Raw genomic sequence first — 72,089 nt, 5'->3', positions numbered from 1 at the left:
ATATGTTGTAGAAGGGTCAAAAGACATGTGATTTTACATTTTGATAAATATTGCCAAATTCTCTTCTGAAGAAGTTGCACCAATTTATGACTCTCACTAGCAATGTATCGAAGTGTCTGTCTCCCATACTTCTCTTGTATTAGTGTCCTAGGGCTGGTGAAACAAAGTGCCACACAGTGGTGGTGTAAATAGTATAAATTTATTATCTCACAGTTCTGAAGGGTAGAAACCTGAGATTAGAGGCGGAGGCTCCACGGGATCCTGGAGCCCATGGCAGTGAACTCGGGTGAACTCGGAGGATCCCCTCGGGATCCCTGGAGCTCAAATTCTGAACCTGAAAAAGGCGCGGGAGCTCCTCAGGATACCAGAGCCCACAGTGGTGAGCACTGAGAGCGTGCTTAGGAGCGCCCAGACCCACACACAGCGCCCTGCAGAGAGGCACCAGACCAGCTCTGAGCAGAATTCCGGCTAGCCCTGGGGACAGCACTTGAGAGGCTGTGTTCTCACTGGGAAGGGATTCCAATCTCCCCTCAGCCTGCTGAAGCCAGCAAGACCAGAAAAACTGGTTTGGCCAGTTAGAAACCAACAAGAGGGTTTGTTTGTTTGTTTGTTTGTTTGATTGTTTGATTTTACCTTTTTAAAGTAACTTTTTATTTTTAATTCTTATTATTTTTTATATCTCTCAATTCCTTATGCTTCCCTTTCTTTCACTCTACTGTTATTCCTTCCTTTCCAAATTTATCTCTTCTTCATTCCATCTTCCGTTTTTCCTTTTTTGGAACATGTGAGTTATTGCATATTTGTATTATCTTTTTTTATTATTTTTACATTTTTTATTTTAATAATATTTTGGTATTCCTTTTATTTCTGTATAGTCTTCTATGCTTGGCTGGTTATACTGTATTGTTTGATAGGTTTCCCCTGTTATCACATTCATAGTGTATTGCTAATTTACTGTCTTTCATTTGTTGTGGGGGGGCTCCACCCACAGAGCTCCCCCTCCCCGCCCCGCCCCCCACCCACCCAGGTCGCCAAGGATGAGAATAAGTCAACCAAGACATGATCTGCGTGGGGAGGAAAGGTGGCCGATCTCTCAAAGGAGAAGGGCTAGGAGCCTGTTCCTCAATAAAAGCCCCTCAATGGGGCTTTTATTGGGTTTGTTTACACAAGAATTCAGGTAAAGCTCATTAATCATTGCCAGGAACTAAGGATCAAGCAATAGATAACAAAGAACTCTGAGGGCCTATTCTGAGTCAGGGTCAGATAACTAAAGAGCTGTAAAACTTTGAGGAACAAACTTACTTCTTGCTTAGACCCTTATCATTTAATTGAGAGCATTCTAAACAAAGCAGGTTTCACAGGATTTTACATATTCTTTCGGCCTGATTGCCCCAGGAACCCGCCCTTTCCAGCACAGGGCTGCACCACCCTCTGTCATTGTTTTAGGCTTAGGTGGAGCATGGGAAGTAAGGCAGCCAAGAGATTAGGAGACTTCTCGCAGACAATTAGGACTCAGGCTTTGTCAAAGCCAAGGGGCAAGGGTCCATCACCCCCTTTTGCTATAGCCTCCAAAGTCCTTCCTAGGGGGCCTCCTACATGAGCGTGCCTGTCTTAGGTCATTCCCCCCTTTGGGGAATCTTACCCATCATTGACTAACTGACCAGGCATTGGGGGCCAGTTCTGGATAAAGTAAAAAGAGCAGAAGTGCCACTCCTACCAGGGAGATAAGTTTGTCTCCTTGGTGGCTTACAGTCCAAGGTCACTCCCTCAGCCTTAGCCTTGGCTGGGGGTTACAGCTTCTGAAAACAGGCAGGGTGGTTCCCAGCAATTTGTGTTCCATTAGAACACTACCCGAGGTTCTATACTCCCCATTCTTGTTATCTAGATCTCATATATTCTGTCATATGATTGTTGATCTAATATTACTGTAAATAAGACCTATTCCATACAATTGTAAATACTACACAACACCCCTCCCAGAATTCAGCCCACATTGTGGTTTCCCCAAGTCTATTACTGTACTGGTTAACTCTTTTCTCTCACAAACTACACCTATCTACTATTATTTACTCTCACCCTACCTCTGAATCTGACCTCCCACAAGCTCACTGTTTTCTAGATCCAACTCACAATCCTTTCCTCCCCAACAAGAGCCTTATCTTCTTTACATCCTTTCTAAAAATTGGCTAGTGGGGTGGAAGATCACAGTTAACACAATACATAGCCAAAGGATCTCCTGTCTCTTCTCTACTGGCTGCTACTGTAAATATAATAGAATACTGTCTTGCTGTCTTAAACCCTTCTGCCTTACTCCTCCAACTGATCACAAAAAAGAGTAGGGGGAAGCTGTAAAAACCAGGATACCCGAAGGAGACTGCAACACTGAATCTCACAGGTGTTCTACCACATAAGGTTACTCCATAAACCCAGAGAGCCAGAACAGGTCAATTTAAGAAGCAGAGGCTAACAAGAAGAGTCACACAAACAATGGGAAGACAAAGAAACAATCCCCAAATGAAGGGAAAGGAGGAAGCCTCAGAAGAAACTCTAAATGAAATAGAGGCAACTCAACTATCAGATACTGAGTTCAGAACAATGATTGTCAGGAAGCTCAATGAGCTCACAATGAGCTACCAGGAACTACAGGGAAGCTATAATGAACTTACCGCAAACTATCTCAACATGAAAAAGGAAATAGAAACTATCAACAAAGGCCAAGAGAAAATGAAGAATACAATTTCTGAACTGAAGAACACAGTAGAAGGAATGAAAAGCAGGCTGAATAAAGCAGAAGATCAGATCAGCAAATTGGATAACAAAGTAGAAAAAAACACCCAGAAAGACCAAGAAAAGGAAAAAGAGACTCAGAAAGAATGAAAAGGGATTAAGAGAAATGCAAGATGATATGAAATGTAACAATATCCGTATAATAGGGATACCAGAAGGAGAGGAAGAAGAGCAAGGGATAGAAAACCTATTTGAAAAAGTAATGATGGAAAACTTCCCTAGTTTGATGAGAGAAAAAGTCACACAAATCCAGGAAACACAGAGTCCCAATCAAGAGAATCCCAAAGAGGCCCACCTCAAGACACATCATAATTAAAATGACAAAACTTTAAGACAAATGAGAATATTAAAGGCAGCAAGGGAGAAACAGGAAGTAACATACAAGGGATCCCCAATAAGGTTAGCAGATGAGTTCTGAATGGAAACACTCTAGGCCAGAACAGAATGGCAGAAATATTCCAAGTAACAAGAACCAGACATCTGCAGCCAAGGCTACTGTACCCAGGAAGGCTGTCAATCAAGATAGAAGGCCAAATAATAAACTTCCCAGACAAAAGAAGTCTAAAAGAACACACCTCCACCAAACCAGCTCTGAAAGAGACACTAAAAAGACTATTTTAAGGAAAGGAAGGAAAAGAGAGAGACAGAGAAGAACTCAGACATGTAAATGACAATGAATAAGCGCCTATTAATAATAGCCTTAAATGTAAATGGATTGAATGCTCCAAACAAAAGACACAGAATAGTTGAATGGATAACAAAGCATGACTGACACATATGCTACCTACAAGAGACCCACCTCAGGATAAAAGACCTACACAGGCTGAAAGTGAAGGGCTGGAAACAAATTTTCCAAGCAAAGGACAGGAAAAAGAAGCTGGGATAGCAATACTCATATCAAACAAAATATACTTAAAAAAAAGGGCCATAAAGAGAGACTCAGAAGGTCACTTCATAATACTCAAGTGAAGAATCCACCAAGAGGACATAAATATAATAAATATATATGCACCCAACATAGGAGCACCCAAATACATAAAGAAAATCTTGAAGACTTCAAGAAATATATTGACAGCAATACAGTTATAGTGGGGGATTTTAACACCCCACTGTCAAAAATGGACAGAAATTCCAAACAAAATATCAAGATATTGTGGCATTCAACACTGTCCTAGATCAAATGGACTTAACTGATATATATAGAGCCGTCCATCCCAAAGAAGCTAAATACACATTCTTTTCAAATGCACATGGAACATTTTCAAAGACAGCCCACATGATCGGACCTAAAACAAGCTTCAACAAATTCAAGAAAGTTGAAATCATACCAATCACTTCCTCTGATCACAAGGGACTGAAAGTAGAAACCAACCCTAAGGAAAAAAAACAAAAGCACTCAAAATCATGGAGATTAAATAGCATGCTATTATACAATGAGTGGGTCAAGAATGAAATTAGGGAAAAAATCAAAAGGCTTCTGGAAACAAACAAAAATGAACTCAAAACAACCCAAAACTTATGGAACACAGCAAAAGCAGTTCTGAGAGGAGAGTTCATCATGATACAGGCCTACCTAAAAAAGATAGAAACATTAAAAAAAAAATACCAACCTAACCCTAAGTCTACAAGAACTCTAGGAATGACAACAAAGACAGGCTAGAGCGAGCAGAAGGAAGGAAAAAACCAAGATCAGAGTGGAATTAAATAACATGGAGAATAAAAGCACAATTCTAAGGATCAATGAAACCAGGAGCTGGTTGTTTGGAAAGATAAACAAAATTGACAAGCCTTTAAGCAGACTCATCAAAAAGAGAGAGAGAAGGACAGAGAGAGAGAGAGAGAAGACCCAAATAAACACAATCAGAAATGAAAGAGGAGGAATTACAACTGATACCACAGAAACACAAAGTATTGTAAGAAATTACTACAAAGAGCTGTATGCCAAGAAATTAGAAAACATAGGTAAAATGGACAAATTTCTAGAAAAATATGATCTTCCAAAACTCAATAAAGAAGCAGAAAGCGTGAACATACCAATAACACCTGATGAAATTGAAACAGTAATCAAAATGTTTCTGTCACACAAAAGCCCTGGACCAAATGGTTTCAGAGGAGAATTCTACAAAGCATTGAAGGAAGAGCTAACCCCATATCCTTCACAGACTATTCCAAAAAATCCAAAAGATGGAAGACTCCCAAACTCTTTTTATGAGGCCAACATCATCCTCATCCCAAAACCAGACAAAGACACAACAAAGAATGAAAACTTCAGGCCAATATTGCTGATGAACACAGATGCTAAAATCCTCAACAAAATATTGGCAAATCGCAACCAACAATACATTAAAAAGATCATACACCATGACCAACTGAGATGCATCCCAGGGATGCAAGGATGGTACAATATTCACAAATCAGTAAATGTAATACGTCACATAAACAAAAGCAAGGACAAAATCACATGATCATATCAATAGATGCAGAAAAAGCATTTGATAAGAAACAGCACCCATTTATGATAAAAACACTCAGCAAAGTGGGAATAGAGGAAGCATTCCTCAACACATTAAAGGCCATATATGAGAGACCTACAGCCAACATCATAATCAATGGGCAACAACTAAAATCTTTTCCACTAAGATCAGTAACAAGACAAGGCTATCCACTTTCACAATTTCTATTCACCATAGTACTGGAAGTTTTAGCCACAGTGATCAGACAAGAAAAAGAAATAAAAGGCATCCAAATTGGAAAGGAGGAAACAAAACTGTCACTGTTTGCAAAAGACATGATAGTGTACATAGAAAATCCTATAGACTCGGCGAAAACATGCTTGACTTAATAAATGAATTTGGCAAAACAGCAGAACATAAAGTCAATATCCAGATATCAAAAGCATTTCTGTGCAACCATCAATGAAACAGCAGGAACAGAAATCAGGAAAAAAATCCTATTTGATATATCAAAAAGAAAAAGAAAATACCTGGGAATAAACCTAACCAAGGAGGTAAGATACCTGTATGCAGAAAACTACATAACACTGAAGAAAGAAATCAAGGAAGACACAAACAAATGGAAACGTATACCATGTTCATGGATTATAAGAATCAACATCATCAAAATGTCCATACTACCCAAAGCAATTTAGACATTCAATGCAATACCTATTAAAGTACCAATGGCATATTTCACAGACATAGAACAAACACTTCAAAAAATTTATATAGAACCATAAATGACACTGAATAGGTGCTACAATTTGAGAAAGATGAATAAAGTAGGAGGAATCACAATACCTGATACTAAACTATATTACAAGGCCACTGTAATCAAGAAATCCTGGTACTGGCATAAAAACAGGCACATGGACCAATGGAACAGAACACAGAGCCCAGAAATAAACCCAAGTCTCTATGGTCAATTAATATTTGACAAAGGGGGCAGCAACATAAAATGGAGTAAAAATAGCCTCTTCAACAAATGATGTTGGGAGAACTGGACAGCTACCTGCAAAACAATGAGACTTGAGCACCAACTTACACCTTACACAAAAATAAATTCAAGGTGGATAAAATACTTAAATATAAACTGTGACACCATTAAAATCCTAAAGGAGAACATAGGCAGGAAAATCTCAGATTTTTCAGGCAGAAACATTTTTACTGACATGTTCCCTAGAGCAAGGGATAAAAAGGAAAGAATAAACAAATTAGACCTCATCAAAATAAAAAGCTTCTGCACAGCAAAAGAAAACAGTATTAAAATAAAAAGAGAACACACTGTATGGGAAAACATATTTGCCAATGACACCTCAGACAACGGTTTAATCTCCAAAATATATAAAGAACTGACACATCTCCACTCAGAAGATAAGCAACCCAATAAAATATGGGCAAAGGACTTGAACAGACACTTCTCCAAGGAGGACATACAGAGGATCCAGATACATATGAAAAGATGTTCAATATTGATAGACATCAGAGAGATGCAAATTAAAAGCACAATGAGATACCACTTCACACCAGTCAGAATGGCCATTATAAACAAAGCAACAAACAACAAGTGTTGGAGAGGTTGTGGAGAAAAGGGGACCCTAGTGCACTGCTGATAGGACTGCAGACTGGTGCAACCACTATGCAAAACAGTATGGAATTTTTTCAGAAAACTAAAAATGGATCTGCCTTTTGACCCAGCAATTCCATTGCTAATTATATTCTAAGAACTCTGAAACACCAATCCAAAAAACCCTATGCACCCCAATGTTCATAGCAGCACAATTTACAATAGCTAAGTGCTGGAAGCAACCTAGGTATCCATCAGTAAATGAATGGATCAAAAAACTATAGTATATTTACACAATGGAATTCTATGCAGCAGAAAGAAAGGAGCTCTTACCCTTTGCAACAGCATGGATGGAGCTGGAAAGCATTATGCTAAGTGAAATAAGCCAGGCAGTGAAAGACAAATACCATATAATCTCACCTTTAACAGTAACGTAAACAACAAAACAAACAAACAAGCAAAATATAGTCAGAGACACTGAAATAGAGGACAGGCTGACAGTGTTCAGAGGGGAGAGGGGAGGGAATTTCAGGGGAGAATGGGAAGGGTTTACAGGAACAAATATAAAGGACACATAGATGAAAACTAGGGTGGGTGGTGGAAATGGAAGGGAGGTGAGGAGGGATGAGTGGGTGGGCTGGAATGGGAATAAAGGACAGAAACCTGTACTTGAACAGATTAAAATTAGATTTTTTTAAAAAAGAAAAGGTAACCTGAGATCAAAATTTTGGCAATGTTCATTTTTTCTCAGGGCTGGGAGAGATAATTTGCCTCGGGCTTCTCTTCCAGCCTTTGGCAACTTCTGACATTCCTTAACTTGTAAAAGGCTGTCTTCTTCCTGGGCCTTCACATACTTTATACAAGGATGCCAATCATGTTTGATTAGGACCACCTTTAAGACATTATATTGCATCACTCATCTGCAGGGACCCTATATATACATGAAGTTACATTCACAAGCACTTTCACTTTAGGACTTCAGCTTGTTTTCAGCAAACTCTATTTAACCCATAAAATAACATTGACTATTATTAAACTTTTTAAATATGATAACTAAAACATAGCATCTCACAATTTCAAATTGCATTTCTTTAATTAGGGTGGGTTTAAGGATTTTTTTCCTTTTTATTTTGAAATTCATATAGACTCACAAGAAATTGCAAAAATAGTTCAGAGTCCCATAAGCCCTTCACCTAAGTTCTTCCACAAATGCAGTACACTATCAAAACCAGAAAATTGACATTAATGTAATGCTGTTAACTAAACTTCAGACCCTAATTAGTTTTCTCTGGTTTTTACATGCTGTGTGTGTGTGTGTGTGTGTGTGTGTGTGTGTGTGTGTGTTTTGAGGGTGGCTAATTGCTCTCTGCAATTTCATTCTATGTACAAATCCTATGTATAGACTTGTATAACTACCACTACAATCAAGGTGGAGAAACACAGAAAAACTCCCTCATACTACCTTTAGTCACATCCAACAACCCACAACTATACCTCTACCCCAGAATCAATAATCTACCTTCCATCTCTCTAGATTTTTCATTTCAAGGATGTTATATAATGATAGCATACAGCACCTAACCTTTAGAGACTGCCTTTTTGTTTTACTCAGCATAATGAATGGCCTTATGTTGTATGATACGGTTGTACATAATACATGCATGGCACTTGCCCCTTTTATTACTGAATAATATTACATTTTATTATTTTTTATTTTCTTAGGCATTTATATTTGTTTGTGTGCAAATTGCTTTTCCATACTTATGCCTGTTTAAAAAGAGGTGTTGTCATTCTTTTTGATAGTGTCATTTTTTTTTTATTTAGAATGTTTGGGTCTTACAGAAAGGACTGATCACTTATTTTATGGGTCCTTCATTTCTGTCCTTCTGTCTTGCTCACAGAAAAGACTCCTACTCAAAATTTGAAATGTTAAAATTTTTCCTAAAATTATTCCATGTGTGTTTTAGGAGTGAGGTAGGAATTCAGATTCTTTGTGGGTCCTCCAAATCTAGGTGAAAAATGGGGGGTTTGGTCAAGTGTAGCCAGACTTTAGGAATATATAGAAAATGTTAACATGGAAGTACAGGGTGTAGGTTTTCCAAATGATGGAAATATATGGGCTTCTTGCTGGGTTTCCAATGTCAACATAGTTAAATCTATCATATGATTTTTTTAAACAAAAAGTTCTGCCTAAGCTGAAGACCAGTAATGTGGACATCTAGGGTATAAGGTGCAGTCTAAATAGTGCTTTCCCATTGACTGGAGGGAAGGATTCCCATGGTCAGGGTTGTACTTTCACCAGCAGACATAGTGGCTTGCTCTGTCATAGTCTTTATGCAGGGGCCTGGCTCTAGTATTGGGACAACCATGAGTGCCCCAGCAGACACATATTGTAATTAGATTAGGCCCCAGCCTCACTTGGTATTGGTGACAAACTTCTCGAGATTTTCCTAGTGCTCTTTTCCTGTTAGATGTATAATTTTTTATGTCCAGGAAATATTTCTATAGGTAAGTTGCCAACACATGCAAAAAGCAATAACTGGAGCAAACAGAAAGGAATGTTGAGGAGCCACATGCTATGAAAATAATGGCTGACTCCCTTCCATAAATCATCTGTAAAAATCCCTGATTATTCATGTCCCTCAGAGCTGGAAGGACACCCAGATGCAATGTACTTGAATTCTCACTCAGGGGACATGTATCTTCTGTAGCATCTGAGCTTATATTGCCTGAGAGCATAAACATCCTTTTGAAGTTCAGTAGTCTTGGGTGTTCATCTTACTGTGCAACTTAATAGTCATATGACCTTGAGTAAGTTACTTAATTTCCCTTATCATAAAATAGGGATAATAAAAGTCTGTGAGTTACAGCTTTCTTGAGCAGGTTAGATTAGATAATTTAGGTAACACACCCAGCATAGTGCCAGGTATGTGGCACTAAATGCTAAGATGCCATTATTATTACCTTCAGTGTCCAGACACTCCTTTCCCCTTGAGGCCATCCCAATAAGCCAGGGATAAACTTCAGCAAACTTTCTGAATTTATCATCTGTTATTGAGTCCACATTGCAAGATTAATCTCCTCAAAGTTCAATTCATTTGTTTCTTTCATTGATATTAATTAAATCCACCATTTCAGAAACATAATATTACTAAGAGCCTGCCCTGGAAAGCAAGAAACAGAATAGACAATTTGAAAAGCCCTCTCCTAATAAATTGTTTGTGGGTGTAAATTGATAATGGCTTAATGTGTCCACCTTCCTGTATAACATATTTGTCATTTTGAAAAGAGCCTTCAGTGCCTTATCCTAAATGAAATTCCTGGGTCCAGTGAAAGCCATCTGGGAAGATGTGTGAAAAATGTTCTGTTGTTGTTGTTGTTGTTTGTTGTTTTGTTGTTCTCAGAATTACCCTCAGATCATACAGGAATTCACACTGCTAATAAGGACATCTGTTTTTTGTTTGTTTGTTTGTTTGTTTTTGCCTGCTAATTGTGAAGGAATGGGACTCATCTTTTCTTTGGGAACTACCTTTTCTAACTTGATGAGACCGTCAAGCTCAAGGCCCTCTTCTCTTAGCCAGTAAGAATACCCCTTGTCTGGAGACTAGACCAGTGATGGGCATATTACCCAAAGCAGAATCCTTTATCATACATCTGTGCAACCATAAACACAGGAATAAGGAGATTATCTCACTCTGGTCATGAACACTGGGGACCAGGTGAACCTGAGGAATCATCTTTGCCATCGCCTGTAGTGCAAAGCAGAGATAAGAGAGTGAATGAGAGACAATTTTATAACACCGTTCAGCATCTAGATATAGCTGTGTCTGATCTAGCTAGCTATTGACTATTTCCCTGTCACAGTAAGACCTTCCTATCAATATTTTTGGACTGTTGTTGTCCTTTCCTTAAGTGGGTTTGAGGACATTTATATTACAAACAACTAAAAGAGTTTTAATTAATAAGATTGAGTAAAAATAGATGTCTAGCTGAGGAGTGAAGAGTTATAAAAATTTATTATCAACTGTTGAAGAGAGAGCTTGCAATTTAAGCTATATTAATAATGAGCTGATAAAATAAAAGAGTAAAACAGACCATATCAATGTATTGCCGCTGCATTCAAATAGTTGTTTGATAGTTGTTCTTTTGTAACAATCATTCAGCCTTCTTGGAATCATAATAAAGACTCCATCCATTGTCATTTATATCCATCTTCAAGATATTCCATATATCTGTATTATTACTTTCTGATTTTTCATTTGGTTAATTTGAAATGTAAGACCTTGGGTTATAGGCTTTCAGAGATTTAATTTTATCATTTACCACTCACTACAAAGGTCTTGAGCAAGTGGCCAAAACTATCTAATCTTCATTTTTTTAAAACAAAATAATTTGGAAAATAATAGTAACCACTGCATAAATTTGTAACATTTTAATAAGATAGTGAATTAAAGCGTCTAGTCCATTGTAAGCTCTCAGTGACTATCAGGTATTATTATAACCATGATTTTATTTCTTTAGCATGCAGCATACAACTAGCATGTGATAGTATCCAGATAAATACTTGCTCAATTTATATATATAATCTTTAGCCTTGAAAAATTCTTCAATGTACATTTTCTCCACTATTTGGGGAATCTCTTATTTTATGGTCAAATGAGTAGACTATGAAGCCAGTAAAACAGGTGTTAATGTTGTATATGCTATTATTTTATTCATAAGACTTGGGAAGTTCACAACTCTCAGAGATCCTCAGTTTCCTTGGTTGTGCTTTGTAATAATGAGACTACATACTCATAGGGTTATCTAAAGAATGAACAAAGATTATTTAATAAGTGAGTTGTATGAACAATTAGCCTGTTCCTCCTCCCCTTTTTAGTAACTGTTATGAGCACATATCAGTATAGTAATCCTTGGGTAAGTAGATATTATCAATATCTGTTTTTTTTATTGTTGTTTAAGTACAGTTGTCTCCATTTTCCCCCTACCACCCCCCCAGCCACACCCATCTTCACCACCCACCCTGGATCCTACCACCCTTTGGCTTTGTCTGTGTGTTCTTTATACATATTCCTTTATGACCCTTCCCCTTTCCCCCCATGCCCTCTCCCTCCCCTCTGGTAACTGTCAGTTTGTTCTTTATCAGTGTCTTCATTTATATTTGGCTTGTTTGTTTGTTTGTTTTGTTGGTTAGGTTCCGCTTATAGGTGAGATCATATGGTATTTGTCTTTCACTGCCTGGCTTGTTTCACTTAGCATAATGCTCTCCAAACCCATCCATGCTGTCGTGAAAGAAAGGAGTTCCTTCTTCCTTTCTGCTGTGTAGTATTCCACTGTGTAAATGTACTATGTTTTTTTTTTTTTTTTATTTTGATCCACTCCATTACTGATCAGCACTTAGTCTGTTTCCAGGACTTGGCCATTGTAAATAACACTGCTATGAACATTGGCGTGCATAGGTTCTTTTGGACTGATGTTTCAGGATTTTTAGGGTAGGATCCCTGCAGTGGAATTGCCAGGTCAAAAGACAGTTCTATGTTTAGTTTTTTGAGGAAATTCCATACTGGTTTCCAAAGTGGCTGTACCAGTCTGTATTCCCACCAACAGTGCAGTAGAGTTCTTTTTTCTCCACAGCCTAGCCAGCACTTGATTGTTGATTTGTTTATGATAGCCATTCTGACTGGTGTGAAGTGGTATCTCATTGTGGTTTTAATTTGCATCTCTCTGATGGCTAGTAATGTTGAACATCCTTTCATATATCTCTGGGCCCTCTGTATGTCCTCCTTAGAGAAGTGTCTGTTCAGGTCCTTTGCCCACTTTTTAACTGGGTTATTTGTCTTTCTGGAGCAAAGTCATGTAGTTCTTTATATATTTTGGAGATCAAACCCTTTTCTGAGGTATCTTTTACAAATATATATTTCCCATACAGTTGGTTCCCTTTTCATTTTGCTGATGTTTCTTTAGCCACACAGAAGCTTTTCATTTTGATGAAATCCCATTTGTTTATTCTTTCCTTTTTGTCCCTTGCTTTAGGGGACATATTGGTGAAAATATTGCTGCATGGAATATCTGAGATTTTCCTGCCTGTGTTCTCTAGGACTTTTATGGTGTCACAACTTATATTGAAGTCTTTTATCCACCTTGAGTCTATTTTTGTGTATGGTATAAGTTGGTGGTTGAGTTTCATTTTTTTACATGTAACTGTCCAGATCTCCTAACACCATTTGTTGAAGAGGCTATTTTTACTCTATTTTATGCTTCTTCACCCTTTGTTAAATATTAGTTGACCATAGAGACATAGGTTTATTTATGGCCTCTCTATTGTGTTCCATTGGTCTACATGTCTGTTCTTATACCAGTACCAGGCTGTTTTGATTACTATGGCCTTGTAATATAGTTTGATGTCAGGTATTGTGATCCCTCCTATTTTGTTCTTTTAAATAGTGCTATTTTTGCAAATAACAAGAAAAAGACAAAAAAAATAAAATCACTAAAACACACTCAGTATGTCTGTATCTGTATCTATATGTGCCTGATACCTAACATGAAAACTTAATTTGGTTTACATGGAAGGGGACCTAGAATATCAGAGCTGTTACCAGCAGTCACTGAAAAGATCAAATATTTTCTCTGGCTGTTTGAAGTCCACTGATTATTCACTTTTCATTGAAGGGCTTTTAGATAAAATGTGTTCCTATGTCTCCATGTTGCTTCTTTTCAGCTGTACAAATCACACTGAAGCTTAAGTTATTTCAAATCTTGGTGACAGAAGCCACCCCTACCTTGTGTGCTTTGTTTGTGCTTACAAATGTAGACAATCACCTAGCTCAGTATTCCTGTTATATTAATAGCATAACAAGGTCAAGATGAATGAATCCATCTGTTCAACCACACAGCCAGAGTAACCTACATTCCCCTGTCAAAGAAGAACATATATTCAATGTAGCCCATAATCAATTAACTCTACATTTTCTATGGAAAGTGCATTATAGGTATTAGGGCTGGGAAATCTTAGAGAAAATACCTCACCCTGTCACTGAACTAAAGTGGGAGTTTGGCAAACTCTAGAGGGAAAGGCTGGGGAGAAAGAAAAGAGGTTTTTTATTCAGATGCTGAACAATTTGGGGGACTGCCTGTCTCAAAGCTCATCTTTGCAAAACCCAACAAACACAGCCATCTTCAGGAAGAGCAAATCAAAAGGCTGAACTCAGAGTCCCCATTCCATTTTAAAGTACATCCTTTGGAGACCAAGGTGGATGTTAAGTGGTCATCCAGGCAGTTTAGTCTATTTTCAGCTGTTTTATGAATTCAGGCTCCCCCCTGGATGCTACATGTGGATCCAGTGCCACCACTGACCATACAATTTCTAGGGCCACAAGGTCCTGTGTTCCCTGCCAGAGAGAATGCAAATGTACCCGCAAATGCTCCATCAGGTAGGCAAGAGAGAGAGACTCCCTCCTGAAAGTCATGGGCCACATGACTGCTAAAGTAGCATAGCCCATGGAGGGGAAATGTTAGTGCAGCAGCAGAGTTCAGATTCCAAGCAGCAAGTGATGAGCAAGGGAGAGTTTCTTGGTTCCCCTGAGTTTATATTAGTTTCAGGTGTGGGACAACCATGTGTTTCTCAGAATGACCAATTAACCTCCTAAAGTTACACATGCTTTGTGTGGGTCCACCTACAACCAATGCCTTCTTTCCCTTGGCTAGAGTTACAGGCCTCTTTGGTCTAGAATCTTCCTCTGACACCATTTTAACTTCTATTGAACATGTGCCTTCTTTACCGTAGTCCCACCCCCAATATGGTACCTAAAGCGGGTAGGAGGGATTTCTCCCTCTTATATAATTACCTTTCTAGCCTTTCACATGGTCAGTGCAAGAACTTCCTCCTGCTGCCATGTTGCCAGGTGGGGCAGTGAGGGGATTGGACTCCTATGGTGCTATCAGCTCCAGGCCTCCCATGTCCCAGTCCTGAGAAGCAAGTTGCACAACAGGCACCCACAAGCAAAGTGCAACCAAGCTGAAACCCTAATTAAGGGACCCTGGAAATGATATTAGGATCCTTAGTCTCCCCAAGAAAGGCTTTTGCAGGAGACGCAGGCATCTGCAGCCAGGAGCAGTACCTCCATGTTGAGGGTAGTGTCTGCAAGACAGGAGACCGGTTCAATGAGGCCTCAGAGTCCCATAGAATTGCTGCAAACTCAATGTCCTTGCCACAGCCCCAGGCAGTTCACAAAGGTATTGTCTGGTTGCCTACTTCAATGCCGGAAACTCCTACCTCTGAAAGGTGTGTGTCTGTGTGCAAACGCCTGTTCTCTTTCCATAGCCTAACTCCTCTTCGCAGGAGGCCCATCTATTCCCCACCCTCAGCCCACTCCTAGTGGTCTGGACAAGCTATCTGTCATTATCAATACCATGTTTAAAAGGTTCAGGCCACATGCTTGAATTTCCAAGGAGTAGCTCATGAATAATCAAATGATGCAACCTGATAAGAGTACATGTATAGCCCTGGCTGGCAAAGCTCAGTGGATTGAGCGCGGGATGGGAACCAAAGTGTCCCAGGTTCGATTCCCAGCCAGGGTACATTCCTGGGTTGCAGGCCATAACCCCCAGCAACCGCACATTGATGTTTCTCTCCCTCCCTCCCTCCCTCCCTCCCTCCCTCCCTTCCCTCCCTAAAAAATAAATAAATAAAATCTTTAAAAAAAAGTTATATAAAAAAAAAAGAGTACATGTAAGATTGTTACCGAGCACAAGGGGGGGGGGGGGCAAGGCAATGTACTATTACCTGAAAGGAACCCCCCAGGTTCATTATGTCTGCCGCCAGAGGAAAGACTTCTATCAATGCCAGAGATTCCTGAAAAGGAAAGGAAATGTTTATTTAATGCTATACAGATTTAAAGTACTGACCTAATGTCTTCATTAAAATCCCAAAGTCCCTTAAAACACCCACAAACACACACAGTTTTTCCTTCCCCCCCTTTGCCCAGTCTGGGGTACTATATCTCAGGAAAAGAAATAGAAGTCTGTGGCTCAGGCATCCCCCAATTCTTCCCAGCAATCCGTCTCGGCTGGCAGGCCTCCCTCGGTCCCTGTCACCATCAGCTGTGTTGCTGGGATCTCTGCTAAAGCTGAGTGGTGGTTCCCCCTACTAAAGCCGTGTAGGTCCCCATGTGACAGGGTGCAGCCAAAAGGGGGACCCCAATAGGGATTTGAAATGGGGCCCAGAACTCAAGGTGTCCAGGAAATATTAGGATGTCCTCACCGCCCCACCCCCACAGGTGTGGGTTGGGGGAAGGGACAAATAGAGCAGGGCCATTGAGAGCTGTTTTGCATAGCAACAGCTTTGCAGCTACCCTCTGGCATGGTCATTTAACATATCTATAACCTTTAACTGGTTACATAGATATGTTAAATAGCTGTGGCCTTGCTCTCAGCCAGGGAATGGAAGTAACTTCCCTACAAAGATGTAACTGGGGAGCAGGTCCCCCGAGTTACAGCACCTGCATGAGAGCTTGGAGAAGACTGGCTCCATGACATGGGGCCACACCTGCCCAGACTCACGATGGCAGTTCAGTAAAGCTGGAAGGATATGAGAGTTCTGGCAAGTGTAGCCGACTGTGGGAGGAGTCGGAAATGGGGCTGCGGAGGAGGATTGGCATGGGGATTTAAACCCAGACACGGCAGCCACTGGGGAAAGAACCACTCGGTCTTTAGCAGAGTGGGGACTCCTACAGCCCTGTGAGAGAGAATCACCATGTGGCTTTAGCAGAGAACTGCCACTCAGCTTTGGCAGAGTGGCGACCCCCCTCCTCACAGCCATTGCAGAGAGAGGACCACAGACATGTAAGGGAGAACCATGCAACTTTGGCTGAGTGGAGACTCCCTTAGTCACTGTGCAGAGAGGACCACATGGCTGTGACAACAGAAAGGAGAGCCATGGGGCTTTGCCAGAGTGGGGACCCCCTCAGCTTTGGAAGGGGTAACCACCACCCAGGTTTAGCCGAGATCCCGGCGACACAGCTGATAGTATCAGGAACTGAGGGAGGCCTGCCAGCTGAGACAGATTACTAGGAAGAACCAGGGGCTGCCTGAGCCACAGACATCTTTATTTTTTCCTGAGATATGGTACCCCAGACTGGGCAAAGGGGGGGAGGAAGAACTGTGTATGTTTGTGTTACAGAACAAACAACGGGGGCCTGGGACAATATACTATTATTGAAAGAAGGCCCCGGGTCTGTTATGTCCGCAACCCTAGGAAAGACGTCTCTCACTGCCAGAGATTTGTGAAAAGGAAAGGAAATGTTTATTTGATGCTATACAAACTTAAAGAAGTCACCTAATGTCTTTATCAAAAATCCTAAAGTCCCTAAAAACACCCACAAACACACACAGTCCTTCCTTCCTTCCCCCTTTGCCATGTCCAGAGTACCGTATCTCAGGAAAGGAAATAGAAGTCCATGGCTCAGGCAGTCCTCTGGTTCTTCCCAGTTAGTCCTCCATCTTGACTGGGAGACCTCCCTGGGTTCCCGGCACCCTCAGCTGAGTTGCCAGGATCTCTGCTAAAACCAGGTGGTGGTTCCCCTTCTAAAGCTGTGGGGGTCCCCACTCTATCCAGACCACGTGGTTCTCCCTCCCAGGGATGCGGGAGTCTTCACTCTGCTAAAGCTGTGTGGCTCTCTCTCCAATGGCCGTGATCCTCTCTGCGCCTCCACAGCCACATGGTTCTCTCTCTCAGAGCTGTGATCCTCTCTGCACCTCCACAGCCACATGGTTCTCTCTCTCAGAGCTGTGATCCTCTCTGCACCTCCACAGCCACATGGTTCTCTCCTCCCAGGGCTGCACATGGCTTTCCTTCCTAAAGTAGCATGGTTCTCTCCCCTCAATGGCCGCCAAGTCTGGGTTTTAAATCCCCTTGGTCTATCTTCCTCTGCAGCCTCATTTCTGACCCCTCCCATACTCGGCTTCACGTGCCAGAACTCGTATCCTTCCAGCTTTACTGGGCTGCCATCATGAGTCTGGGCAGGCGTGGCCCCATGTCCTGGAGTCAATCATCTCCAAGCTCCCATGCAGGCGCTGTGACTCGGGGGAACTGCCCCCCCAGTTAGGTCTTGGTGGGGAAGTTACTTCCATTCCCCTGGCTCAGGGCATGGCCACAGCTATTTAACATATCTAAGCAACCAGCCAAAGGCTATATATATGTTAAATGGCCACACCAGAGCTCAGCTGCAGGGCTGTTGCTATGCAAAACAGTTCTTAATGGCCCTGCTCCATTTGTCCCTTCCCCCAACCCACATCCTGGGGGGTGGGGGTGGAGACATCTTAAAATCTCCTGGACACCTTAAGTTCTGGACCCCATTTCAAATGCCCATTTGGGGCCCCCCTCTTGGCTGCACCCTATAACATTTGTGGGTGTTTTAAGGGATTTTGGGATTTTAATGAAGACATTAGGTCACTACTTTAAGTCTATATAGCATTAAATAAACACTTCCTTTCCTTTTCACAAATCTCTGGCATTGAGAGAAGCCTTTCCTCTGGCGGGGGACATAACGAACCTGGGAGTTCCTTTCAAGTAACAGTATATTGCCTCAGCTGTCCTTGGCCCCACCTTGGCCCCTTGTTGTTCAGCAATACCCACGCTGGCAAAGCCATGAGGTTCTCTCTCCACTGCCCCAGCTGTGTGTTACTCTCTGCACAAGGGCCGCAGGAGTCCTTCCTTTGGCAAAACCGCGTGGTCCTTTCTCCACTGGCTGCGAGGAGGAGGGTCACCAGTCTGCCAAAGCTGAGTGGCAGTTCTCTGCTAAAGCCACATGGTGATTCTCTCTCACAGGGCTGCGGGAATCCCCACTCTGCTAAAGGCCAAGTGGTTCTCTCCCTAGTGGCTGCCGTGTCTGGGTTTAAATCCCCGTGCCAATCCTCCTCCGCAGCCCCATTTCCGACTCCTCCCACAGTCGGCTACACTTGCCAGAACTCTCATATCCTTCCAGCTTTACTGGACAGGATGTGAGTCTGGGCAGGTATGGCCCTGTAAGGAGTAGGAATAAACTTCGACCATGAGGAAATAGGAACCTAGCTAGTTAGAGCCAGGAGATTACTATAAGGAATAGGGATATACTTAGACCATGAGAAAATAGGAACCTAGCTGGTTAGAGCCAGGAGATTACTAGGTTACTAAACAAACATCCTGCCTTCCCGCCTACTGTAAGAATGCTTGGTTTGAAATTCCCTCTCACGGTCTCTGTAAGCAAATAACTGACCACTGCGTCAGTTTCTGTGGAATGCTTGCTTTCTCGTGCCAAAACCCCTATATAAGGACCTGAATGTGAACGCTCGCCCGCATCTCTCGTTTGCAGCTCCTTGTGGGTACTGTGTCGATGGACACTTTGAGAGTTTGCCCCTGCGCAGGTTAAACTTGGCCAATAAAGTAACATCTTTGATACCCTAAAGGCTCCGATATCTGTATTTGTGTCCACTGGATGCTATAGCCCCATGTCATGGAGCCAATCTCCTCCAAGCTCTCATGCAGGTGCTGTAACTCAGGGGACCTGCCCCCAGTTAGTCTTGGTGGGGGAGTTACTTCCATTCCCCTGGCTGACAGCAAGGCCACAGCTATTTAACATATCTATGCAACCAGTTAAAGGTTATAGATATGTTAAATGACCATGCCAGAGGTTAGCTGCAAGGCTGTTGCTATGCAAAACAGCTCTCAATGGCTCTGCTCCATTTGTCCCTTCCCTGAACCCATACCTGTGGGGGTACGGGAGTGAGGATATTAATATTTCCTGGACACCTTGAGTTCTGGACCCCATTTCAAATCCCTATTTGGGGCTCTTGTCTTGGCTGCACCCCGTTACAAGAGTAGTCTCTAACTACTTACTTGCATTTGTGTGACATTGTTACAGAACCCTAGCCTATGTTGTTCTGGAACAGCAGCAGGGTCCAATTTTCTGCTGCTAGGGAGCACAATTCCCAATGCTGGAGTTTGGTGAAAAGGAAAGGAATTGTTTGTGTAAAAGTTACACAGATTTAGAATAATGGTGGAATTCTGCCATTAAGTCCCACTCCCTTTAAAAGACCCACAAACACACAGTCCTCCCACCCTTTGCCAAACCAGGCCAGTTTCAGAATATGCCAGTCAGAGGTGCCATCTTTCAGAAAAACAGAAGTCCACAGCTCAGCATTCCTGGTCAGAGTTCAGCATTCCATTAACTCCCATTAATCCATGTTTAGTTGGGCATGTCCCCACAATTCCATTATCCATGCCGTGGTGTTCTTTCAGACAGGTTTTCCAGCAGGTCTCCTCTTTCTTCAGCTCTTAATTCAAAACCACATGGCGCCTCCTTACCATACCTCATGGCAGGCTGGTAGGGGCCCTTCTATACCCTTTCAAGCTACATGGCCCTGAGGCAGGAGACAGTCAGGAAGGCAACTCCAGAGGCCCTGCAGGGCTGAGGTACAAAACATCTATACATGACAAAGACCCCCTAAGACTGGTTGTTCCTGTTTTCTGGGATAACTGTGAATCATGGAATGCGCCTGCCTGCGCACTACCCTGATTCATTATAATATCATTATAATGAAATAACATTGTGGGACCTCACACATGTGCAGTAACTTTGAAATCCAACTCCTTGTACCTGTGCAGGAAAAGCCCGCCAAAGACTAGCCAGGGAGCTTTTACCCTATAAGAATAGAATCCTCCCAGCCCATGTTTTGCCTCTCTGCTCAGAGTTGGCCCACTCCCATGTCCTGTGGAGTGTACTATAGCTTAATAAATCTTCCCTCTTTCTTTATGCTAAATCTTTGTGTGTTCGGTTCAATTCTTTGTCCTTGATCACTAAGAACCTGGTTACCTGTGCACACCTGTGACAGCCCCACTCATGGTTGGCAGTCCTATTTTTAAGTTCTGACCCAGGGCTTCCTACATGACTTCGTACTTGGCACTATACATACTGAAGGTCACGTAGGCCTTTACTCAGGTGGCAGCACAGTTTCCCTTTAGGAAGGACACAGCTATCACTTGCCATTGTTATGAAAAATATCTTAAGCCATATCATCCACTTCTCCTCTCTTCCAACCATGAGCTGTGGGGGGACATGCTCTGTGTCCCATTTCGATATTACACTTTTTATGTTTTCAAACATGTGATCACATTAAAAGTGGATAAACACCACAAGCAAGTCTGTAAGTTCTTTGTGACTAATAATTTGCATATTTTTAAGCTCTGCAAATATTCAGTGGTGGTTCTGATGGTGTCAACAAGGGTTCTGAATGTTGATGTAAACATTTGTTTCTCTTAAGAAGCAAGAGGTTCTAGAGAAAACATGATGAGGCCAGTTCAATTTTCATAAATGTCTAACCCAATGGAGCCAAATTAAGCAACATGGATAACTGGAGATTTATTAAATCAGAATGTAATATTGAAAAATTAAAATCAGAGCATTTTTTTAAATTTTAGATTTATTCCTGTAGGTTTGTAAAGTTTTAATAAAAAATATAACGTAATAATTAAGGACATGAATTTTAAAGTCAAATTGCTTAGGTTTGAAAATCTACTCCACTGATTTCTCTCCATGTAGTTTACTTATCCTTCCATGTTTCACCTTCCTATTTTGCAAAATGAAGATAATAATAGTAACTCTTCACAGTGATGATGTGATATTAAGTATATATAAGGCATCTGTTATAGTAGCTGGTACTTAGTAAGAGCTCAATAAATATTAGCCATTATCATTTTGAATTAAAAATATAATAGTCAATCTATGATTATTAGATGAAAAACTTGACAATTAGGCATATGTTCTTGAAACTGTCACACACTGCCTATGTTATGTTAACTGAGATTAGACTCTGTAGATCAGTCTGAATGAATTTGGATGAAAGATTTTAATGAAATTATCAAATATATGAGGGCAGTTTATGATGTTTATGAAATCATTATCTATGGTTTCTCATTAGCTAATTTAGTTTCATCCTCAGTGAAAGTAATTAAAGAGAATTGCAGGCAGTTTTTCAAACTTGTTTTTTATTTTGGTCAATGATGATGACACATACAGAATGTGAGCATTTTGGAAGAAGTACCATGCATTCACCACTGCTTGGGTTCCACATGAATAGCTTGCAGAAAAAAAAAAAAAGCTTTTTCTGTGCTCATTTGTTTGTATATTTTTTCTATTGTCATTCCCAGTGGCTGGCCTATCCACATTAATGTAAAACAGTAGGTCTTTCTAAACTCAACTTTAAATTAAATTTCAGAGATCATTATTATCTATGAGGCCTGATTTCACTCCAATTTAGCATTAATAGTCTAATTTGTAGACTCCCTAACTGGACAGAAACATTTTAAATGGCAATTTTGTTTGCTATGTGCCATACCTCCCATTTTCATGTGTATACCAACATAAGCTACCTACCAACTGGTAACAAAGAGACTTAAACCATTATTTGCATCATGAAAGAAGTCTGCATAGCCTCTCACGTGGCCAAGTTGCAGCAATCTGCCTTTAGAGACCAATGTCAAAGACATTTTACTGCTCACTGAGCCTGTCCCTTTGCTATCAGGAAGCAGCAGATCATAGGGCTGTGACTGGCCTTGAAAATAGCTACATAGTGTGAGGTCCTTGACAATATTTTCTTTCAGTTTTGAGAAAACAGCTTTGCTATCTTTTTCAAAACCACAAGAGATGAAGTGTCACTTAATCATTGTATAAAAGCCAGTCCATGTGTCCTTGCAATGTATAATTTCTGTTCTCAGAATATTTTTTAGACCCAGTGACAGATTTGGGAGAAGGAGAGGCAGAGAGGATTTCATGCAGTGCAGCAATTACCATTACTCTATTTTTGTCATTCAGAATGGAAGAGCTTCCAGATTCAATGTCTGCCATCATTCTTTTTTGGTAAAATGAAATTTCACAAGGAAAGAGAGAGACTTTTTTAAAAAATCGAAAGTTAAGAGATAAAAGGAACTAAACGTTGTTAGGAGACAAAATGGTTTCAGAAAAATTCAGCTTGTGGGTTGGAAGCTGGGACACGTCATTGTGTAGGAGGGTGCAGCCAGGGGGGCCCCAAAAGAAGGATTTGTAATGGGGTCCAGAACTCAAGGTGTCCAGGAAATATTAGATATATATATAAGATGTCCTCACCCTGGCCCACAGGTGTGAGCTGGGGGAAGGGCCACATGGTGCAGGGCCATTGAGAGCTGTTTTGCATAGCAACAGCTTTGCAGATAACCTCTGGCATGGTCACTTAACATATCTATAACCTTTAACTGGTTTCATAGATATGTTAAATAGCTATGGCTATGCTTTGAGCCAGGGAGAAGGGAGTGACTTCTACCCAAGATGTAACTGGGAGGCAACTCCCCCTGGTTACAGTGCCTGCGTGAGAGCTTGGAGATGATTGGCTCCACGCCAGGGGGCCACGCCTGCCCACACTCACTATGGCCACCCTGTAAAACTGGAAGGATATGGGAGTCTTGGCAAGTGTATCCAATTGTGGGAGGAGTTGGAAATGGGGCTACAGAGGAAGATTGGCACGGGGATTTAAACCCAGACATGGCAGCCATTGAAAAGAGGACCACGTGGCTGGGTCAGTAAGGAGAACCACGTGCCTTTGGTGGAGTGGGCACCTCTGCAGCCTCTGTGAGGGAGAACCACATGACTTTGGCCAGAGTGGGGACCACCCCCTCTCACAGTCATGAGAAGAACCACCACATGGCTTTAGCTGGAGATCCCGGCGACACAGCTCATGATACTGGGAACCATGGGAGGCCTACCAGCCAAGCACAGATTACTGGGAAGAACCGGGGACTGCCTGAGCCATGGACTTCTATTTCTATTTCTTTGAGATACAGTACGCCAGACTGGGCAAAGGGGTGAAGGCAGGACTGTGTGCATTTGTGGGTGTTTTAAGGGACTTTGAGGTTTTGATGAAGACATTAAGTCATTACTCTTAAGTCTGTATAACTTAAATAAATAATTTCTTTCCCTTTCACCAACCTCTAACATGAAGAGCTATAATTTTCTGGCAAAAGGAAGGTGAACTTAGTACAGGGGGACCCCCAGGAGAAAGAGGGGTCAATTTGGTATCATTTTGGGACCCCCTTCCCTGGCAGCCAATCAGGGAAAATCATGGGAGACCACATGTGCAGTAGCTTTAAAGTAATACAACTACTTGTACATGAGCAGTAAAAGCCCACCAAAACTAGCAAGGAAGGATCTTCCCTATAAGAATTGAGTCCCTCCAGCCCATGAGGTCAATCTCTGCTTGCAGTTGGCCTGCTCCCATATTCTCTGCTATAAACTCTGGGTGTTTGGTTTCAATTATTTGTCCCAATTACCAAGAACCTGGTTACCTGTGCCCACCTGTGACAGTTTTTGGCAGGCCAACCAGGAGAAGATGCCGGAGTGGTAAACCCCCTTTGCTGCTCTGATACCCAGAATGCCCCTTTCCGTTGCCATCTATTCTGTTTTAGTGAGTCTGATATTCCCTGATGGAAGGTTGGCTGCTAAATTGTGGGCATGGATCGAGCAGGTAAAAGCCACAAGGGCGCCTGCCACTTGAAGACACCTGTGATAGGGTAACTTAGGTGCAGAATGGGGTTAACCCATTCTTGTACCTCCACCAGGTACAAGAAAATGTTCACACAATGGTCAGGCACACTGTGAAAACCACAAGACACTGTCCCACCCCATGGCTACTCCCTCAATAGGCATAATTGGACCTTCCATACAGGATATCAATCACCACCTCGCCTACACTATGACTTCCTTTTGCAGTCTCCTCATCAGGCTCACAGACAGTCTTTTGTGCTTGTCCTCCACAACTGACTTTTAGCCTTTATACCTGCGCTCTTACCCCACTTGCCTTTTGTGTATGAAGGGTTCCTGCTATCATTGTACCAAGAATATCTACCTTGGAGTCACTAATAGTCCCATCACTAAGTACAGTTGCAGAAATGAGCCTGTATATACTATCACTGTAAGCAGCAACATTGCCCAGAACCACTTAACAGGCACCTGCTGGTCATTTTTTTTACTAGACTGGCCACATGGAGCCACTCTTGCCTAATTAATTGAATTTGGAATTCTAAGGTGGTTTACTTGTCCCTATAAGGGTATTTTAATTTCCCCTCTCAGTCTGTCATCCCTGTATGAGATCCACCTCCAGAATGAAGGGTGGTGCTTTAGACACCTCTTGAGGTCCCTTCAGGGAAAATTTCAGACTCAGGTACAATTTCTTAAAGCTCTGGAAAATTACATAGAATACTTGAGGGTCTTCTTTGTGATTTGGAAAAGAGTCATTTTATAATAAGATCATCTTGGTGCTCCTCTTGATGGTTTATGGGGTCAGAAACTATTATCCTAGCAAGATACTTCCTTTTCCCCAGACCTGAAAGCTTACAGGAAAATGAGGGTTTCCATCGGTGGAGAATACAAAAATGGAAATGTCCTTAGTCCACAAGGGTAGAGCAATGAGTCTGGGGTTGTCAGGGTTATAGGCAATTGCTCAAGAATGCTGGATTGGTTCCTTCCCAACAGTTCTTTGCAGCCTGGACACTCAGTAGGACCATGATTTCTGAAAATGGTATCCAGGGAACTCAAAACCTCTGAACTAAACAAAGAGAAAGAAACAGAAGTAGACTGTGGTGATCCTCTCAAGTCTTTTGAATTTCTGTTAGCTCACACTCACTAAGATCTCTTTCACCAGAGACATTTAGTAGGTCAGTGGGATCCCAGGGGCATGCCCTGTGGCCCACTAGGGAAGCTCCTGAGGCAAGCAAGGAGGGACACCTCTAGACTGCAAAGGAGTATCTTTGTGTTTCTTTTTTCCTTCTCTTTAGGATCACCACAGTCGAGATGGGAATCATACCTTCCATCCCTTCTAAATCACCATTGGGTTGCATTCTTAGCAATTGGGATAAATTTGACCCAAAAAATTTAAAAAGGAAGAGATTGGTTTTCTTTTGTAACACTATTTGGTCCCGATATAAATTGGGGGATGGAGAGATATGGCCTGAGAATGGGAGCAGGAATTATAATACTGTCCTACAGTTAGATCTATTCTGCCAGCAGAAAGGCAAATGGTCTGAAATTCTTTACATACAAGAATTTATGGCTCTATACCGAGATCCCTCATTTTGCTCCAGCCCCACCCAGACAAAACTTACAGGCCCAAGTCTTGATCAAACCCTCCTTAGTTTCCCACCTCAAGTTCCTCAAGGTAGATTAAGGGAACCCCAGAGTTCTGGAGTCTCTGCCTCCACCTTAGAGGGAGTGACCTCTGTACTACCTTATGCTATGGACAACCTAAATCCACCATCTGAGAAAAAACTCAGCACCACAGGACATACTAGGAGCAGCACTTCCTATCTTCCTACCACTCCTACACTTGAGGGAGGTAGCAGGTGCCAAAGGTGATATAAGGGTACAAGTGCCCTTCTCTATAACTGATTTACAACAATGTAAAGACAGCCTAGGAAGTTTTTCAGAGTACCCTTCATGTTTCACTAGTAATTTCCAGACTCTTACTTTAGCCTATGTCATGGATGGATTTGTACATAATTCTGACCACCTGCTGTTCCCCAAATGAGAAACAGCAGATCTCAGAGGAGGCCCATAAACATGTAGACCAGTTGCATACCCAGAACCCCTAGTCTCTGTAAGCCAAGCCCACATGTATGTTGGGGATTGGGCACCAAGACATGTGGGTGCACCACCATGGAGGACGGTTCATGCATGTGTATTGCTATCTTGGGTGATGGGTCACGTGGAAATTCCACCATCTTGGAACTGGGCAAGAAGTTGGGCTAAGTGTTCTCTTCAGATTATGGGTTGTGTGTTGCTGCTGTGTGGGCACTGCACCAGTCAGGTTCTCTGTGCAACTCGTTCTGATAGGATGGCTCTGGTTCTGAAGGTCATGAACTGGGGTCCAAGGGTGACCATCTGATTTATAGACTGTTTGCAAGGTCTAAGCCTCAGAAAGCTGCAGGATGTCACTACAAACCCAGGGACTTTTAGTGAAAGATCCCTATGGTGCTAGGGACTTTTGGCTACCAGATACTGAGTTTAAATACTGAGTTTAAGTATAGTCCTTCCTAGTGTGGGAAAGGAACAGGGATTAAAAGTGAATTATGGTTAAATCTGGATGGGTAAAAAAGCTGTAGAACATTTGTGATTGTTGCAGAAGGTCTGTGGCAAGCTGTAAGATAAATAGAAATGTGAAAGTTTTGAAAAGAAGTTATGTGGTGTTAGTAAAGGAAAGTATAAGGCATGGAGATACATCCTGGTGGATATCAGAGGGAAAAGGATTTTCCTTCACACTTTGTATTTTTCTCCCTACCTGATCCCTCCAGAATTTGGCATCCTGAAGGAGTGAGTGATGGCATAAGGTTTCTTTGCATATATCCAATAAGACCAGTCATTAAATGGTAGTTTTGTTAACCAATATTTTGATTGGAATGTCTCACTAGAAAGAGGTATGTCTGGGTTCTGGTTGTCAACAGAAAGCCCTGAGGAACTGGGATTGACTTGTGAAGCTAGCAAAAGCCCATGAAAAAGAGCCTGGTACTTTGGTTAGTTGTATGGTTTGTGGTGGTCTTACCAGGGAAGGAACTAAGGTTCCTTTCCTGAAAAATGGCTAAAAAAGAAATGTACAGGTACAATGGAAGCCTCAAGGGTTTGAGTGAAACAACTGGTACAGGCAAAGCCGGATGGCAGATGTGTGGCTCTCCTTTTGTGCCCTGAGGGGCGGACTGAAAAGTCAATCTAAAGGTTCCCTGTGTGAGTTCCAGCAAAGTGGACTTAAAGATCATAGATGATCCAGGCTGCTCTTGGTGTGTTTGTGCAAACAAACAGGCAAAATTAAAAGCTGGACTCAATGTAGTCCCTTCAATGACAATGAGGGTGATCTTAGGGAGAAAAATCATGGTTCAAGGAAGATCACAATGCTCAGCATTAGATTTCAGAATGGCGCAGCTAACTGACTTGAAAGTTTGTTTTCATTTGGAAGTTGAAACTGGGTTTGTAATATCACCAAAGATGTTCAATTTACAGGCATGAAGGACCTGTCAAAATGCCACTATTAGATACCATTGCAGCAAAGGCCTTACAACTGGATGTCTTCTCAAAAGACAGTCTCACAGGCAGAGAGACTGGCTTGGAGATTCTTGTGTGAATTGACGTGTGTGCTCTTCCTTCTGTTTTCATAGGATGTATGCTTATGATCTCATTACCTGAGTGATTGCTTGCAATATAGACCTCACTTAAGGAGCCTATCTTTATCATCACCCCTCGAGACTCAACAGTTTGGCTGAACTAAGTGGTTGGGTTGGTGAAAGGTTGAGGCAGTCTGTGGGCTTCATCTTGAACTGGTTTTCCCTTTTCTGTCCTAATGGCTTGGACAGAAAGTGCCCATATATCTGAAAGGGGGGTAATCCTAAAATATTCCCCTCAGCCTGAGCTAAGTATGGTGGGCCACAAGGGCTTTGGATAGGTGTAGCATGCCTTGTACACCTTCCTCCAGGTAAGCCTTTTTTTTTTGTCTAAGTCCCTGACTTTGTCCTCTAGTGGTCATGATTTAATTGTGCCTTCCAACTCTCTTGCCAAATCTGTCACTTCCAGAATACAATGAGGATGCCAACTATCCAGTAATGCCAGCCTTTGGACATCCAGCCTGCAAGTTCCTGGTGACAGCTCAATGACCTGGATTCTGTAAGGTCCTTACCTCACAGGAAGGACACCCTTGATGCTGTCTCCCCCCACACTTTCAGAAAACCCCTGACCAAAGGGTAGGTAGGACGACATCCATGTCCAGCCAGAAGTAGCTATAAGAAGATGAGATCTTCACCCCTTGTCCTTTTATATGATTATAAAGGGGTTGTATATCTGAAAGGGGGGATCTGTAGGAGGGTGAAGCCAGGGAGGCCCCAAAAGAAGGATTTGTAATGGGGTCCAGAACTTAAGGTGTCCAGGAAATATTAAATATATAGGATGTCTTCACCTGAACCCCCACACATGCAGTTGGGGGAAGGGACACATGGAGCCCTTCCAATAGCCCAAAGCAGGGCCATTGAGAGCTGTTTTGCATAGCAACAGCTTTGCAGCTAACCTCTGGCATGGTCATTTAACATATCAATAACCTTTAACTGGTTTCATAGATACATAAAATAGCTGTGGCTATGCTTTGAGCGAGGGAGAAGAGAGTGACTTCTATCCAAAATGTAACTGGGGGACATGTTCCCCAAGTTACAGCACCTGCATGAGAGCTTGAGGATGATTGGCTCCACTACATGGGGCCACCCCTGCCCAGACTCACAATGGCAGCCCAGTAAAGCTGGAAGGATATGGGAGTGCTGGCAAATGTAGCCAATTGTAGGAGGAGTTGGAAATGGGGCTACAGAGGAAGATTGGCATGGGGATTTAAACCCAGACATGGCAGCCAATGAAGAGAGAATCACACGGCTTTAGCCAGGGTGGGGACCCCTGTGGTTTTGGCAAGTGTGAGGACCACATGGATTTTGGGTGCTCCCTTTTGCCACGTGGCTTAGGAAGCAGGAGAGACTTTACCTGGAAGAAAAAGGGGTGAAAGGACTCTTGCTGGTGGGCCATGAGAAGGTGCCTCATGACTTTGGATTAACTGGAGATCCTGGCCAGTGACACAGCTTATGCTGCTGGGAGCCTGAATCACAGACATCTACTTCTCCTGAGATACAGTACCCTGGACTGGGCAAAGGGAGAATGACTGTGTGCATCTGTGGGTATCCTAAAGGACTTTAATATTTTAATGAAGACATTGGGTCACTACTTTAAGTCTGTGCTGCTTTAAATAAGTATTTCCTTTCCTTTTCACACACCTCTGGTATTGAGAGATGTCCTTCCTCTGGCGGAGGGCATAGGGAACCTAGTGGGGGTCCTTTCAGTATTAGTATATCGTACCCAGCCCTTTGACCCTGTTCTGTAACAGAGGTGCCATGTGGTTTTGGATTAAGAACTGGAGATCATGGCAACTTGGCTGATGGTGGTGGGAACTGTGGGAGGCCTGTCCATCTGAGCACAGATTACTGGGAGGAACTGGGAGAAGTGAGCCTTCAGTTTGTTTGTTTTTTTCCTGAAAGGTGGTACTTCTGACTGGCATGTTCTGAGAGTGGCCTGATTGGGCGAAGGACTTGGAGGGTGGCAGGGCTGTGTGTTTGTGGGTGTTCAAAGAGAGTGGGACTTAATGGCAAAATTCCTCCATAACTCTAAACCTGAATAACTTTTAATTAAATAATTCCTTTCCTTTTTATCAAACTCTGGAATTGAGAACCACAGTTCTCACCCAAAGCAGTAGACCTACAGGGGTTCTGTTCCAATCTGGTGCCTAACATGGTGAGAATTGCCTGTGGCAGACAGATGCCCTCAGGTGTGGGACAGTGAGACTGTGGAATTTTCCCATTCTCAGAATTTCTCTGCATCCCTTCTAATGGCATCAGCCCCCTAAATACACCTAGAAAGGTGAAAAAAAATGGAACTGGGAAGGGATTAGAAAAGTGAAAATTCTTGAAAATTTTTGTCTGAGCACTGTTTTGGAATAATGGAATTGCAGTTGTGGACAATAGTTTGGAGTATATGTGGCTTTCATGTAGTCTGTGTTTTCCTTGTTATAGGAGTAGTTCTGGGCTGGCCCCTAAGGGAAGCCGGCTGGGTAGAATTTTAGAGGATTGGGAGATTTACTGCTGTAATTCAATGTCTAAGAACCCCCTTCTAAGGAGACATTGATTTACTACTGTGACATGGTTTGGCCTAAGTACATTTTTAATGGTGAGGAAAGGTGGCCTGTGAATGGTTCCCTGTGTTACTATACTCTTAAACAATTGAAACAGTAATGCCAGCAGTCAGAAAACTGGGAGGAGCTCTGCTACCTTGAGACATTTGTATTGTTGAATAATAGCATTTTATTGGAGACAGAGAATCACATGATGGTGCAGAAAAAAAAGGTGGTCTCAAAACTCCTCCCTCATAGTAGAACACAGAAAGAGAGGGATGATGAGATGAACCTCATTAAAGCTCTGAACCCAGGGGATAGAGTTTGAGGTGGGAGAGGTCACCGTGGTACCATCTTTGCAGGCAGGAGGGGATTCTTCAGTACTGCCACACCTGGGAACTGTAAAGCCAATGGCTCTACCACTTCCATCCCCAGCGACAAGGAATGGGTCTTACCTCCCTGAGACGGATACCAAGCCAGCGGTATCCATCACAGCTGAGGATGATTGTTGAAACATGAGAAAAACATACACATAGACAACCGAGTCCTGTGGGAAAATAGGTATGAAACAGACACTCTCTCTAGCAGAGAGCACCTTGGTCACCCTCTCTAGGGGAGAGCGCCTTGTTCTCCTGCCCAAGTAGGCTTTTATTCTTGAATACAGATACAGTTTGCAAATTACAAGTAGTTAGCTTTGAAAGGTGCTGGCAGATCTCCTGCTGGGATTCTGAGATTTGGGGGTTTTATCATTTAAAAAGACGACAGGACCTAAAAGGCTAACTTAGTTTCCTGGCTGTGCCTTCATATTCTAATTAAAGAGCATCCTCCAGCAAGCAGGTCTCACAGGATCTTTCATATTCTGTCTCAGGTCTGATTACCCCAGGGGTCCACCGACTCTGATCTGGACTGCACCACCCCTGTTATTTTCACAGTCCTGAATTGGGCAGAGGAGACAAAGGCAGCCAGGAGACTTGGATTTCTCAAGGACTCAGGCTTTGGCAAAGTCGAGGGGGCACGGGTCAATCTCGATCACCCCCTCATTTCCATAGCCCCCTGAGTCTCTTCCCTGGGGCCTCCACGTGATCATGCCTGTCTTAGATGATTCCCCCTTGGGGAATCTTACCTGTCATTGGATAACCGATCAAGCATTGGGGTTCGGCACAGAATAGGCAGCATTCATGCCAGGGAAATAAGTTTTGTCTCCTTAGTGTCTCCTGGTTCGGAGGCCTCTTACTCAGCCTTAGCCATGGGCGGTTACAGTCTTCCTGAGACCAGGCAGGGTGGACCTCAACACCTCCCCCCAGCAACCTCATCAGGGAACCCCCTATAACCAGGGGCTCTCCATATTTAAAGTAAGCCAATGCCCTTTGAGTCAATATCCTGTAGGCAGAGTAAATGAGGAAAGCCAGCCTGCTGGCTACTATTGAGCCCATACTCCATTCTCTACCTCAGACTTACTGAATTGGAAGAATTCCAACACCTCATAGAGGGGTGATCCTCAGAGAATTGCAGATTGTATCACCTCCACTTTTGCCACTCACCACCCAAACTGGGCAGATGTACAGGCTCTCCTAAGGATTTTGCTAACAGCAGATGGGAGAGAGCTGGTTCTAATTAGGGAGTATCAAGAGGCCCAATGTCTTCACAAAGAAGATCACCAGGGGACCCTGGATCCAGCTTGGGAAATTCCTCAGGTGCAGCCAGACAGGGACCCAAATAATAGTGGAGGCCTTGCCTCTTTGAAACATTACAGAAGGTGCTTATTGGAAGGGCTTAGAAAAGGAGTACCAAAGCATAGGAACCTGAATTTGATACAGACTCTTCAGTAGAGGTTGGAGGAGGATCCTTCTGAATTTGTAGAGAGGATCTATCAGACTTATAGGAAGTACACTGATACTGACTCAGAGGCATCAGAAAAAGTGAGAATGATAAACATAACTTTTATTGGGCAGGGTGCCCCAGATATCAGAAAGAAACTCTAGTGTGTAGATGGAGTACTGGGAATGAGTCCCTCCTAGCTGGTGGACATAGCATTCAAAGTTTATAATGCCTGGGAAACACAGAAGGCAAAATGGGCTTTGGTGTTTTTAGAAATAATCTAGGGAGACCAAAAGAAGACCTAAAGCACAGAAGGCAGACTCATTAGGTGACCACCATTGTGCCTGTTGCAAGGAGGGCCCTATGGAGAGGAGGACTCAATAGGCATCAGTGAATGTGCCTATTGCATGGAGGAGAGTCATTGGAGAAATGGGTGCCCGAATCACAAAAGGGAAAAGAGAAATGAGACCAAAGGGTTGCCAGTTCAATTCCCAGTCAGGGCACATACCTGGGTTATTGTCCAAGTCCTCAGTAGGGGGTGCTGGAGAGGCAACCACACATTGATGTTTCTCTCCCTTTATTTCTCCCTTTCCCTCTTTCTAAAAATAAATAAACAAACAAATAAATATATAAATAAATAAAATCTTTAAAAAAGAAAAAAATTACAGGGAATAAGAAGCATAAATAGTAGGTACAAAATAGACAGGGGGGGAGGTTAAGAATAGTATAAGAAATGTAGAAGCCAAAGAACTTACATGTCTGACCCATGGAAATGAACTAAGGGGGAGAGGGAATGTGCATGGGAGGTGGGTTACAAGGTAGAGGGGAATAAAGTGGAGAAAAATGGGACAACTGTAATAGCATAATCAATAAAATATATTTTAAAGAAAAAAATAGAAACAATAATCCAGGTCAAGAGATGTTAAAATGGAGAAGGGAGGCTGATGATGAATGAGGAGGCCCAGGGGCTCCATTGATATCTCCTGACCTATTACCATTTCCCCACAGGAGCCCCAAGTACAGCTAACTGACTATGGAGAATAAGCCAATTGATTTCCTTGTAGATATGGAAGCTACATAGTCAGTGTTGAACACAAAATTAACTGGGGAAGGTTCAAATGTAGTAACAGTTATTGGAGTGGCTCTCCAGCTACAAAAACAAGCATCCCTGCAACCTCTGGAATGTCACCTTGGGGATCAAAAGCTTATGCTTAGTTTTCTCTATATGTCAGATTGTCCCATTCCATTCTTGGGCCAAGATTTGCTTTGCAAACTGCATGCACAAACAACATTTTCCCCTGAGAGAAAGCAGTTGTATGTGGAAGTCCCCCTTGAACATGCCTTCTAGGTACAGGTGTTCTTGATCTGTCCAGAAGGCCCTGGAGGTGAATCCTTCCCACCTGAGATCTGTGAACAGGTCAATCAAACTGGGCTGATGGAACCTCAAGTAACACGATTAACATGCAACCCATAAGGATAAATCTTAAAGAAGGGGCATGGGTCCCACAAAAATAGCAGTATGCTCTCAGGATGGAGGGGATCCTGCCAGTGTTGCAAAAGTTTTTAAAATCAGGACTAATTCGGCCATGCCAGTCACTCTACAACACTCCCATCCTTCCAATAGAAAAGCTGCCCTCTTGATGTGGACCTTGGCTCGTGGGGTCCACCACATTGTGGATGAGGCATGAGAAATTCACATGGACTACCAAGTCCTGTGGAGGAAAAGGGATGGCGCAGCCACTCTAAAGAGGATAGCACCCCGACTCTTGCCTTGACAAGCTTTTATTGGGTTCAATTTGCACAGGAATAAAGCTATCAGTCATTGTCAGGCAGAAATTATTAAATAATAGATAACATTCAAAGAACTCTGAGCCATGTTCTAATAATGCTGGGCCTTGTTGCTGCAAGGATTTAAGAACTCCCTGACTATATTCGGGGAAGTGCTGGCAAAAGACTTAATGGTATGCAATTAAAATTGGGAATTCTTTTGCAATATGTGCATGACCTATCAATAGCCAGCAGCAACTATGAGGACCATTTGCACAACACCATCACAGTCCTAAATCATTTGGCTAAAGGGGGATATAAAGTGTCACCTCATAAGACCCAGATTTGCAAACAGGAGATGGCATATCTGAGATTTCAACTAAAACAGGGTACCAGGAGCTTGATGGCAGATAGAAAGAAAGCCATTACTATGCTAAAAATCCCAGAAAATCGAAAGCAGCTTCGTGGGTTCCAAGGAATTACAGGGTTTTCTCAAATTTGGAGTCCAAACTTTGGACCATATTAAGACCACTGTACAATACCTTAAAAGGACTAGACTCTGAACCCCTTGAATGTACAGGGGAGTTTCAGGTAACATTTGATACTTTGAAGGAAAATGTGGTTTTGGCTCCAGCACTAGGACTGCCTGACTTACAGAAGCCTTTCAAATTGTACATTCTTGACTGGCAGCCAGGAAGCCACCACAGCTAGGGGCTTTTGTCCCTCATCTGGACTTGTCAGAGTTTAAACCTCATTGCACAGAATGGGCTGAGAAAGGGACCCATGAATGGGGTTTCACTAACACTGATCCCCATTCTGTGTGGAAGGTCAATGCCCATGGTATGATTTTCTCCCTGAGGCTCTAGTGATCCCATCCTCAAATACCTACAGGAAGGGACCCACTATGAAAGGGATTCTTTAGTGGACTTCATAAGGCCACATGTAAAGGCCCTTATTTGCAAAGGGCTGTCCAGAAGATCAGCCAAGCTTGTCAGATATGTGCCAAGAAAAATCCTAAGACAGAGTGTGTCCCCACAAAGAAGGGAGTACAATATAAAGGGGTATTGTAATAGGGTGAGGCCAAGAGGGGGGCCCAAAAAGGATTTGAAATGGGGCCCAGAACTCAAGGTATCCAGGAAATATCAGGATGTCCTCACCCCTTCCCCCACAGGTGTAAGTTGGGAGAAGGGACATATGGAGCAGGGCCTTTGAGAGCTATTTTGCATAGCAACAGCTTTGCAGCTAACCTCTGGCATGGTCATTTAACATATCTATAACCTTTAACTGGCTGCATAGATAATGTTAAATAGTTGTAGCTGTGCTTTGAGCTGGGGGATGGAAGTGACTTCCACCCAAGACATAACTGGGAGGCAACTCCCCCTAGTTACAGCACCTGCATGAGAGCTTGGAGATGATTGGCTCCATGACATGGGGCCATGCCTGCCCAAACCCATGATGGCAGCCCAGTAAAGCTGGAAGGATATAGGAGTGCTGGCAAGTGTAGCCAATTGTGGGAGGAGTCAGAAATGGGGCTGCAGAGAAAAATTGGCATGGAGATTTAAACCCAGACTCAGCAGCCATGACAAAAAAGAGGGCGTGCAGCTGTGGCAATAGAGGGGAGAGAGCCCTGTACCTTTGGCAAAATGTTGACCCCCACAGCCATGTGAGGGAGAATCACCACGCGGCTTTGGCAGAGAACTGCCATTTGGCTTTGGCAGAGTAGTGACCACCACCTTTCCACAGCTTTGCCGAGAAGAACCATGCAGTTTTCGCCAGAGTGGGGACCCTTGCAGCTTTGGTAGAAGAGGACCACGGGGCTTTGGGGTGCCCCCTTTGGCCACGTGGCCTGGGAAGCAGGAGATACTTTGCCTGGAAGGAGGGTGAAAGAGCTCTTGCTAGTAGGCCATGAGAAGGTGCCACATGGCTTTGGATTAATTGGAGATCCTGCCTGGATGGTGACACAGCTGGCAGTGTCAGGAGCCTGAATCACGGATATTTTCTTCTTTTCCTGAGATACAGTACAACAAATTAGGACAGGGGGAGAAGGAAGCACTGTGGGCGTCTGTGGGTATCCAAAAGGACTTTGATATTTTAATGAAGACATTAGGTCACTACTTTAAGTCTGTATAGCTCTAAATAAACATTTCCTTTCCTTTTCACAAATCCCTGGCATTGATAGATGTCTTTCCTATGGTGATGGACAATCAAACCTAGTGGGGGGTCCTTTCAGTAATAGTATATAGTAACCCCCCCCCACCCCCCCGCCCGCCTTGGCCCTGTGTGTGGCTGTGTTCTGTAACAATATGTCCATTTGAGGAATAGCAGATGGACTTAACACAAATGCATAAAACTAGGGAAATTTCAAACTTTTTTGTTTTTTGTGGACACTTTTTCTGAATGGATAGAGGCATACCCCACTGGAACTGAAAAAGCAACTGAGGTGTCAAAACGATTACTTAAAGAAATAACTTCTAGATTTGGACTTCTTTGAAACATTCAATGTAACAACAGACCATTGTTCACTTCAGAGATCTCCCAGAAGGTTTGACAGGCACCACGATGGAAATTGCATGCATCTTGGAGACTTCAGTCCACAGGAAAGACTGAGAAAATGAATGACACAATGAAGAAGACCCTGACAAAAATATGACAGAAAATGCATTTAAAATGGGACCAGGCACTCCCCATTGCTGTGCTCAAAATTAGGGTGGCACCCAGAAGTTGGCTCAAACTGAACCCTTTTGAAACAGTTTATAGGAAACCCCTTCAGATCTCTGGTTTAGGAACAACCCCCTAGATTTGGAACATGAGGCAATAATTAAGCAATATGTACAACATTTAGGGCAAACACTATCCACTTTGCATAGGTTTGCTCATTGCGGGTCTGTCTACTCATCTGATGAGCCCCTGAGCCCATTCTAGCCAGAGGACCGAGTCTTACTGAAGACCTGGAAGACTCAAGGCCCTGAATAGCAGCTGGCTGAACAATGTACTGGTCCCTATGATGTTCTATTGAGGACACATTCTTCCCTGAAGCTGATGGGAATTAAGCCCTGGATTTACCACATGCAGGTAAAATGTGCATCATATAAGGAGGATGTAGACCCTGCTGCTGTGGTTGATGCTGCAAAGGGAAACCAGACCTACAGTCTGGAAGAAGGTCTGAAATTCCTCTTCTGGAAAAGGACAGTGAACACAGCACAGGACGACAACGGTCCTGTTACTTTATGCATGTGTTGTAAAGCTAGGGACTTTTAGCTGCCAGGTACTGAGTTTTTTGAGTATATAGTCCTTCCCAGTGTGGAAAAGAACAAGGATTAAAAGTGTAAATCTAATGGGTAAAAATATGTATAAAGGTTGTGGAAGTTTCAAACCTGGAGAAAAGGAAACCTCAACTACCATATTTTTTAGACCATAAGACACACCTAGGTTTTAGAGGAGGAAAATAGGAAAAAAAATTGAAGCGAAAAATGTGTTTTTCTGATGTTATGGGACTGTGATTTGAATTTTGTCTGTTTCTGGTTGCAGATCCTCTGTATCTATTTAGCCAGTAAGACCTAGAAAAGGTCACCTGAACTGGGAGGGGGGATGCCTTTGCCACCCAGGACCCAGGAAAGGTCATTTAGGGCTGATAACTATTCCAGCCCGAGGCAAAAGACCGTGTCTGTGCCAAGAAACCAGGTCTGAAAGGGCATGTCTCTGCTGAGAGGCCAGTGAACACACTAGTACAAGGGAATGCCCTTATATGTGTATTGTTTTTTGGAACTTGGTCTGTGTTTTGAATTTTACACTGTTTCTTCTCTAAAAAGCAATTGAGATTTCCCAGGGAAAGTGAAAACTTCATACTATGCAGGAAAGTGAACAGGGAAAGTACAAGACATGGAAATGCAATCTTAGTGAATATCAGAATGTCAACAATTTTCCTTCACACTCTGTATATTTCTCTCTATCTAATCCCTCCAGAATGTGGTATTCTGAAAAAGTGATGACATAAGGTTGCTTTGCATAAAACCAATATGATCAGTCATTAATGGTGGTTTTGGTAACCAAGATTTTGGCTGGAATGTCACACCCAGAGGAGGCATGTCTGGGTTCTGGATGTCACCACAAAGCCCTGAGGAACTGGGATTGACTTATGAAGCTAGTGAAAACCCATGAGAAAAAGTCTGGTACCTTGGTCAGTTGTGTAGTTTGTGGCAGTCTTTCCAGGGAAGGAACAAGGGTTGCTTTCCTGAAAGATGGCTAAAAAGGAACCTGCAGGCACAATGGAAGCCTCAAGGACTTGAGTGAAACAACTCAAAGCATACAGGCAAAGATAGATGGCAAGCATATGACTCAGTTTCTGTGCCCTGAAGGGCAGAACAAAAGGTCAATCTAAAGGTTCCCTGAGTGAGTTCCAGCAAAATGGACTTAAAGATTGTGGATGATCCATGGCTGCTCTTGATGTGTTTATGCAAATGAACAGGAAAAATTAAAACTGGACTCAATGTAGCCCCATTAATAGCAATGAGGGTGATCTTGAGAAAAATTGTGGTTCAAGGAAAATCATAACAGTCAGTGTTGGACATTGGATTATTGCAGCTAAGTGTCTTGAAACTTTGATTTCATTTGGAAGTTGAAACTGGGTTTGTGACATCATCAAAGATGCTTGATATACAGTCACAAAGGATCTGCCAATTTGCTACTGGTTTAAATGTCATTTCAGCAAAAGCTTTGCAACTGGATGTTTCCCCAAAAGGCAGTCTCACAAACTCAGAGACTGGTTTATGGGTTGTTTTGTGAACTAACATGGGTGTTTTTCCTTCTGTTTTCATAGAGTATATGCCTATGACCTCATTACCTGAGTGATTGGTTGTAATACAGACCTCACTTAAGGAGTTGATCTTCATCATTGCTGCCCAAACTCAGTGTTTTGGCTGAACTAAGTGGTTGAGTTGGTGAAGGGTTGGGGAGGTCTGTGGGCTTTACTTTCAAACAGATTTTCCCTTTTGTGCTCTAATAGCACAAACCTGAAAAAGGAAGAGGGAAGAATCCTAAAATATTCCACTCAACCAAAGTTAAGAATAGTGGAGGAAAGGGCTTTGGACAGGTGTAACACACCTTGCACACCTTCCTCCAGATAAACCATTCTTTTCCTAATATAGGACATTGAATAATTTACCCCTGCCTTTGTCATTTAGTGGTTATAGTTTAATTTTGCCTTCCAATCCTCTTGCCAAATTTGTCACTTCCAGAATATGACAAGGATGCCAACTGTCCAGTGATGCCAGCCTTTGGACATTGATCCTATCACTCCCTGGTAACAGCCAGCTGACTTGGACTCTGCAAGGTCCTTCCCCTCATGAGAAGGCCACTCAGTATGTCACCCCCTCCACTCTTTTAGGGACTCCCAGACCCAAAAGTAGGTAGTAAAATGGCCATTCCAGCAGGAAGTAGCTACAAGAAGATAATGATACTTTTGCTCATTGTCCTTTATAAGAATATAAAGGGGTGTATATCTGAAAGGGGGGAACTGTAACAGGTAAGAAACGGGCTTCAGAATTTGGAGTGTCCAGGAATATGGGATATCTTCCATAAACTTGGTGAGGGAATGGGAGATGTGGAACAGGACCATTGAGAGTTATTTCACATGTCAGTAACAGCAGGCTACCTTCATAGGAATGCTGAGCATTTTGCCTGGGTCAGGGAAACGGGCATGACTTTGACCCATGATGTAGCTAAGAGGTGGTTCCCTCAGTTACAGAACCTGCACCAGAGTTTGGAGATGGTTTATTCCACACCACAGGGCTATGACTGGCCACACTAACAATGACAGTCAAGAAAGGTGGAAAAATACAGGAATGCTAGCACATGTGGCCAATTGTGGGAGGAGACAAAAATAGGGTTACAGAGGAGGATCCAGGCTGGGATTTAAACTAAAGGGCAGGTATCCATGGGTGGTGGGACCAGAAGGGACTGTGAGGGTCAAAAGAGGGTGGAAGGACCCTCGCTGGCCCCTGGCCACGAGGAGGTGCCATGTAGTTTTGGATTAAGAACTGCAGATCATGGAAACACAGCTGATGGTGCTGGGAACTAAAGGGGGCCAGACCAACTGGACACAGATTACTGGGAGGAAATTGGAGAAGTGAGCCGTAGATTTCAGTTTGTTTTTTTCCTGAAAGGCGATACTTATGATTGGCATGTTCTGAGACTGGCCTGATTGGACAAAGGCCAGGGGCTCAGAACTGTGTGTTTGTGGGTGTTCAAACATAGTGGGACTTAATGGTAAATTCCTCCATTACACTAAACATGTATAACTTTTAATTAAATAATTCCTTTCCTTTTTACCAAACTCTGAAATTGAGAGCCACAGTTCTTATTCATGGCAAGTAATAGAACCCAGAGCAACAGAACAACAGAGGTTCTCTTACATACCTCTGAATTTCACAAATGATGAAACAGAATGTGTCTTACCCTATAAATGAGACTACAGAAAATAGAAGAGATTCACAGAAAGAAAAGAAAGGTGATACAAGTTTGTGCAGAGGCCAAATTGTTTTTGTGCAGCATTTACCTGCAACAGGAGGCCCCATAGTCCTGCAGACACTAGCTGGCTCAACCTTCGGTGTCCTGTTTTTTAACCCATTGTAGGGGAATCTTACCACAAGATCTCTGCATGACAAGAAAAGCAGGGGTAAGCAAATGAGATACTTTATCACTGGCATTTGTAATATGAAATATCATCATCAGAGACAGATTAAGAGCCTGTTTTATTCTGCTGGGATTCTTAGCACAGTTAATGTCTCCTGATTAGATAATGCCTCCATTAACTGGACTGTGACACAGAAAAGAGTGGGAAGACCATGCTTTGGGCAGATTGGAGTACACATAAGCATTTCATCCAAATGAGGCATGACTCAGCCTGTTGTGAAATGAAATTGAATGGAGGAGAAATGAAAGAGGGTAACAATATCACCAGATCACCAGGTGCTCTCTCATACCACATTCATCTGCCATGATACAGAGACAAGAGGCTCCATCTCAGAGGTCCTCCTGATAAAAGATTCCCAAAGCCTTTCTTTTCTTGATATATAATTTTTTTTATTTTTGAGTTTTATATTTCTATAATTTGCATAATTTGTGATTTTTTATTTTTTGCATAATTTGTGATTTTTTAAAATTTTAATTATTCAAGTACAGACTTCTGCCTTTTACTTCCATCCCAGACCACCCCACCAGCCATCCCCACCTCCTTCCCATTTACACACCCCCCTTGTTTTTGTCCATGTGTCCTTTGTACTTGTTCCTGTAAACCCTTCCCTTTTCCCCTGAAATTCCATCCCCTCTCCACTCTAGTCACTGTCAGCCTGTTCTCTATTTCAGTGTCTTTGACTATATTTTGCTTGTTTGTTTGTTTTGTTGATTAGGTTCCTGTTAAAGGTGAGATCATATGGTATTTGTCTTTCACTGCCTGGCTTATTTCGCTTAGTGTAATGCTTTCCAGTTCCATCCATGCTGTCACACAAGGTAGGAGCTCCTTCTTTCTTTTTGCTGCATAGAATTCCATTATGTAAATGTACCAAAGTTTTTTGATCCATTCATTTACTGATGGGAACCTAGGTTGATTCCAGCACTTGGCTATTATAAATTGTGCTGCTATGAACATTGGGGTGCATAGGTTCTTTTGGATTGGTGTTTTAGGGTTCTTAGAATATAATCCTAGCAGTGGAATTGCTGGGTTAAAAGGCAGATCTATTTTTAGTTTTCTGGAAAAATTCCATACTGTTTTCCATAGTGGTTGTACCAGTCTGCAATCGCACCAACAGTGCACTAGGGTTCCCTTTTCTCCACAACCTCCCCAACACTTGTTGTTTGTTGCTTTGTTTATGATGGCCATTCTGACTGGTGTGAAGTGGTATCTCATTGTGGTTTTAATTTGCATCTCTCTGATAGCTAGTGATACTGATCATCTTTTCATATGTCTCTGGATCCTCTGTATGTCATCCTTGAAATGTCTGTTCAAGTCCTTTGCCCATTTTTTTATTGGGTTGCTCGTCTTCTTAGAGTGGAGTTGCGTGAGTTCTTTATGTATTTTGGAGATTAAACCCTTGTCTAAGGCATAATTGGCAAATATGTTTTCCAATAAAGTTGGTTCTCTTTTTATTTTAATACTGTTTTCTTTAGCTGTGCAGAAGCTTTTTTTATTTTGATGAGATCTCATTTGTTGATTCTTTATGTCCCTTGCTCTGGGGGACATATCAGTAAAAATGTTGCTGCATGAAACATCTGAGATTTTCCTGCCTATGTTCTCCTGTAGGACTTTAATGATATAACAGCTTATATTTAAATATTTTACCCACCTTGAATTTATTTTTGTGTAAGGTCTAAGTTGGTGCTTGAGTTTCATTTTTTTTTGCATGTAGCTGTACAGTTCTCCCAACACCATTTGTTGAAGAAGCTATTTTTACACCACTTTATGTTGCTGCCCCCTTTATCAAATATTAATTGATCACCAGGACTTGGGTTTATTTCTGAGCTCTCTATTCTGTTCCATTGGTCCATGTGCCTGGTTTTATGCCAGTACGAGGCTGTTTTGATAACTGTGACCTTGTAACATAGTTTGGCATCAGGTATTGTGGTCCCTCCTACTTTGCTTTTTTTCTCAAAATTGCAGCAGCTATTTGGGGTCATTTATGGTTCCATATAAATTTTTGAGTGTGTGTTCTATGTCTGTGAAATATGCCATTGATACTTTAATAGGTGTTGCATTGAATGTGTAAATTGCTTTGGGTAGTATGGACATTTTGATGATGTTAATTCTTCTAATCCATGAACACAATATATATATTTCCATTTGTTCATGTTTTCCTTGATTTCTTTTTTCGGTATTCTGTAGTTTTCTGCATACAGGTCTTTTAACTCCTTGGTTAGGTTTATTCCTAGGAATTTTATTTTTCTTTTTGATATATCAAATGAGATCTTTTCTTGATTTCTGCTTCTGCTCTTTCATTGGTGGTATACAAAAATTTCTTTGTGTTCTGGATATTGACTTAGTATCCTAAAGTTTTGCCAAATTCATTCATTAGGTGGAGCAGATTTTTTGGCTGAGTATAGAGGATTTTCTATGTACACTATCATGTCACCTGCAAACAGTGACAGTTTTGTTTCCTCCTTTCCGACATGGATTCCTTTTATTTCTTTTTCTTGTCTGATCGCTGTGGCTAAAACTTCCAGTACTCTATTGAATAGAAGTGGTGAAAGTGGACAGCCTTGTCTTGTTCCTGATCTTAGTGGAAAAGATTTTAATTTTTGCCCATTGAGTATGATGCTGGCTGTAGGTCTCTCATATATGGCCTTTATTATGTTGAGGAATGCTCCCTCTATTCCCACTTTGCTGAGTGTTTTTACCATAAATGGGTGCTGTTTCTTATCAAATGCTTTTTCTGCATCTATTGATATGATCATGTAGTTTTTGTGTTTGCTTTTGTTTATGTGACGTATTACATTTACTGATTTGTGAATATTGTACCATCCTTGCATCCCTGGAATGAATCCCACTTGGTCATAGTGTATGATTTTTAATGTACTGTTGGATGCGGTTTGCCAGTATTTTGTTGAGGATTTTAGCGTCAGTGTTCATCAGCAATATTGGCCTGAAGTTTTCTTTCTTTGTTATGTCTTTATCTGGATTAGGATGATGCTGGCTTCATAAAAAGAGATTGGGAGTCATCCATTGTTGTGGGCCACCCTGCCTGGTCTCAGGAAGCTGTAACCCCCCATGACTTAGGCTGAGTGAAAGACCTCTGGACCAGGAGCCACTGAAGGAGACAAAACTTATTTCCCTAGCATGAATGCTGCCTGTTCATATGCCTCATTCCTCATGCTTGAAGGACACTCAATGACAGGTAATGATTCTCTTGGTTAGAGAATGAACCTAAGACAGACACGTTCACAAAAGAATGACAGGGACAAGACTCACAGGGCTGTGGAAATGAAGGGGTGATCAGACATCAACCCCCTGCCCCCTTTGGCTTTGTCAAAGCCTGAGTCTTTGCTCTTGGATGTGAGAAATCCAAGTTTCTTGGCTGCCTTTGTCTTCTGAGACCTGCAGGGGCAAAACAGCCCAGACCAGAAACAGTGGACCCCCAGGGTAATCAGGCCTAGGACATAGAATATGGAAGATCCTGTGAGATCTGTTTGCTGGAGGATGTTATTATCTTAGAATTTAAAAGCACAGACAGGAAACCAAAACTAGCCCTTTAAGCAATATGTTAAAAACCACAAACCTTGCCCAGAATCTCAGCAGAAGCGCTGTCCCCACCTTTGTAAGTTGTTTACATCTTTTGATCTTTTCTGCCAGACTGTGAATCCACAAACTAAGTCTGTTTTCTCAATAAAAATCTGCTTGGGTATGGACACGAGGCGCTCCCCAACGTGAGGAGTGGCCATGGCGCCCTGCAGGAGAGATCGTGGCCAAGCGGCGCCCTCTGGGAGAGAGGGTGGCCAAGGCGCTCCCCACATGGGGATTGGCCCTTGTGTTCCTATTCCCCCACAGGGCCCAGTTGTCTTTGTGTATGTTTTTAGCATGTTTCAATGAGCATCCGCAGCCGAGATGGATACTGTAGGCCGGTATCCACCACAATCCATCATTTTGGATTTTTTGGAATAGTCAATGAAGGATGGGGATTAGCTCTTCCTTCAGTGCTTTATAGAATTCTCCTGTGAAACCATTTTGTCTAGGACTTTTGTGTGTCTGGAGTTTTTTGATTACTGCTTCAATTTCATTTGCTGTTATTGCTTTGTTCAGGTTTTCTGCTTCTTCATTGAGTTTTGGAAGATTATATTTTTCTAGAACTTTGTCCATTTCACCTAGGTTTTCAAACTTCTTGGCATACAGTTCTTTGTAGTAATTTCTTACAATCCTTTCTTTGTATTTCTTTGGTATCAGTTGTAATTTATCCTCTTTTATTTATGATTGTGTTTATTTGGGTCCTCTCTCTTTTTTTCTTGATGAGCCTACTTAAAGGCTTATTGATTTCATTTATCTTTTCAAAGAACCAGCTCCTGGACTCATTGATCCTTTGAATTGTGCTCTTAGTCTGTCATTTATTTCTTCTCTGATCTTGGTTATTTCCTTCCTTCTTCTTGCTCTGGGCTGTCTTTTTTATTGTTCCTCAAGTTCTTATAGGCGTAAGGTTAGGTTGTTTGTTTGAAATGTTTCTTTGTTTTTTTAGTTGACCTGCATCACTATGAACTTCCCTCTCAGGACTACTTTTGCTGTGTCCCATAAGTTGTAGGTTGTTGGAAGTTCATTTTCATTTTTTTCCAGGAACTTGTTATTTCTTCCCTAATTTCATTCTCCACCCATTCATTGCTTAATAGCATGCTATTCAATCTCCTTGATTTTGAGTGTTTTTGGTTTTTTTTCTTTGGGGTTGATTTCTAGTTTCAGTCCCTTGTGATCAGAGAAAATGATTGGTATGATTTCAATTTTCTTGTATTTGTTGAAGCTTGTTTTAGGTACTATTATGTGGTATATCTTTGAAAATGTTCCATGTGCATTTGAAAAGAATGTGTACTTAGCTTCTTTGGGATGAAGGGCTCTATATATATCAGTTAAGTCCATTTCTTCTAAGGTATTGTTCAATACCATAATACCTTTGTTAACATTTTGTTAGTAAGATCTGTCCATTTTTGACAGTGGAGTGTTAAAATCTCCTACTACAATTGTGCTGCTATCAGTATCTTTCTTGAAGTCTTCTAAGATTTTCTTTATGTATTTGGGTGCTTCTATGTTGGGTGCATATATATTTACAATGTTTATGTCTTCTTGGTGGCTTCTTCCCTTGAGTATTATGAAGTGACCTTCTGGGTCTCCCTTTGTGGCCCTTTTTTTGAAGTCCATTTTGTCTGATATGAGTATTACCACCCTGGGGTTTTTTTTTCCTGTCCATTTGCTTGGAAAATTTGTTTCCAGCCATTCACCTTCAGTCTGTGTAGGTCTTTTGTCCTGAGCTGGGTCTCCTGTAGGCAGCATATGTGTAGGTCATGCTTTCTTATCTATTTAGCTATTCCATGTCTTTTGATTGGAGTATTTAATCAATTTACATTTAAGGTTATTATTGATAGGTAATTATTTACTGTCATTTTCTTACCTGTGTTCCTCTCTCTTCCTCTTCCTTCTTTTCCTTCAAGCAGTCCCTTTAGCATCTCTTGCAGAACTGGTTTGGTGGATGTGTATTCTTTTAGACGTCTTTTGTCTCAGAAGCTTCTTATTTGGCCTTCTATCTTGATTGAGAGCCTTGGTTGTTAATGTAACCTTAATTGCAGGTGTCTGGTTCTCATTACTTGGAATATTTCTTTCCATTCTCTTCTGGGTTGAGCATTTCCATTCAGAAGTCATCTGCTAACCTTATTGGGGCTCCATTGTATGTTACTTCCTGTTTCTCCCTTGCTGCCTTTAAGATTCTCTGTTTTTCTTGGAATTTTGTCATTTTAATTATGATGTGTCTTGAGGTGGGCCTCTTTGGGATCCTCTTGATTGGGACTCTCTGTGTTTCCTGGATTTGTGTGACTTCTTCTCTCATCAAATTAGGGAAGTTTTCCATCATTACTTTTTCAAATAGGTTTTCTATCCCTTGCTCTTCTTCCTCTCCTTCTGGTACCCCTATTATACGGATATTATTATGTTTCATATTGTCCTGCATTTCTTTTAATCCCTCTTCACTCTTTCTGAGATTCTTTTCCTTTTTTTGATCTTTCTGTGTGTTTCTTTTCTACTTTGTCATCCAATTCACTGATCCGAACTTCTGCTTCATCGATCCTGCTTTTCATTCCTTCTATTGTGTTCTTCAGTTCAGAAATTGTATTCTTCATTTCCTCTTGGCCTTTGTTGATAGTTTCTATTTCCTTTTTTATGTAGATATATTTTGCAGTGATTTCATTGTAGTTTTCCTGTAGTTTCTGGTAATTTACTATGAGCTCATTGAGCTTCCTGATCATTATTGCTTTGAACTCCATATCTGATAGTTGAGTTGTCTCTATTTCATTTAGCATTCTTTCTGAGGCTTCATCCTTTCCTTTCATTTGGAGACTGTTTTTTTGTCTTCCCATTGTTTGTGAGACTCTTCCTGTTAGCCTCAGCTTCTTAAATTCATCTATTCTGTCTCCCTGGGTTTATGATGTGAACTTATGTGGTAGAATACCTGTGAGATTCAGTGGAGAAATCTCCTTGATCCCCAGAGCTCACTGGTCTTGTGCTATCATTTAAGTTATCTCTGTGTTTGTCTTTTGGTTTTGTCATTGTTGTTGGGTCTTTCTTTGGTGGGTTCTTCCCACCACTTGGTTAACTGAGCATCACTGTGTCCACCACGTCTTGTATTTTTTTGTGCTGGTGTGGGCAGGTTGTGTTGAAGTTGTTTCTTCCATGTGTACAAGGTTTTGAGGATTCTCTTTTGCTCTTGTTCAGTTGTTTGTTCTGGTAATTTCTCCACTGTTTAGTTGTATTTCCCGATAGGTCCTGGATTGAGGTTACTCTGGCTTCCACTCCATCCTTTACGTTCTTTTGTTGTTCTCTGTTGGTCGTTCCTTTGTTGTTGGGTTCCCTCTTCCAGCAGGTATCCTGGTCTTCATAGCTTCCATCTACTCTTTTTTGTTATCATTTGGATGGGGAAGGCAAAATGGTGTAAGACAGCAGGAGAGTATTCTATGATATTTACAGTAGCAGCCAGTAGAGAAGATAAAGTAGATCCTTTGGCTATGTACAGTGTTATCTGTGATAGTCCACCCCACTAGCCACTTTTTAGAAAGGGTGGAAAGAAGATAAGACTCTTGTTCTGAAGGGAAGGATTCTGAATTTGATCTAAAAAGCAGTGAGGTTGCAGAATGTCAGATTCTGTGCTGAGGTGAGTGTAAAGGATAGTAAATAAGTGTAGTGTGTGAGAGAATAGAGTTAACCACTATGATAACAGAGTTCAGGAAATCATGAAGTGGGTTAAGATTTGGGTGGGCTGTTGTGCAGCATTTACAATTGTATGGAACAGCTATTATTCACAATAATATTGGAGCACCAATCATATGACACAATCTATGTGATGTGGATAACAAAAATAGGAAGTATAGTACCTTGATTAGTGTGCTAATGGAACACAGGTGAAGTGAAGGACAGTAATTTAGCAATACGCTATGAAAGAGAGAACAGAGGAAAGCTGTCAAATGATACAATTTAACCATCCAAGTGAAGAAGACTAAACAGAAAGAAGAGGAATAGAAAAATACTATTAAAATAAAAGATGTAAGAATAATGAAAAAATAATAAATATGCAATAACTTGCAGGTTCTTTGTAACAGCAAAGTGAAATTTGTCTCACTGTTTCAGCTGTTGGGATGCCCCTCTTTGTGTCCAGCTCTGGTCTTTTCACAGTTCCAGGTTTTTTTTTTGTCTCTCTTGTGGGTATTAAAAATAATAATAATAAGAAGAAAAGAAGTAGAGATCTAATTGGAAAGAAAGGAAGAAGGAATAAAATGAAAGAAATACAGAAAGAAAGAGAGAAAGATTGAGAGAAAAAATAATAAAAAATATTATTTTTATATCGCCCCACAGCAGGCTGAGGGGCAATTGGTTTCACTTTTCTCCCTTCCTGATCCTCACTTTGTCAGCCTGGGGCACACTCTCCCCTGGGCGAGCCTCACATTGTCCCCAGAGCTAGCCTGGTGCCTATCCCCAGGGCTTTGTGTGTGGGATCCAGGCCTTCCTCAGAGCGCACTCTCCCTGGGGTTACAGGTATGGACTTGGGGCTTTCTCCAGAGCACACTCTCCCCAGGTTGCGTGGGTGGGCACTCACTTGGCCAGGCCATCTCTGGTTTTTCAGTTTCATGTACACACCCTTCCCAGGGCTACAAGAGTTCGCGCAGGGCCTTCTGCACCACCTCAAGAGCACTGCCCGGCTGTGTGGGGAGGAGGCTGGAGCAATTGCTGCAGGAGAATTCCCCAAACAGTGTATCTTTTTTCACTTTTTCTTTTTCAGAAATTCTTCCTATTCAAACCTGCCACTCTGTACAATGGCCTGGCCTCTCACACAGTCCAATTTTCCAGCCACACTGGAGACTATCAGGGTCAGGGCCCATCATGGTGTGACTCTCAACTGTCCCCAGCAGGCATCCACAGACTCTGTGGGTGCTCACATGACCCGTGTGTTTGCCACTTAGTCCTTATTCCCCTCTCTGGGACTTCAAGCCACCAGGTCTCTTCTGGTGCTGCTCAAACCTTGTTTGGCTGGGGAGGGAGCAGTTGACCTATCTCTCTCCCAAGAACCCGGTGGTAGATCCGGCAGGTGCCAAGCTTGGAGCTGCAGCTGCCCTGGTTCCAGCTCTGGTCTCTGGGACCTTATTGTCCTGAAGCACTCTCCTTACCATCTGTTTTTCAATGTCCGCTACAATTTTTGGTCTCCTATTTTCATATATGCTGGGGTACTGTTGGCTGTTTGCTCTGTTCCTTTGTAGATCAGCTAGGTTTTTCTCCTGTGTGTAAGGGGAAGTGGAATCTTCTCCCTCCTACCTTGCCACCATCTTCCCTTTCCCTAATGCACATTCAATTTATAAACAAAATCTATTTCAGCAATTTACTCCTGTGTTTTCCATGCACTTCACCATAAAATGATAGGACTTGGAAAGATCTGGATCCAAAGAGTAACACAACTCTATCAGACAGACTATTCTCAAATCACTCTGGAAAGAAAAAGATTAATCAATTCTACTTTAATTTTTGTTCCTGTAAAATCAAATATTTTTCTAATGCATAAAAAGTCCTGAAGTGCCACTTCAGGCATTTGCAGACAAAGGACATGAAAGAAGAAAATTTGAAAGGAAGAATTGTATATTATGTCAAAAATTCCAAAATGAACTCTAATACCACAGATTATAATGAAGTATTAAACAGCAAATGGGCAGTATTGCATATTACAACATGTTTAAAAATCACAAGGTTAAATGCACTGAAATGTATTAAATAAAATGAAATGGGATGCATTACAAGATTCTCTAGAATTTATGATGCATGTGCATATAAACCTCTAAGATGGTGAAGTATATATGGCATTAGCCTTCCATAATGCTGAGATTTAAAGCTAAGCAGTAAATTTCATGTAAATTTACCTTGTAGCTAATAGAAAATTTGATAGCAGATAATGGATAGAAGAGAATTGAGAAATACAAGGGCCCAACACATATAACACCCCCTTTTTATTATAAAATCTTTTATTACAAAATCATAAGCATGTAATTCTGTAACATAACAATATTACACTCAAGCACACCATATGACATTTTAGGTGAAATATTGAAATTAAAACTGTAAATTATTACATCCATGTTATTACTGTACCAAACATACTCAAGCAGACTTTATTTTTGCCAAACCCTATATATTCCCTTATGCCTGTGGCTACTCACGATGACATGCGCCTGTCATTTTACCTACTCTAAATCTCTTTAAAGATTTACTTATTTATTTTTAGAGAGAGGGGAAGGAAAGAAGAGAGAGAGGGAATATCAATGTGTGGTTTCCTCTCAAGTACCTTCCACTGGAGACCTGGCCCACAACCCAGGCATGTGCCCTGACTGGGAATTGAACTGGTAACCCTTTGATTCACTGGCCTGTGCTCAATCCACTGAGCTATGTCAGCCAGGGCCCCTACTCTAAATTTTTACATAACGTATAATCAATCACTAAAGAAGGTGATGGTAATAATGATCAGATAATAAATGAAATGTTTACATATGCTGTGAAATGTATTGCAGCTATTTTTCCAAATTGCTGTGCCTAACACACCTGTCCATAAGATAGATGTTTCTTGGATAAAGAAAGTTTCAAAAATCCTGCTTACAGTTCCATCTCTTTCTAATTCTAAGATTTTCTGTAATTTGTAAAAAGGTGTTGCTTCCTTATTATACTTCATTGCCATCTGCCAAAATAAAAATGCCATAATACATACTGTTTTCTGTGGCTATGTGATGATATCCAATGCAGCCTTTCACAACTATACATCAAGAAAAATCATGATTCATATTGATGATCTACAGTGGACACCCCTGGGTCTGGAAAAGCTTATATGACATAGACATTTTCATGCATATGATCTCTCAGAGTTTCTCAACCATGAATTTACTTTTGTGTATAACACACTGACTTGTGACAGATTAATATTTGTTGCCCATACCTTAGGGAACACCCTTATTTGGAGGTCAGACCTATGAGTATATCAACTACTAGAACAGTAATACCTTGGAAGAATAATTGAGAGCCTAGAACCCTGAATATCATTAAAAATAGCAGCAAGACAAAGATAGCACTTGGTGTTATATAATGTTAGTTTCACCAAGAAAGAAGGAATCTCACTGGCAGAAAAAGGCTCTAAAATTCAGATTCACTCTAGGGAAGGCTGAGACCAGCAGCAGAAACCACATGAACAGTAATAATAAAAAATGTGAGGAGATAAAGAGTGTGCATAGTGGCAGGGAAGAAAAGATGGGAAGGCAACAGAGTAGAAGTGGTGGATTACAGAGGAGAAAGACATTAGAAGAGAAGATGGTAAATTAGGCCGTTGGTAATAGCAGGGGCAAGAATGCAACAGAGGATGAGAACACTACTCACAAACAGAAAAAAATCTAAATTAACCAACTAACTAAAAGCAACCTAGTATCACAGCTCTGCACGTTAGAAGCAAGTAGCACTAGGTCATTCCCACATGCATCACTGTGTTGTAGTGGATGAACATGAGGACAAATAAGTTCCTCTCTGAAAATGTCCCCATTTTAGCACTGAAAGCCCTATATTCCAAGAAACCACACAGTAGCAGTCTAATCAGAATGGTTGCTCACCCTGATCAGCTCTAACTTAAAATAGCAGTGTAGTCCTGGGCAAGTCTGTAAAGCATCCCTTTAATGGTGCTTAGAATTATTGATATTTTATATCAACTGCACACATGATAACAAGAAATCCCATAGGTAATAGTGCCACTTAGTAAAAAAATTTTTCCTCTTCCATAGTCTGTGAAGGAGCTACATTGCATTAGAAGTTAGTCCATAAATTGATGTTCACCATAATGCTTTTAAATCCATTAAAAGGTTAATATTCTCTTTGTGTACTATTGTACAAGGTAATGTGTTTTGTGGGAAAAGTTAATAAAAATCCTTAAAATAAAAGTTTCCATGTTCATATTTTTATCTTACATTATAGAAAATTAATCTTTATGGAAGGATATATTTTCTGATGGTGTTTTATAAGAAGCATTGCTCCATCAATATATAATGCTACAATCTATTATGTACTTTCCAACCCACCTTTCTAGTTATGTTTTCAGGCTGATTGTTGAGATTGATTTATGTTCCCTAGTCACTCAATGATACTGATTTTGGGGAAGATGGCCCACAAACATGCAGAGTGACATAGAGAAATTAAGCTAGGTTGACGATCTGCACTGATAAAACACCATGGGGAATCACTGTGCCTGTGTTCTAGATTGAGAAAAGATTTATGTGTGAAATTTGAATGTGTTCTGCCATGCCTGAAAGCAATAAAGAGAAAAAGGCACCATGGGAAGTAGGGATGTGATTTTCTTCTTGGGTCACTGGTCACCAGGCAGAAAGTACCGCCTCTCCTTCCCATGAGAATGATACTGAGATATTGCGTCTTCTACATTCAATCTTGTGGTGCTCAGAAAAGGAGAAATTCCAGCATGGGGAACTTTCACAGGCTGCAAACTCCTATTTTTCTGCTTCATCTCAGAAATAGATAGAGAAGAGTCAATGGCAGGTGGATAGAATAGCAGTCATAGAATATAGATAGCTGAATCACATTAAGTTTCCAGAAGTTAGTTTTTGGGCATTACTGAACAGCAAGAATATGGTGCAAGTGAAAAAGTATATTATAAGCCCTGGCTGGCGTAGCTCAGTGGATGGAGCTCAGGCTGGGAACCAAAGTGTCCCAGGTTCGATTCCCAGCCAGGGTACATTCCTGGGTTGCAGGCCATAACCCCCAGCAACCGCACATTGATGTTTCTCTCTCTCTCTCTCTCTCTCTCTCTCTCTCTCTCTCTCCCTTCTCTCCCTAAAAATAAATAAATAAAATTCTTAAAAAAAAAAAAAGAAAGAAAAAGTATATTATATATATACCCTGGGGTCTTATGACTCCTAACATTTCCTAGACAGCCACACATTCACCATTTCAAATTCTTTTCCATCTGTTTTTCCAGTAATTATCTAGAGAGAAAATTCTAAAACTACGGGAAAAGTGGAAGCAATTTAGGCAGTCTTACTAGCTCAAAAATTAACTTTCAATGAAACTGAATAATGCAATACAATTTTCATATATAATGATATTTAATGTTTTAATTTAAAGTTATATTGTGAAATATATGTAATGAATTACAAATGCCTCATTGCATAAACATTTAAAAATTAGACAACCCCTCAAATTATCAAGATAAACATATAAAACATACACACATCACCATTAATACATAATCATTGTTATTAATAACATGGTCATGTATTGCAATCAACTCTCCTTTTACATTCATTTTTATAGATTATGCAATTACAACAGCTTTGTAGAACATTTAGAAAAATCAGTAAAACAATAAAGGAAAATAAAATTACCATAACCCTATCATCCAGAGATAATTATTTTCAAGAATTAGTTTATATCATTTCAGTCAACCACTCATAAATACAAACATGTTCCTTAATTTTGCAAAACTAAAATTATACTAATTTTGTTATTAGCTCTTTTTTACTTATCAAACTATTATATAGTTTAGTCTTCAAGGAAATCTGCCTATATTCAAACTATAATTGGCCTTATATTTTATTATTTTATAAAATACTCTTTTTTTTAAAGATTTTATTTATTTTTAGAGAGGGAAGGGAGGAAGGGAGGGGGGAGAGAGAGAGAGAGAGCGAGAGAGAGAGAAACATCAATGTGCGGTTGCTGGGGGTTATGGCCTGCAACCCAGGAATGTACCCTGGCTGGGAATCGAACCTGGGACACTTTGGTTCCCAGCCCGCGCTCAATCCACTGAGCTACGCGAGCCAGGGCTAAAATACTCTTCATTTATTTCATTATCAGAATCTTCCCAATGTTAGTGACTATATAGTAATTTTCAATATTAGTGACATTTTTAATCAAATTTTATTCATTCCTTTAGCATGTATTGGTAGCTGGTATGTTGAATAGCAGGTGTAGACTGCAATCCAGAAAGCAGTATTACACAGGGCTGGTAGAGTATTTGTAACTGGGAAAGGGAGTCAGTGGGCTGAGTGAAAAAGGAATCCTATGAGTAGATTCTGGGGAGCAAGGATGACAACATCAATGGCTGAAGGCAAATTTTCAACTAAAGAGACTAGATATGTTTTTAAAATATTAATCAAAAAAGGACTCTTTTTCCTACTCACAACAATTTCTGCAAACACATTCCTTGATCTCTTATGGGATGTTGGCTGGGTCATAAAAATGCCAGTACAGGGGCCAATGTTTGCCCTTACCTTCTCAAAAGCCACCTAGGAGTAAAGATGATCAGATATGTGTTTTAGAAAGAACCATGTGGCAGTAGTGCAGAAAATAGTAGTTTAGATTATTAATTGCAGGAGATCCATTAGGAGATGACTTGGTTATAGTGCAGGCAAAAGTAGATGGTGAATCAACTAAGTAGAATAAATAAGGATGAAAAAATATTTGAGCTCTAGCTGGCGTAGCTCAGTGGATTGAGCGTGGGCTGCGAACCAAAGTATCGCAGAGAAAAAGCAGGAGCTCCTACCCTTTGCAACAGCATGGATGGAACTGGAGAGCATTATGCCTAGTGAAATAAGCCAGGCAGTGAAAGACAAATACCATATGATCTCACCTATAAGTGGAACCTAATCAACAAAACTAACAAGCAAGTAAATATAACCAGAGACACTGAAATAAAGAACAAATTGACAGTAACAAGAGGGGACAGGGGAGAGGGATAATAGAGGATAATAGGGGGAGGGCCATCAAGGAACATGCATAAAGGAAACAAGAACAAAGACAAAGGGGGTAGCTTCTAGGGTGCGGCGAGGGGGTGGGTCAAAATGGAGACAATGGTCTGCATTAGGGGAAGGGCCATTAAAGAACATTTATAATGGACAAGGCTAAAGGGGGTAAGTTTGAGGGTGGTAGGTGGTGATAAGGTGGGGTGGTGGTGTGAAAATGGAGAGAACTGTACTTGAACAACAATAAAAAAAAAACAAAAAGAAATAAAACAATTTTTCATTAATTTTCCAGAACAGTATTCACCAGAGGGACTATACTTAGTGTAATCAAAAGAAAACACATCTATCAATCAAGAATCCTATACTAGAAATGATACCATTTAAAAATAAATGTGAAATAGTACTTTCCCAGATAAACATATATTTAATTTTTTGCTACTTGACCCACCTTACAAAAACACTTAAATAATTTCTTAAAGCAGAAAATAAATAATTCCAAACAGTAATTTGAATTCATATAGGAAAAAAAGAGCACCATAAAGATAATCATGTAATCATCAAAATATATAAAAAGATATATTTTTCTCCTTTCTCATATCAGATACAAATCAACTTTATAAAATATTTCTCTTTCTTACTTTCTCCCTCCATTCTCCTCTCTCTAAGTGTGAATAAATAGCTTTTAAAAAATTAAATAAAATAATTTGCATGCAATATAATGTTGGGCCCATAACACACATAAATATAATATGTATATATTACATTTACCAAAAACAACACAAAGAATATGTGTGATAGCAAAACTATATTGGACTAAGAAAATAATAACTCCATATTGCTGGGTTTATAACATCAACAGTTGTAAAATGTGTAACAATAATACACAAAAGGGGAAAAGGTAATAGATTTGTATAAAAGTGACATTTATATATCTCACTGGAATTAAAGTAGTATAATTCTGAAGCATATTCTGATAAGTAATGATATTTATGACAAACCCTAAATAAAACTACTAACAATAACTAAAAGATAGAGTAAAAATTAATAAAATGAAAATCTAGTTTAGAAAATATTCGAAAGTGTCAGAGCAAAAATAATTCTATGACAGATGTACATTCAGTTCTATCAAGAATAATATTACATGTAAATGGGCAAAATCCAATTAAAACAGATGGTTGGGTTGAATAAAAATATTATTTAACTATATGTTGTTTGTAAGACACACATAGATTTAAAGACAAATCTGTACACACTTTGCTTTTAAACATAAAAAGAGTTTGATGGTAAAATCCATAAGACTATGGCTTAATCAGTCCTTTGGTCTGCCTTCGGGATGGTTGATAATTCATCATAGAGTTCCTGTATGTGCACACATATGCTAAAAGATAATATTATTTCTATCACACAAAAAGCTTCTACATTATATGGAGTGAGAAAATAAACTATTACCTTCATTGCACAGGAGAATCAAATCTGTACCCTATATGTATAATAGAGGTTATTCAGAGGAGGGAAATTGAAAAAAATCAGGAAATGATTCTGGAGGATATGAACTTGAGAGGTGGATACAATTATGACATGTGCACATGAGGAACATTCAAAGGATAAACAAGGGCACAGACATTTGGATATCTCGTTTACAGTTTTTGATCAAATCAAGGGCTTTTTAAATTTTCATTTTAATTGTTCAAGTACAATTTTCTATCTTTTACTCCCATCCCAGCCCACCCACCCAGCCCTCCCCACTTCCCTCCCATTTCCAAACTCCCCTAGTTTTTTTCCATGTGTCCTTTATACTTGTTTTTATAAACCCTTCCCTTTTTCCCCTGATATTCCCCTGAAATTCCCTCCCCTCACCCCTCTGGTTACTGTCAGCCTGTTCTGTATTTCAGTGTCTTTGGTTATATTTTGTTTGTTTCTTTGTTTTGTTGATTAGGTTCCTGTTAAAGGTGAGATCATATGGTATTTGTCTTTCACCACCTGGCTTATTTCACTTAGCATAATGTTTTCCAGTTCCATCCATGCTGTTGCAAAGGGTAGGAGCTCCTTCTTTCTTTCTGCTGCATAGAATTTCACTGTGTAAATGTACCATAGTTTTTGATCTATTCAATTACTGATGGTCACCTAGGTTGCTTCCAGCACTTGGCTATTATTAATTGTGCTGCTATGAACATTGGGGTGCATAGGTTCTTTTGGATTGGTGTTTCAGGGTTCTTAGGATATAATCCTAGCAGTGGAATTGCTGGGTCAAAAGGCAGATCCATTTTCAGTTTTCTTAAAATTCTATACTGTTTTTTATAGTGGTTGCACCAGTCTGCAATCCCACCAACAGTGTGCTAGGGCCCCTTTTTCTCCATAACTTCTCCAACACTTGTTGTTTGTTGCTTTGTTTATGATGACCATTCTGACGGGTGTACAGTGGTATCTCATTGTGGTTTTAATTTGCATCTCTGATAGCTAGTGGTGCTGAGCATCTTTTCATGTGTCTCTGGATCGTCTGTATGTCCTCCCTGGAGAAGTGTCTATTCAAGTCCTTTGCCCATTTTTTAATTGGGTTGCTTGTCTTCTTAGAATGGAGTCATGTAAGTTCTTTATATATTTTGGAGATTAAACCTTGTCTGAGGTATCATTGGCAAATATATTTTCCCATACAGTTGGTTCTCTTTTTATTTTTAATACTGTTTACTTTAGCTGTGCAGAAGCTTTTTATTTTGATGAGATCCCATTTGTTTATTCTTTCCTTTATGTCCCTTGTTCTAGGGGACGATATCAGTAAAAATGTTGCTGCGTGAAATATCTGAGATTTTCTTGCCTATGTTCTCCTCTAGGACTTTAATAGTGTCATGGCTTATATTTAAATCTTTTACCCACCTTGAATTTGTTTTTGTGTATGGTGTAAGTTGGCTTGAAAATCAAGGGCTTTGAAAATGTTTGGGGCAAAAAGGAACTATGCTTATATCTACCCTTTAGGAATATCAATCTAGATAAAATTGATGGTGAAAATAAATTCATGCTCTGTCTCATTTTTCTTTTTATGCACATAGCTAAAATTAGAGAAACGTATCCTGTAACATGGTGAAACTGTCTTTTATTTATTGGTATTTTCAGCTCCTCATGTCTGAGAATGACACCCCTTTAAATTTCTTATGGCTTTATATGTAGGTAGGCAAAGTCCAGATGAATCACTGCAGAATTTAAGAAAGGAAAATTGCCAATGTTTTGTGTATATTTTCGCCTTTAACTATTTTCAAGAACAACAAAAAAGTAAGACTGTATACAGGAATAGAGTAGTTTAAATTAATAATAATAGTGTTTATATCACTCTAAAAATACTGGCATAAAATTATTTAATCCCCTAAATAACAAGATGAGTGTATCTTCATAAAAAAATCTACTGTCATATTCTTTTTAAAATGCTTCATTAACATTTAAAAATACTTTCCAATGATAACAGAAACCACCTTATGCAGTAAATTTTCAGGACCTTATCTATGACATAAAGTAAGATTTAGCTACATTTTTCTTTATAGAAATGTATCCTTCCTGTCTGAAAGGCATTTACCACTTAGCAGCTTATTATTCTTTACAGATATTAAAAACCAATCAATATTAATAATATTGAAAGAGCTTACTTCTTGATAGGTAATTGCACTTTCCAGGTATAACCTGAGTGTTTTTATTCTAGTATGAGCACTGTGTCACAGAAGAAGCATAAGTCTGACAGATCAAAACATCAAGTTTCTGGTTCCTCAGCTCCATGTAAAACAGGATACCATTGCAATAAACTTTATGCTTCCCCTTCTTTGTACAAAGTGTCTTCATAATTCCCTATGACAACTTTTCCAAACTGACTAATAGGAGCAATACTACCAAATAATTTCCTTAATGATGAAATGGCAGTATTTTGAAGAGTAACCTGCCTACAAAGAAACAGCAGGCTCTGAAGATAGATTTTAAGTTCCTGATTTCAAAATTGGGATTACTGTTTTTGTCAGAGGTGGGCAAATGGAAATTTGTCATTAGAGATGCTCTGCTAATTGATGTATTTATATATTTTCCAGATTTATTCATATTTTTCATATTTTGCCTTAAAAACATATATTTGAATCTTCATATTGCCCAATATATCAAGTATTTTATAAGTTTTGAGAGGGTAAATTAATGTACTAATGACAAATAATAAGTCCTGAGTAATATTACACATTTTTTATTTTTATTGAATTATTGGGGTGACATTAATAAAATTATGTTTCAAGTGTACAGTTCTAAAATACACCATATGTATACTGTAATGTGTGTTCATGACCTCAAGTCAAGTCTCCTTCCATCACCATATATCCCCCATTTATAGTCATGTTTCTGCACACCCTTCTTTCATCCTGGTAATCACCATACTATTTTCTGTGTCTATAAGGTGTTTTTTTTAAATTTTTTGCTTAATCCCTTCACATTTGTCACCTAGCCCACAAAAACCCTTTCCGTCTGACACTTGTCAGTCTGTTCTATAGACTGTAGACACATACAGTCTGTTCTAAAGTCTGTTGTTTTATTCAACCAACCAAACAAGCAAGCAATATATAACCAGAGACATTGAAATAAACAACTGACAGTAATGGGGCGGGATAACAGGGGGGAGGGGTTATCAAGGAATAAAGGACACATGGACAAAGCAAAAGATAGGTAGGATCAAGGGTGGAAATTGATTGGGTGGGGTGAAAACGAAGACAACTGTAATTGAACAACAATAAAAAATATATACCACAGTTTTTTATCTACTCCTCTACTGATGGACACTTGGACAACTTCCAAATTTTGGCAATTGATAATAATGCTGCAGTGAACATAGGAGAGCATATATTCTTTCAAATTAGTATTTCAGGTTTCACTAGATATATTCCTGGGAGAGGGATTACTGTGTCATAAGGCAGTTCCAATTTTAATTTTTGAAGTAGCTCCATACTGCTTTCCACAGTGGTTGTACCAATCTACCTTCTCATCAACAGTGTACTAGGGTTACATTTTCTCCACATTCCCATCACCACTTGTTGATTTATTGATGATACCCATGTTAACAGGTGTGAGGTGATGTCTCAGTTTGGTTTTAATTTGTATCTCTCTGATTAGTTATGGTGAGCATTCTTTCATATGTCTATTGACCATCTGTATGTGCTCTTTGGAGAAGGGTCTGTGCAGGTCCTCTGCTCATTTTTTAATTAGGTTTTTTTGGATGTTGAGCTTTATAAGTTCTTTATAAATTTTGGATTAACCCCTTATCAGATGTATAAGCTAATATGTTCTTACATTCAGTGGGCTTATTTAATTTTTTTTGATGGTTTCCTTTGCTGTGCAGAAACTTTTTAGTTTGACACAGTCCCATTTGTTTATTTTTTCTTTTGTTTCCTTTGCATGAGGAGGTATATCAGAAAACAATATTGCAATAATAAATGTCTGAGTTTTTACTGCCTGTGTTTATCCAAGAATTTTTACAGTTTCAAGTCTAATATTTAAGTATTTAAACCATTTTGATTTTTTTCTTGTGTGTGATGTAAGAAGGTGGTCTAGTTTCATTGATGTCTACATTATTTGTCCAATTTTCCCAACACCTTTCATTGAATAGACTACCTTTACATATAGTATGTTTTTGACTCCTTTGTCAAATATTAATTGACTATAAAGGCATGGCTGTACTTATGGGCTCTCCGTTCTGTTCCATTGATCCATGTTTGTTTTTATGTAAGTACCATGCTGTTTTTATTACTATGGCCTTTGTAGTATAGTTGGTATTAGGTAGTGTGATCTCTTCAACTTTGTTTTTCTTTTGCAAGATTGCTGTGGTTATTCAGGGTCTTTTGTGGCCCTACATAAATTTTTGGAATATTTTACTTAGTTTTATGAAATACTTGGTATTTTTATAGGTATTGCATTGAATCTACAGATTGTTTGGGGTGGTGTGAACATTTTAATGATGTTAATTCTTCCTATCCATGAACACAATATATTCTTCTACTTATTTACATTTTGAATTTTTTCCTTTAGTGTCTTATAATTTTCTTAGTACAGGTGTTTTACACCCTTGGTTAAATTTATTCCTAAGTATTTTATTCTTTTTGAAGCAATTATGAATGAGATTGTTATCCTCATTTCACTTCCTGATAGTTCATTATTGATGTATAGAAATGCTGATGATTTATTGTATATTCGGCTACTTACTGAATTCATTTATTAGTTCTAGTAGTTTTTCTATGGAATCTTAGGGTTTTATCTATATATATCATCTGCAAATAATGACAGTTTCACTTCTTCCTTTACAATTTGAATGTCTTTTAGTTCTTTTTTTCCTGGTTGCTATGGCTAGGACTTCCAGTGCTATTTTAAATAATAACGGTGAAAGTGGACACCATTGTCTTGTTCCTAATATTAAGTGAAACACTTATTTTTTTTAATCACTCACAAAATCTATTCAAATTCCCACTCCATATTAAGTCCAATGGATTCTGGGTGAGGAGGAGTATGAGAAAATTACCCCATGCTATATTTCTAGTTGCCCCCCTTTTTTTGTTAAGTGACCAATAAACTCAAACACACTGGTCTTAGCCAGATTTTCCTCCCTGCAGCATATTTTCCAAAATCTTTAAGAAACTTATTTCATTGGAATTCCATTATGCAAATGTACTATAGTTTTCCAATCCATTCATTTACTGATAGGTACTTAGACTGGTTCTAGCACTTGGTTATTGTAAACTGTGGTGCTATGAATATTGGGGTGCATAGGTTCTTTTGAATTGGTGTTTCAGGATTCTTAGGGTATTGACATCAGCTGATGACCACATGTCCAACAGTATTTAAGGCCCACACTACAATGACCATGGGGGATGGGAAAGTTACATATTAAATGACATAAACAAACCAGGGCTGATATATATACCACTGTTGTCTCTGACCATTTTTTAACCTGAAAGAGCTCCAAGTGAGGCACTTCTTAGAAACCAAGTTTTGTTTACCTACCTCTTTAATGACCACTTACACAGAGCTGCTTTTGTAAGAGCTATTTTTCCTTGTGGTTGACCAATACCAGCTCATGCCATCCTAATGCAATTCTCAAGGGTAGGTATTTGGGTACCTTCTTGGAAAACTTGTCTTATTGTTTGTTGTTTTTGCTTTTGATTTCCCAGTTTAGAAGCTTTTATGGTAATTGAAAAATATTCCATGGACTGTCCAAGAAATTTTTTTCTTGAGATGCAGTGACCAAGCAAAGATACATTGATATTGTGATAACATTGTCTTGGGCTCTTTGGTGTCATTTCATATATAATCCACATAGAAGCACTTTATGGAAGTAGGAGAGTTATCATGGGATCTGTTAACAGATAAAGGAACATGAGACCTGAGAGTTCAAGTGGTTCTTCTACGTCACTTTTTTCTGACAGTAAATGGTAGGAAGATAGCAAACATTCATATGGCGTGTCATCAATTAATTTTGAAATGGAAATGATTGCTCACTAGTTTTTAAATGGGAACCATAAATGTATTTTCAAATCTCATCTACCTTCTTCTTAGAAGGACATATTTTCTTCTAAGGAAAGAAGGAAATTTCAATTTTATTTTAGAATAAGAAAACTGGAGGTGAACCTTTTGCTAGTTTGTGTGTGTGTGTTTATTTTTTAACAGTGCACATTATCACTTGTGAAAATGAGCACAAAATATAGGACACCGAAATGGAGCAACATGAGTGACAGCCACTGAGCAATTCTTATACAGCATGAGAATATTTTTCACTTTTGATTTTAAAAAGAGTATTTTCCTTAGGTAATATGAAGGGCATTACCCCAAGTCACTGTAAGCACTTCAGAGAAGAAAACAAGGAAAAAAGCAAATGTAATCACTTTGCTTTAAACTCAGTTGCCTGGGAGAAGTGTCTCAGCAAATCATTACTGTAAAGTGTATTTTCATATTCCGAGTCACAGGATCAGCATCAAATCATAGCTCCCTAATAAGTAAAGGGCTCCCTGTCTCTTTGGTACCTACTATGTCTCAGGCAAGTTTCTAGATGTTTTACACACCCATCTCATGGAATCTTCATCACAGAGGTGAGGTAATTTTATAAATGAAGAAAATAAATCTTAGAGAGTTTAACCAACATTTTCAGGGATGTACAGCTAAGAATTGTTTTGCTTTTAAATCCTAATGAAAATACTCTGTTTCATAGCTGCAGAATTGTGTCAGGGTTTTCAAGTGGCTCAGCCTTGGTCACATTTTGAACAAATTGTAAAGCAAGCCAATTAAAACATATCCACATTTGCATTCTGCTGTTGTGGGAGGGTGTTTCTGAAACTTTGCTCCTAGGAGCATGGTCCAGATGGGGAGCATGGGCATCAACTGGGAGCTTGTTAGAAATGCAGGATGTTCCATCAAAATGGTGGCATAGGTAAACACAGTGCTTGAATCTTCCCATGTAGGGAACCGATCTGCATGGAATGGCAAATGTAGCTCAGCCCTATTGAAAAACCCAGTAGGCACACTGTGGCATGCAGGATCCAAACCAATGGACCAGTTCTCCTGTGGAAAATCAGGACTGCATTATAACTAGGTTGCTTTGTGACTTGCTCTTGCTAAAACTCCCTCATCCTGAGATCAGGCGGTGGGTGCTTGCTGCATATCTTTAAAGTAAATTCCTGAAGTCTGCTAATTCTCCCAAGGATTGAAGTGTAACCAGATGTATTACTCTTATCATTCCCTTGCATTTGCAACACTTTTTCCTTGTTAATCTGTAAGAAGTAATCAGTAACATTCTTTCTGTTGCTTTCTATAAAAAGTAATTACCTAGAGCAAAGCTTAGGATAATGAATGAAAACCTTCTTTGATGTATGTTATTAGAAAGCCAACAAAAGCTTGTCAAGGTAAGAGTCAGCAGTCTCCTCTTGAAAGAGTGGCCATGCCATCCCTTTTCCTCTGTGGACTTGGTAGTCCATGTGACTTTGTCTTGTCTCATCCATAACACCTAGGGCACTGCTGGTCACTGTCTGCATCACTCCCACAGCCACACCATAATTACTAAACAATAAAACAACCATCATTCAGAACCTGATATTTAGCTGAGCAGAAATCCAATAGCTTAAGATATAAAGAATAGTGCACATCAAGGCTAGTAATAGGGGTGGAGACACAGAATGCACTGATCTCATATCTAACTGTGGCAGGCAAAAACTGGAAGTGATATCTCCCTGTGGAGGTTCTACCTGAGGAGCAAGCGATCCTAGCCCCATACCAGGTTCCCCAGGCCAGGGGTCCAGTGCCAATAATAGAAGTCCCCATAACTCCTGGCTGTGAAAACCAGTGCAAATTGTGGCTAAATCAGAGGGAGGGCTTCTGGAGTCCCAGGCAGTTCCTCTTAAAGGACCCATTGCATTGGTTTACTCTGATTTACTTCCTCTGAGTTCAAGTACTGGGACAGCAGCTCAAAAGGCACCAGGGACATATATAGAGGAACTTAATTGTCCAACATCAGGGCAAGAGGTAAAGGTACAGCTTTCTCCCAGACAGAAGTGCTGGCACAGGCCATTGTTTTTTATCTGGAACTTCTTCCCACAGACCCAGCTGGCAGGCACCATATTTGACTTTGCATCAACCTACTCAACACTGTTTACCCCATTTTGGTGATTCCATGAGACCCTGCCCCACCTGTGTTGCAGACAAATCCAAGCCATTTACAATGGCTTTTTCATACAAAGCTCTGTCTTGGCTCATGCTTCAGATTTTCCTAAAATCTCTCAAACAAGTGACATCTGGCCTTAGCATGCCTCTTACTTCTCACTAATTGGCCCCAGTCATGGAGGTAGTGGCAGCTGTCCTTTTTTCACACCCTAAACTCTTCTGGACACCTCCAAGCCCAACACAATTAGCAGCTATCTGTAGATTGCTTTGCAATCTCATGCTATGTAGCCCCAAGCAGAGCATAGGCAGAAACTGACTTTGGCCTGCATCTTCTCATAAGCTGAAGAGCCAGGTAACCTGGTACACACCTTCAGACCACATCAAAGCACCACCTAATCACCTCCACAAATAACACACTCAAGGAGCAGACTCAGCGGGCATCAGAGCCCCATTGAAGTAAGTTCTATCCTATATTGTCAGGCCCTTCACAGCTAATCCTACATAATTGTCACAAACAGTTCTTGCAGCAGATCAGCTTGGTGGTAAATCCCATCCACTGGCTTCTAAAAACAATCAAGGCTCAATTACAAGAGGAGGGTGTACACAGCCCACATATAGGGTGCACCTGAAGTGCCCAGTATGGGTGATGAAGAAGGCTATCCCATTGGTCCCTACAGCACAGCTACTATAGAAGTCCACTTTACCAAGACCAGGAGATGTAGCACCTACTTAATACATAGACATATGCACAAGGAGGCAGCCAAAATGAGGAGATAAAGAAACATGTCCCAGATTAAAGAACAAAAAAAATATTCTAGAAAAAAAAACTAAATGGAAATAGACAAGCTACCAGATGCAGAGTTCAAAACACTGGCTATAAGAATGCTCAATGAACTTAGAATAAACGTTGATGAAGTTAGTGAGAATTTCAACAAAGATATAAGAAATATAAAAACAGAGATAGAAAACATAAAAAAGAACCAGTCAGAAATGAAGAATATATTAAAGGGAATCAACAACGGAGTAGATAAAGCAGAGGATCAAATCAGAAATTTGGAAGATAAGGAAGCAGAAAACATCCAATCAGAATAGCAAAAATAAAATGAAAAAAAGAATAAGAATATAAGACTAGACTAAGGAAGCCTCTGAGAAAACTTCAAACATACCAACATTTGCATCATAAGGGTGCCAGGAGGACAGAGAGAGAGAGGGAGAGCAAGGAATCGAAAACCTTGTGAAAAATAATGATGAAAAAGTATTTTAAACTGTTGAAGGAAATAGACATACAAATCCAGGAAGCACAGAGTCCCAAACAAAATGAACTAAAGATACCCATAATAAGACATATCATAATTAAAATGCCAAAGGTTAAAGACAAAGGATCTTAAAGGCATCAAGAGTAAAACAGTTATCTACAAGAGACCTCCCACAAGATTATGAGCTTATTTCTCACCAGAAACTTTTCAAGCCAAATGGGATTGGCAAGAAATATTCAAAGTGATGGAAAACAGAGACCTACAACTAAGATTACTCTACCCAGAAAAGCTGTCATTTATAATTGAAGAACAGATAAAGAGCTTCCCAAACAAGAAAAAGCTAAAGTAGCTCATCACCACCAAACCACTATTGCAAGGAATGTTAAGGGTCTTCTTTAAGAAGATGAAAAAAAAAAAGATTAAAACTATGAATGATTACATGGCAATAGATGCATGGCAACAGTTAGTTTAAAAGAAAATGGATTAAATGCTCTAATTGCAGTATATTTGGAGGCTGAGTGTAAACAAAACAAGATCCTTATATATTTTATCTTTAGGAGACTCACTTCAGATAAAAAAGACAGACACACAGACTGAATGTAAAGGGATGGAAAAGATATATTTCATGAAAATGGAAAGAAACAAACAAGCTTGGGTAGCAATATTTATACCAGAAAATATAGAATTTAAATCAAAGACTATATAAAAGAGACAAAAAGGGATCAAAAGAAATCCAAAACACTAATTTGAAAAGACATATGCATCCATATGTTCATTGCAGCATTATTTACAATAACCGAGGTAAGGACACAACTTAAGTGTCCATTAATAGATAAATAGAAAAAGAACAAATGGTGCATATGTATACAATGTTATATGACTCAGACATTAAAAAATGCAATCTTGCTGTCTTTAACAACATGAATGGTCCTAGAGGGTAATTGTGCTGAGTAAATTAAGTCAGACAAAGGAAGGAAAATGTTCTATGATTTCACTTACATATGGAATCTAAAAACAAAACAAATGAACAAGCAGAACAGAAACAGACTCTTAGATATAGAGAAAATTTTAACGGTTGACAGATAGCAGAGAGTTAGAAAGTATGGGTGAGAAAGGTGAAGGAAATTAAAAAGTACAAATTGTTAGTTACCAAATAGTCATGGGGATATAAATTACAGCATAGACAATATAGTCAATAGTATAACTACGTACTATGCCAAATGGGTACAAGATTTATCAGAGTGATCACTTAGTAAGTTATACAATGTCTAATTACTGTGCTGTACATCTGAAACTAATATAATATTGTATGTCAACTACAATTAAAAAATAAAATAAATATATTTAAAGTAAAAAAAAAAAAGAAATGCAGTTTGAGGTCTTACCCAGAACTGTTAAGTCAGGTCTGCATTTTAACAGCCTCTTTCTCACCCTGTGATTCACATGCATATCAATGTTGAAGAAATAGTAATTCATTACTCTGCCCCCCTCAAATAGCCTGACAGCATGCTGAATATTTCAGTATTTCTAAAGCAGCTGATGATTCTTACCAATAGGAGCCATTTACACTTTCCAGAAACCACCTGAGATTGATAGATACCTCTTCATGGCTCACCCTCCACCCCACAACTGCCTAATTACACCCCCAGCATCCTCCCTAGACATTACTCTCCTTCCACTATATAGAATCTTTAGTTTCAGGAAGAGATTAATAGAATAGCTAAATTATCTCTTCAATTTAACTTAACCATGTGAGGTAATGGTAACCCTTAAAAGCTATTGCTGTTTCATTTGTGAAGAGTATAATCATCCAATTCTTTCTGATGTGCCTCCCAAAGAGCTCTTCAGTTCTGTGAGTCTTTGTCATCTCACAGATGGGGTGAATGACCTCCTGGGTCTCACGATCCTTTGTGCCGCACACCCAGAGTTTTGCTGAATGGAGTGTTGACTTGAAGGCCTCATTATTTCAATCTCATTATCTCTAAATGTGCTTGTTATCATCTTTATGAAACCTGACTGCCAGGCAGTCATTTGCATTCATTCTCTTTCCTGTCGTTGTATATAATGTATACAATGTAATGTGTAAATGTGATTGGTCATGCCCTCCAGCCTCAAACCAAAACTGTTCAAGAAACACATGTCCTGTGTTATGGAACAGGCATCTTCAAGGGAATCCAGAAACAAGAAGGAATGTAGACATGTGGGCCTTCTGCATTGCTTAGAATATGTCATAACACTTTAAAGAATTATGGGAGGATTTTTAAAACATAGAACAGGAAATTTTTTAGCAGTTTAGTACTATGTATTTAATATTATGCAAAACACTTTCTGCATATCTGTTACAATAATCTGGAATCTAAGTATTGTTACCCTAAATTTACAAATGAAGAAAGCGAGGCTTAGCTTTGATATGAATCTAAAGTCCAATTTGAGGTTTCTTTCCTACAGAATATTCAGGAGTATTTAGAAACCCTATGTTAGACATCACATTATGACTGGCAATTCAGAACCAATTATTTTTCCTTTTGTACCGTTCCCACTTATTCAGACTATGACTTATTATCCCCATCCATTCAAGTAATGATTTATTAAATAAAGCATAATATATATGTCTTCATTATTCTAGGTAACAAATGTCACTAATAAGCATAACTTCACTTTTGGTTTTCTTAATGAACCTAAATAGTAAAAAAAAATCTTAGTGGACAAAATGGCTGAAAATATATATAACTCATAGCTTTTTCCCTGAATTCGTGGTTACACTATAAAATCTGCCTTTGTATTATCTCTTGATTTTCTTTATATCATTAAAATTATCTTTTTGTCTATCCAAGTATCTTCATATTTCATTGTCTTTTAGACTCAGTGTAAAAATATCATAGAAACTTAGAGGTCATTACTTCCAAACTCCTCATTAAACCTTTTGTCTAAATATTTAAAAAATAATTTATAAGTTCTTCCAATTATTTCTAGACTGTTCTTAATCAAATAATTAAGTGTTGCTTTAATAAATATTTTCTGGAGAAACTATTTTTCAATTATAGCTGCAAGCATCAGAGTAGTTATGTAAGATTGTTATTCTACTATTAAGCTAAAAGACATTTTAACAAGTTAAAAATCTAATGATGAATAGATAGTATACTCCAAAAGGATAAGGGTTATATTTTCTTTTTTTTAAAGATTTTATTTATTTATTTTCAGAGAGGGAAGGGAGGGAGAAAGAGAGAGAGAAACATCAATGTGCGGTTGCTGGGGGCCATGGCCTGCAACCCATGCATGTACCCTGACTGGGAATGGAACCTGCGACACTTTGGTTCACAGCAAGGGTTATATTTTCAGTGTGCGTATAGTATCTAGTAAGTAATATTTATTTATTAATTCCTTCAATATAGATTTATTAAATGCTAGGCACCATGATAGGTTCTACAGATACATGGAAAGCAAGATATATTTTATTTATTGTCCCTTACTACACTGTGATCCTTATGAGGTCAGAGTCTCTTTACCTTATTCATTGCTGCCCCTCACACCTAGAATGGTGCTTGGTGCATAACTATTGTTCAATATGTATCTGTTAAAAGAATGAAAAAAGTGAATGAGTAATGTCATCAATCTAGTAAACAGAGATAAGTAAAAACAAACAACAAAATGCATGAGATTATTTTCAAATTATGACAATAGTTCTGTAGAAAAATTATACCTTAGTTTGCTGATAGAGAATAATAGATGTAAATGTTATTTTCTTACTTTTAACATCTCTCATAACCACTTTTGGTAAAGTTTTGCCTAATTATGACTAGTAAAAGGGTAATTTATATGTTTTTATGGTAGAGAAAAATTCTGTTTTATAATTAGCTTATTGGAACAGTTTAGAGATGTTTCTTATAAAAATGCCAAAGATGTATTTGTTCAACTATATTTGCTTAGTGCCTGCCAAACACCTTGTGTTGTCCATGATTCTGGAAATCACAGTGATGACATGGTGAGGCTCTGGGGCTCCTGTCTGCTCTAAGCACCTCCAAGTGTAAAATCTTGGGGTAATTCTCAAGGACACAAGCTGCATGTGTGTGATTAAGGACAAATACAGGTTTGGGGAGATGATCCTTTAAAAGGGTCAGGATATAGGGCAGAAACATGGTAAAAACTCCTTAGGACACATTCAAGGTTCAAGTTATTCCTCTGCATGGAAATAACTATTCAAACATTCATCTGGTGCAGGTGATCTTAGAGATCTAGTCCAGGACTGTTTTTATACTATCATTTACAATTTCTCATTTTCATTTTCCTAATTGGTAAAACAAAGGGATCAAACTACTTGTCTCTTAGAGATTCCTAGATACATACCTAAGTAGTTCCTAGGTGCTTGCTTGCCTGAGTATAATTTGATTTTTTAAAAGTGGAATTGGCTAATATTCCAAATGCAAGAAAAGTAAAATTTATAATACACATTGAATCCATTTGCTTTACAAAATGGGGACACTATTTTTTAAATGATTTAACCACTTTCTATTCCTTGTCCTAGATATACATTATCTCACATAAACACTTTGGTGCAACTATTCAGTTACTCTAATATGACTACATAATTCAGAATAGAAACTATTTTGAACATTCATTTTCTTTTGTAATAGGAGTGGTGGCGGGCATATTCAATTAACGTGCTTTTTTTTTTAACTTGTCTTATTTATATGTTTCCCCCCAGTGAATAGCAGAAATCAGCAACAATTTTTTTCTAATGTTTAGCTATTCTCCCATCATAAAAAAACTTTTTATATAGCAGGTAATTTAAGAAAACAGTGGGCAAACACTTAAATTAGTTGATAATTGTTTTGAGCCATGTGGCTCTCCCCTGAGGAAGTTCTCTTTGTTGTTTATATTTCAATTTTTGATTTTTCAAGCTGGCCCAAGTGTTTAGAGGTGAGGATAAGAAAGTTGACAGTAGGTAGCATATGTTGTTTGAAGCAATCTGTTTGTATGCCCTGAAAGATAACTCTTCACATGTTACTTTCATCACTGTTGAGAGGCAAGGTAGCATTTATTCTTTCCCAGTTATCTCTTCTCATAGTATTTTCAATTGGTTCCCACATTCAGTAGGTGATCCAATTAATGTTAGGGACAAAGGGTTTGACATCTTGCCACCACAGGTTTGCTGCAACTGCTCTTCCTTTGTTTTTAGTTTTCCTTCTATCTGAGGAAGAGTATATTTTCCACCATAGGGCAAAGGATCTGCCAAATTATCTGATGTGGGGGGATTTTTTTGGAAAAAATAAAGTTTGGGAAACAGAATACAAAGTATTTTATTTTGTAAGGCATATAGTTATTCACAATTTTATTATCATATCTAAAATAATTACTAATTAACAATGATGAGCATGACTGAATATATATAATTTTTCAGCAAATGTATGTTGTACCAAGGATCAAAGATGAGTAAGGCATCAAAGATTCATTGACCAGTGATGAAGAAATAACTCCATGAATGGCACATAAACAAAGATGAATGGAAACATATAAATCATAACATAATTACTATAGCAAAATATGTGAGATGTGCTATGGAGACATGCTGGAAATGTCATATTATCTACTAGGGTCATGAGAAAAAGTTCCTTGGTGAAGATATTTACCTTGGTTGTGGAGAAAAAAAAGTGTTCAGGTAGAGTTAGTGGACATCAACAATATTAAAAAAGCTTGGTTAACACTCAGAGACAAAAGGTCAGACCATACTAGGGGCAGAGATGATGATGATGGTGGTGGTGGTGATGATGATAATAATTCTCACTTGAGGATATGTTTTTATTTCTTTATTTTTAATATAGACACTTAATCTGGTTGCCAACTTTATAAAAAGTCAGTGCTAATTAATTTAGAAGGAAAACACATTTTCTAATTAACCACAGATCCTATTTGTGACATTGTATCAATGATCTTAAAACAAAAAAAAAAAACTAAAGCAGGTAAAGAATTGCCATTTTAATTATATTCTGCTATACTAAACAAGATGTATTCATATAGGAC

At 39.9% G+C, this 72,089-nt stretch overlaps 2 long non-coding RNA genes across 2 annotated transcripts; one reads left to right on the top strand and one right to left on the bottom strand.

The window, feature by feature from the left end:
• Positions 1 to 18,229: 18,229 nt before the first annotated feature.
• LOC118500759 lies at positions 18,230 to 28,833 on the bottom strand. The gene is made up of 4 exons (XR_004903343.1): positions 28,610 to 28,833; positions 28,359 to 28,362; positions 24,592 to 24,599; positions 18,230 to 18,243 (listed from the first exon to the last, which is right to left on the bottom strand). It is a non-coding gene; the product is annotated as an uncharacterized LOC118500759 (long non-coding RNA).
• LOC118500758 lies at positions 18,649 to 36,022 on the top strand. The gene is made up of 3 exons (XR_004903342.1): positions 18,649 to 18,659; positions 34,186 to 34,195; positions 35,950 to 36,022. It is a non-coding gene; the product is annotated as an uncharacterized LOC118500758 (long non-coding RNA).
• The last annotated feature ends 36,067 nt before the right edge of the window (positions 36,023 to 72,089 follow it).

The sequence above is a fragment of the Phyllostomus discolor genome, chromosome 5 (genome assembly GCF_004126475.2).
Source record: "Phyllostomus discolor isolate MPI-MPIP mPhyDis1 chromosome 5, mPhyDis1.pri.v3, whole genome shotgun sequence".
Taxonomy (NCBI): Eukaryota; Metazoa; Chordata; class Mammalia; order Chiroptera; family Phyllostomidae; genus Phyllostomus; species Phyllostomus discolor.
This window is presented reverse-complemented; position numbering and strand designations above follow the sequence as displayed.